Source organism: Hibiscus syriacus, unplaced genomic scaffold, assembly GCF_006381635.1.
Source record: "Hibiscus syriacus cultivar Baekdansim isolate YM2019G1 unplaced genomic scaffold, ASM638163v2 tig00015100_pilon, whole genome shotgun sequence".
NCBI classification, from domain to species: domain Eukaryota; kingdom Viridiplantae; phylum Streptophyta; class Magnoliopsida; order Malvales; family Malvaceae; genus Hibiscus; species Hibiscus syriacus.
The window spans coordinates 14,051-86,139 of NW_024062346.1; the positions used below are offsets into that span (position 1 = coordinate 14,051).

Genomic DNA, 72,089 nt, shown 5'->3' on the forward strand with positions numbered 1-72,089 from the left:
TGAAAATATCGATTAAAAGAGTTTTTAAAAATGTTTGATCCAAAGTTTTGAAAATATTGACACTTTCACGGTTTTACAATTGAGACGAATCATAAACTAGAGTTCATCGGATATCAAAGAATTAATTATGCTGTTAATCCTTTAATGAATTATAGCTATTTGACAAGTGCCAAGATCAAAGCTATTTTTGGGAAGTGGTTAAGTAAGGAAAGGATAAAAAAATCTCAGGTTATTATGTTTGGTCAAAGGTTTGGCATTTGATGCTCAAAGGTTTGGCATTTGATGCTCATAGGTTTGGCATTTGATGCTCAACGGTTTGATGGGTAGCTTGCATGCTCTTCTACTGGAAGTGTTCTCTGACGCCCAACCTTCGTGATCACACTCGGGTTGTGTGATGTCGTATCAAGGAATTTGTGTGATCGCCTCAGTTGTACAATTTTTATATTCGAGCTGCCTTTTCAGGTTTTCAACTCGAACCCTCCTTTGGTTTCAAGACGTTATTCAGGATTTACGTCTTGAACCCCCCTTTGTTATTTTTCTCTACCATGCATTAATTACATTGTTTTTTACAAACAAAGATTAATCCTGATGGGCGGGAAGAAATCTGAAGATAGTCTCTTCTGTTTAGAAATCCATGTATGATTAGAAGGGACTTTTAAGGCACGTAATGTAGGCCAGGGTTCATGGTTATGAAAGAAAAGGATAAATAGGCCCACACAAGTGTTTTAGGGTGTTGAACCAAGGATCAATTCATTCTGATGCCTTCAATCATGTCTTGCTCAAAATGTCTCTCTCTTGATGCTCTATGATCTTCGAGTGAAGTGATTCAGTGATTCAGGAATGTTTGTGCTTGATCAATCTCATAGTTTGAAGCTTGATGTGCCATTTGTCTTTAGGGAATCTTTGCATGTGCTTTTTGTCCCTTTTTCTTTTTTATTTTTGTTCTTTCTTTTTTTCTTTTGTTTCTCTTTTTTCTTTTTTTTTCTTGATTGGATCTTCGCACTTGCCATTTGGTCCACCTTTGGATCGATGTCTTCACTCATGTGAGCAGATTTCTTCCACCTTGCCCCCCAGTGTGGAGGGTGATCCTTGGTTAGGGTTGAATCAGAAGAAAAAAATACTATAGGCTCAAAAGGGGACACAAGGGATATATATTTTCTCCTGTTGTGAAGGGATAAAGAAAGAAAGCCATTCATCATTTCATACATGTAAGTCTTCACAGAAGAGGTATCCCCAAGGGGATAGATTTTCAGGATTAGTTCTATTCACATGAAAACAATGTAGTTAATGCATGATAGAATTATTTCGGATTAATTATTTCAGATGAATTCTTCTTCTTTTTTCCCCAGATGTCTCAATGTTCAAGCTCCCCGCGAGATGTCCCAAGTTGTGTCTTTAGAATAACGCTCATGTTCAGATGAACAACTCAATGCCTTGGGTTTTAATAGTATTAAAATGTCAATTTTGAGTCCAAAAAGACAGTGGTGTGATTTTATTGACTCAAAGAAAGGTATGGGTGTATCGAAAAGATAAAGGCAATGTTCAAGAATTTGGTTTTTTTGGTAATGACCATGAGTTATTTTTGGGTAAAGAATCGATGTAATTTATTTTGGGGTTTAAGACAAGATAAGAAAGGTCTAATCTTGTCATATGCCAAAAATCTGTAATTCTTGAAGAATTAAAAGAATCCTTAATTCATTTAATATTCTAAGAACTAAAGATTAAAATTTGTTCAATTTCTCCACCTTAGAAAGTAGCATAAATTCAATCCTTTAAAAGATTAAGCAAACATGAAAGATCAAAGACGTGTTCAAACAAAGCAATCCTCTAAGTGCAAATGGTATATGTCATGCCCCCTTCTTCGGCAAGCGCTTTATAATTTTCAGATGAATGTTTGGGGCTTCTTATGTGGCAACTGCAAACAGTTTCAACATCGTAGTCCTTAGGATATGTGGACTCTTTTTTTAGATCATCCTGGCAGACTTTGTCCTACAATCAGCTGATCAGGTTCCCACTGTATTGATTTCAGCTTTTTCTTTAATTATTAAAATCTTGCTTCAATGTGGTGTCATGTGGTTAAGACCACTTCATCGAATCCTTCATGACTCAATTTCATGTTAGTGAAAATGCTTAAAAATGTAGATGAAGATGCAAAAATGCAAAAATGCAAAATGCAAGAATGCATGAAATGTTTGAGGCATTGATCCAGAAAAGTGTCTATTATTATAAATAATTTTTACTTAGACAAAAATGTTTTATCTTGTAAGAGACGTAAAAATAATAAAAGGTACATTCGGACTAAATCCTCTAGACCCCGAATAGCTTCTAATAGGTTGACAAGTCTTCTGTCTTCATCTATCACTGGTTGTATGCCTTGTCGGACCATTCCAGCTTCCCTTGCCAGGCCGTGTAGATGACGGGTTGCCTTCTGTACTTGATCCAGGAAGTCTCGGATGACTGCGTCTCTGGCCTTCGCCCTTTGTTGTGCTTGCTCCCAACGGAAACGCCACTGTAAACATCCGTCGAAGGGCACTATCTGAAGCTTGCTTACTTGATTCTTGAACCCATCTACAATAGCTTCTAACTCAGCTATTGTTTTGTCATCTCTCTCATGTTGTTTCTCCAGATCAGTCATCCGGATTCTCAAGTATTGGTTTTGATGCTGACTGCCTGCTAAGCGCATCTGGGCAGTCTTCATCTGTTCCTTCCAAGCTCTCTCATTCCAGTATTTAGAAGCCACTCTCAATTTGGAGTTATCATTGACTTTATCTTGATACCCCTTTCTCAAGTCTTCGAGCTCTAAACAGACTCTTTTTTGTTCCCTTTCTAGTTTGTCTGCTCAATCTTTCTGAGAGTCGGCATCTAGATTCCACTGATAGCGCTCAGCCTCAAGTTCCTTTATCCTCTTCCCCAGCTCATTGTTCATAGCTTCAAACTCTGTTTTGGCTATCTCAAGTCCAGAAGGGACATGCATGAGATGCTCCTCCATGGTCCGTGTGTCCTCACAGTTTGGCACCGGGGTATTGTCGTTTTTTTGCAATCTTCACCACTTAAATAGTCTGGGGTAAGCATGTCTTTAGCAGCCACAATATCCATCCGTAACACTTTCTTCCATGAATCGACAATCTCTTTGATCCTCTTCTTATAACTGTCATCGTGATACTCAAACTCTGATTTAGCTAGTCCGCATGTTGCTGGGACAAACTGACGTGCCCCATAATGTCTAAGTGCTAACAATGGAGCATACCCAACTGCATCCCAAAGTTCAGATAAGGTCATAGTGTCAGAGTCCCCACATTGAAAAAAAACGTCACTGAGGAACAACCAGAGGCTCTCCAAGTAATATCTCGGTCTTGATAGATGAGTGAAGACTTTCATCCACTTCTCTTTTGAAGTTCCTTCATGCCATTTCATGGTGATGAACTCTCTCAAAAGTGAATACGTAATGCTAAATCGGCGGTAGACAACCCCATTATTCTTCCAAAAGTGGTTGTGAATCCAGACTTGAAGGAGCTGAACACATCCAATGAATCTACCTCCGCCAGCTCTTCGGCAATGGTTGAGAGACCGAAAGGTCTCGGCTAAGATGGTTGGTGCTGGGTTGACCCGTTTCGGAAGTTGCTCAAACAGTTCCACCACGGCTGCAACAATGCATCCCAAAATCTTTGGAAAGATGATCAAGCCATACATACCTAGTGTAAAAAAGGTCTATAGTATTCCATTCATCAGGGTGGTCATTCATTAGTTTCCTTATGTGGATCTACTCAATTCCCTGCCCGTTACCTTTGTTTCGGAGTTGGTCAGTCACTCACTTTTCATCAACTCCTGCAATCTTAGTCAGTCTGTTCTTGAAAGACTGACTCTTGATGTGTTTGATGTAGGATCGCTCCAGTTTAATGCTTTCACAGTGCAATAGTGTAGTATACTCCTCGATGGTAGGTACCATGTCCTCCTGGTTAAAAGTGAAGCAACTGTATCCCGGGTTCCAGAATCAAACCAAGGCTCTGATTAAGGGTTCATCAGTCTTAATATGATGCAAAAGTGCAATGTCACCATATCGCTGACTGAACTTCTGTTTCCAATCATTCTTCCAACTGCCCCAGATGTCCCGAAGCTCTTGCATGTCGTTCTGCTTTAGGCTAATAGAGGCGTAGCTAACCAGTTCTGACACATAGCTTCCTTGAAGACTGTCTCCCTTTTCCTTCTGAGTCTTCTCGGACCATAGTCGTACCTCGAGGTTTTTAATCTCTTGTATTACAACACCTTTATCCATTAATTCAGATTATTTTGTGTAACAAACACCTTTTTAGGGATTAATGGCCTCTTGTTATGATGCAAATGATGAAAACAAAATAAAAGAGGACAAAATAAAAAAATTAATGAGGTAAATCAAAATAATAAAATGAAAAATTCTACCCCACATGATATCTACCCGAACATGTTTAGTATTCCTACTCGGACATGATCTCTATCCCGCATGCTAATTTCAAACAAATCCTAACCGCATATTTGTCTAGTTCACATGCTTTGAACAGAAAGTAAAGCATGAAATAATTCTGGCATCATAGGATTTGAAATGAGGTTTTGGGGTAGGCTCTAATTCTTCAAAATCTCCCTGTTTAGGTGCTAAAAAACGATACCCGAGTTCTCCTTGCTGGTGCCCCCTTGGGCTTGCCAGACCCTTAGTCCTAAACCCATCACAGGCTTGTTTGGACTAAGTTAAACTCGAGAGGACACATTCCCTTATGTCTATGCGGAGAATAAATTCACACGAAGACATAAGGTATATGAATCCCGAAGGCTACTTGCTAGGCATATGCGGTGAATAAATTCACACGAATGCGTCGCTTTCACCCCCACTTAAAACGGGTTCGGAGCTCGGGTTTAGAGCCTTAGATGAAAAAAGACTTTAAGGGCTGAAATCATTGAGAAAACGGTTAGTACAACTATTTACTCGAAAAAATATAATCAAAAGTACGCAATAAGGATCGAAATGTTACCTTAAAATTTAAACTTACCCTTTTTGTTAAAAAGACAATTGAAAATTACCTTAGCCTGACTCACTTGAGAATCCCCAGCGGAGTCGCCAAGCTGTCGCAACCGTCTTTCGGTTGAGCCCCGGGATTGGGCTTCGACTTGAAAAATATGGATTGGGAGTCGCCACCGATCATTTATTTAAAAATATGGGTTGATCGGATACTCTATTTCTTACCTGATCTGCGTCTTACCAGAAATATGTCGGGCTCGGGAGTCGGTTACGGTCAAGGAAGGATTAGCACCCTTGAACCGCCCTTTCGGTACTACGTAATTTCCAGTTGTCTTAATTAAGAAAATTGTAATTTTAATTTAAAAGGTAAAATTTGATCATGAATTACTTACCTCTGATTAATTGACGAAAATACCCTTAAAAAGTCATAAGATGTGTTAGAGAAAAAAATGAAAAAATGAAAAAATGAAAAAATGAAGAATAAAAATAAGTAAAAAAAATAAAAATAAAAATAAAAATAAATAAATAAATAAATGAAATATAATATATATATATATATATATATAAATGAGTAAAATAGAAAAATAATAATCATAACAATAATAATAGTAATATGACAATATAATATAATATAAATAAAAAAACCAAAAACAAAAATAAATAAATATATAAACCAAATATAAAAGTATACATATAATGATAATTGGCTTATAAATAAACTATTAAAAACATACATATATAAGTATAATGATAAAGTAAAAAAAAAAACTAAATAAAGATAATTACAATATATATATAATAATAATACTCTTATAAGTAAAATATTTTAAAATATATATATATACATATATATATATATATAATAATAATAAATATAGTATTAAAAAAATAACCAAATGAATATAAATAAATAAAAAATATATGTATATATAATAATAATATATAGTGTAAAAAAATCAATTGAAAATCATTTAAAAAAACATACGTATATATATTTATATAATGATAATAATGTAAATAATAAATAAATAAAAATATATATACAATAAATAAAAGGACTAATATAAAGAAAAATAAAGATTGGGGCCAAATTTGAAAGACAATTAACGTTGATATTACGCATTAGGGGAATAAAAAATGAACACGCCTCAGGGTAGATCTAGGTTCGAAACTTCGAAACCCCACCCATTTTTGGTCATCGGCGCAACCCACGTTTTGGGTTATTCAAACCAAATCTCAAAAAAATAACGTGCACATGCGAGAAATGAACGAATCAAAAAAAATGCTACCTTTTATTTCCTTTTCAAATCGTTTACAATAGCTTTGCCTTTGTATTTTCCATGTTTTCCTATGTATTTTTCTGTAAATCGTCTCCTGTTACAATAGTGAGTTACAATGGCTATTTATAGTGCTTGTGGATCCTATCTTTAGGAGTTTAAATCATAGTAGAACTCTATACTATTTTTAGGAGTTTGAATCCTAGCAAAATTCTATCCTATTTTTAGGAGTTTGAATCCTAGTAGGACGAAAAGGTGTGTTGACAACCAACCTTTGAATATGTTTCTCTTGAAAAATATTTACCTCCCTGGAGACAGTTTCTCTTGAAACACAAAAAACCTTTGAAATCATTCCTCTGGAAACACAAAAAACCTTTGAAATCGTTTCTCTTGAAAAAACCTTTGAAAATGTTTCTCTTGAAACACAAAGACCTTAGAGTTCGACTACGCTCAGCTCCAAGGCACATTATTTGCAGCATAGCTCAAGGCTAGAAGGGTTATCTGCCACCAAAAGACCTTCGAGTTTGACTACGTTCAGCTCCAAGGCATATCATTTGCAGCATAATTCAAGGCTAGAAGGGTTATCTGCCAACCAAAGACCTTCGAGTTCGATTACATTCAGCTCAAATGCACATCATTTACAGCATAACTCAAGGGAAGAAGGGTTATCTGTCATTAAAATTTTCGAGTTCGATTCCATTCAGCTTGATGACACATCAATCACACTACTTTCCGGTGGTAGTCGAGGTTTTCAAGTCGAGAAGATGACATGGGTTGCCTTAGTGACAAGAAATCGTTCTTCGGCAGCACAATATAAGTCGAGAAAAGTTATCTGTCAACGAAGACCTTTCGAGTTCGATTTCATTCAGCTCGAGGGCCTATCAATCACAGGGTGGAGTCAAGAAACTATTTTCCAGTCAAATTTTCACACCGATGTCTTTAAATTGAGAATAAGACTAAGGTCGACCAAGATTGGTAATAAAGAGACACTTTTCGATTCACCCACGATTTCAACTTCACGAAGAAAGATATCGTGCTCAATGGACCGACTTAGTGTCACAACAACCGTATCAACCCTAGACGACCAGACCTTTTTATCGCCTATGAGCAGCGTCGTTCTCTAAATCAAATCAGAAAAAGGAAAACCAGACAAAAACTGGTTATCTTTTTTCGTCTTTGCCCTATCCTTGTTAATGCAAGAATGTGCAAAGAGGGGCAGCTATAGACACCCGTTTTTGTCTGGAATTTATTTATTTATTATTATTATTATTAGTATTATTATTTATTAGTATTATTATTAATAATATTTTTTTATTTTGTAGAGCCATGTCCAACCCTATTTCCAACAAACTCTCCACCATTCAACTACCCCACACCGTCCATATCCTTAACTACCAACAACACCACTTCCTCTTGGCATTAAATAAATTCAAAGATCTCATTCTTCCCCTTTAAATTCTCCTTGGATTCGTGATTCAAAGGGGGGAAACCTAAGTGAGATCCGCGTTGCAAGTGGGGTCTATATGCCAGCACGTTGGAATAATATTTTCTCATTATCATTCTTTTGACTTCGAAATAGGATTTTGGGGTCTCTCTCTCTCTTTTTTACTTCAAAAAAACCTTGGTTCCCATGGAGTTTTGCCTGGAGAATGACACCAATATTCTAATGCCAAAAGCAAAACGAACTTCATGAACAAGGAGGAGATATAACCTTGGGCGGATGAGCTATGAAACCATGATATCTGAGGCACCTCACACCCTATGTCATTGAAGTCGTTCGTGCTGCAACGACAGATTCATAACAATCGTGGAATCGTTAACACTCCCCGGCTTGATATGGCACGTCCAGGTACATGCAATAAAGAATCATACGGTGTTAGTGTTGGCAACAAATCACCCACAACATGAACATCGACTACTGTTACGGAGTTTTAACTAGAAGTTCGCATATGGTCGAGGTCAATGGAAGCGGCGGAAGCGAGAGCGAATATCGAAGCACCGGTTGGAAGATAAGGACGTGGTTCTAGAGGAAGACGAAGAGGAAGAGAACGAAAATGATGGCCTTGAGAACTTCGGTGACGATTTCGGCGTAGTGACTACAGATCGATCTTTGGCGGGTTCCGGCGAGAGTGAGGTCCTGGCCGACGGAGGAGTTCGTATCTCGGAGTTCCTCTCCGTGGTGAAGAGAACAGTGAACCGTCCTCACAGTTCCGTGATGGCGGTCGTGGCGTCTGAATGGTCGTGTTGATTGTCTCGGCGCTGGCTAGCCTATGCTGCGTAGTCCCGAATCCAACGAGGAAGAAAATGAAAAAGCAGAAGAAGAAGGAGATAAACCAGGAGACAACACGATGAAACACACCCAAAGAGGTAAGGGTGTAAAAAGTTGACTCGACCTGTAAAACTGACTGAAACCGACTCAAGTTAAAACTGTTTTTGACATACGCTGTTGCGATTCGAAACCGATTCAAGTTGAAACTGGTGTTGACCTGAACCCGAGTTAAACCTGAAAATTGTGGATATGAACCCGACCTGCATCCGACCTAAGAACGACCTGAACCGAATTAAACCGAAAATATGATACCCGAACCCGAACTGCATCCGACTGATATGAACTCGAACCTGAGATTAACCTAGTAAATAACTGATATTACCGACTTGTTTTCAACCTGACATGTTATGAACCTAACCTGTAATTGACTCAACCTATAAATGATCTGACATATTGTTAAAGTTATATGTTATTATCATGACTTATAATTAAAGTTACAATTAATATAATTATGTTATTTTAAATTTATAATTAACTTATGATAATTAAATTAATACGATTACTTTTTGAAATTTAATTTTTATATTAATTAAAATTTGTATATTATAAATTTGGTTTTTATGTTAATTCCAATTCATAATATTATTTATATTTCTTATATTATCAATTTTATTTATAATCACTAAATTAAATTTAAAAATTATCTTATTGAACTTAATTTTATTAAATTATATTAATTGAGTTAAAATATTCATAAATCAAATTTACTTTTAATGTGAAAATTGATTAATAATTTAAGTAAACTTAACTTGAAATTTTAAAATCAAAATATATTAATTGAAATGATAGACTTATTAAAGATTAAAAACTTAAATAATATTATAAACACTAAAAAAAATATAAATGAAGATAATTTTATTACACTTGAAAACACTAAAATTACAATAAAATCAACTAAACAATATAAATTTATATTGAAATAAATGCTCTTAGATCTTATAGCTAATGTTTATAAGGCTAAAAAGCCTAACTATACTATCAAAAATATCATCATCGAGCTTTTATACCTAAATGCTGCCAACATGTTTAATTCTGGACAACTTTCTATCTTTAAAAGCCAAAATGCCACCAATATAATTCCACATGAATAACTATTTAGATAACAATTTATAAGTTTCAAAAATTGATTTAAGTCAGACTAACAACAATAATTTACAAGGCATTAGTGAGTAATAGAAAGCAACAACCGACAAGCATCAATGTACTAATTCAACAAGCATTGTTGCATCGATTTAACAAGCAACCTGCATTAAGAAAGCATACAATCAATGGTAAAGCCAAAAGGAATTCGATGGCCAACAGTGTCAAACATTTCCAACTTTACCAAACCCATATATATATCAAGTAGAAGCAAGCAATATCAAACAAAAGCAAACAACATAAAACAGAATAAAGCATAATCAAGCACTAAGTATTGCATCTTGTAAGGCACCCTACAAAAAAATAATTATTAATGAACTATTTGAAAATTTTATTAAATAAACATAATAAATATAAAATATTAAGTTACCTTTGAAGGGAACAAATAAGACAATCTCCAATTTGAATGATTTCAGGGACCTTTAAACACCCTAAAAATTACAAAGAAAAATTAAAATAATTAATAAACAATTTGAAATATTAACGACATTAACATAAAAAAACAATTTGATAAGGGGGGAAAGAATAGAAAATATACCATGTGATCCTATTGACGGCCCTACTCGATGTCGAAATCTCCATGGACTCCAAATTAGGACAAGAGAACGCAATATACATTAACGTCACATTTTAACAATAATACATGTGAAAAAAGAATTTCATTCGGCTCACTCATTGAAGGAGTTCTCTCAACGGCATGAACCTTATATAGCACAGACAGACTTTAGAAAAAACAAATTAAATTTGGATCTATAATGCAATATATATTTTACAGGGAAAAGAAAGAGAAATTAAATTGACAAACTTGCTCAACTGAGCATTCACAAGACAGCATGAGTTAAAACACTTTTTAGCATGAACATTTCACACTACTATGCACTGCTAACAATAAATGGAAGAACAATGAGCCAACTTCTAAACCTCCAGGGAAGCAAAATGAAAAAAAATCTTTGTATTTAATCGGTAGCTACTTTTCTGGTGGATAAACAAATAAGACCTGGAGATAGAGAACAAAATCAATATCCAAAGACATGATCCATTGCAATCCCCCCTCCTCAACATGAGAAGCCTTTATGAAAATACTTGTTTATGAAGAACACCCACCTGGGGTTCGAGGCAAGGTTCGATACGAGAATTATTCTGACAACTTAGAGCACTTCGTAACTTCCCATAACCTTCAAACTGTCTGGTGACATATTGCCTTTGAAGAGCCCGAACATCACAACTACGAGGAAGTCCAACAATAACCATGCTCTCGAACAACCTTGAGGGTTCCTTAAAAGATCTATGATCCTGCACATGTAAAATTACAATGTCATTAAAACGTTTTTTGAGATTCTTGGTTTCTAGTTAAAACATAACGAACATATACAAGTAAAATAAAAGAGGTTTATCAGGCCTCATATTAGGCCTTGCAATAAATATATATTGAGTGATAATTAGACAAGCAGATGGTTGTAGCTTCTGAAATCTTCCAACGGTATTTTCATCTTTCAATGAATATACAGCAGATGGTTGAGTAGAATGAACAACAGTTGCAGCTGCTGCTACTGCAGCAACTGCTCTAGCAACATCCTCCTTTGTCGGCATGAAAAAGGATACACTCCATCCAGGGCTACCGGAATCTTCACTCTTAGACATCCTTAAAGTCACTCAACTGTCAACATACACGACCAAACAACAAATAAACATAAACAATTGCAAAAGTATCAAATATTTCATTGAATGTGACTAAAATTACTAGCTTTGAAATTTCCTCCCTTCAAGTGGAACCCGTCTTTCAACAAATCATAATCAATCATGTGAAAAGATTACCGATCCAATCAAAGAAACGAGTTCAAGAAATTAACGAAATCAGCCTATGGACTCAGGCAAGTTACACTAATTAAATGTCTATCTTAGATGAGAAAATCATCCAGTTAGTTACAAATTATTAAGAAAAATAGTTCAGTTAAAACTTATAACAAGCTTGAGAATAACAGGCTCAGAGGTTGGAACAGATCAATATTATTGCAATAAAATAGGATGCCATGTTTCAGTTTTTAAAACATACCGAGTGTATAACCTATTTAAAATATGAACTGTCCATTTTTTCACCTTCCACCACCCCCATGATTTCCTGAGCTCAGGATCTACAGGTTGGCCTTCCACAGGTACAGACCTCTCCAGAACATTTAAGAAAGGCATCATCCAAGCATTGAACACATTCGGATCAAGTAACTGCTTTGGAATCTCCAACTGAAAATTAGAGAAAACAGCCCAAAGATGCCAACTGAATCAACAAACCTAATAAAGCCAACTCACAAGGAACAAATTGCAGCAGAAAAAATAATACAAATATTCTCAAAATATTTAGAGAAGAAGAGGAGTTCTCACAAGGATGGCTTGTCAACCAGCACAAGCTTATTAAATATATAGAGAAGAATAGGAAATGTCTCTTCAACAATGTGGTGAACAGGTGTTCTCTCATCTTTCCACTTGAAGAAAAAAAATAGGATGCCCTGAAACACAGTACTGCACACACAGTTCTTCATAAACTCGAGCAAGTCAAGCACAAAAAAATCTAATAAACAATCTAAAGAGTAATTATGAATCCAACGAGAAAAAAAGACCTTTTTGTTATATTTGTCAAGAAATTAAGTTGACAAGTTGGAAATTTCATCTTGGTTGGTGGCCAACTTATTGGAAATTTCATCTTGGTTGGTGGCCAAACTTTGAACATGTGAATTTCATATTTGGTGGCTAACTTGTACACATTGGAAAATTATTTGGTAGGTGGCCAAACTCTGAACATATTGTTCTTGAAACTCAACTATAAATAGGCCTAAGCATTTCCATTAGAAATCATCCCAAAAACAAGTTCTCTCTTCCTCTTGTATTCTTCATTCTCCCACTTTGGGAATTCTAAAGAATTCCATTTGTTGTAATATTGGCGATATAGTGAAGTTATCATCCGGTGTGGTGCCCGAGGAGTAGACGATATTCTTGTCGAACCTCGTAAATTTGGTGTGTTCTCTCCTTTATTGTTTTTTATTTGGTTCTTTTCCATTGTGTTTCAATATCCAATAGTTTGACAGGTTTATCCGCTGTGTAACATTTGGTGGTTTTAATCTTGACATTTTAGGTCAATTTTAAAACTACGTTCGTGTGGGAAATAACCCGTTTTCCCCAACAATTGGCATCAGAGCTTCGGTTGAGGTTATCCTGGTGGTTCCGTTGCTGAAAAGATACAGTTCGTGATATTGAATATTGTTCGTTAGAATTAAAATACCAAAATACGGATCAGTTGAGACATCAAGCTCTTCATCTGGACCGGTGAGGAGGGTGATGTCAAATGCAAATTTCTCGGTGGAGTTGTTCGATGGATCCGGTCATTTTGGCATGTGGCAAGGCGAGGTGTTAGACGTTTTATTCCAACAAGGTATAGACATCGCCATTGAGGAAGAAAAGCCTGAATATATGGAGGAGAAAGAATGGGGAACAATCAATCGTTTGGCGTGCAGCACGATTCGATCTTGTCTTTCCAGGGAGCAGAAGTATGGCTACAAGAACGAGACTTCTACAAGTAAGATGTGGAAAGCTTTGGAGGAAAAATTTCTGAAGAAAAGCTCTCAGAATTGTCTCCACATGAAGAAAAGATTGTTCAGATTTGATTATCAACCAGGCACCAGTATGAATGAACACATCACTGCGTTCAATGAGCTAGTGGAAGACTTATTGGGCATGGATGAAACCTTCAAAGATGAAGATTTGGTTTTGATGTTGTTGTCATCTCTTCCAGATGAATTTGAGCACCTTGAGACAACGTTACTTCATGGTAAGGATAATGTTACCCTTAAAGATGTAATTGCTGCTTTGTATAGTTATGAACTCAGAAAGAAAACCAAGAAGGAGAGCAAGTACGAAGCAGCAGAGACCATGGTGGCAAGAGGTCGCTCGAAAAGTCAAAAGCCAAAGTGGAGAGGGAGATCAAAGTCGAAGTCCAGACTGGGAAAAGATGAATGTGCCTTTTGTCATGAGAAAAGCCATTGGAAGAAAGATTGTCCGAAGCTGAAGAAGAAAGGAAAAGCTGCTCCAGATGCATGTGTTGCAGAGCATGATGCACATGACTCTGACATATCATTGGTTGCTTCATCAACAACATTCCATTCCGATGAGTGGATATTAGATTCGGGTTGCACCTATCATATGTCCCCTAATCGGGAGTGGTTCTTCAATTTAGTGGAACTAAATGCAGGAGCTGTTTATATGGGCAATGACAATGCCTGTAAAACTATTGGAATAGGTTCAATTCGATTGAAGAATCAAAGATGGATCAACCAGAGTTCTAACGGATGTCCAATACGTGCCCAGTTTGAAGAAAAATCTCATCTCATTGGGAGCCTTAGAATCCAAAGGCTCAGTAGTCACTATGAGAGATGGAGTTTTAAAAGTCACATATGGCGCACTTGTGATGATGAAGGGCATCAGGAAAAATAATTTGTATTACTACCAAGGTAGTACAATTATTGGAGCAGTTGCAGCAGCTTCCGGAGGTGATGATTTGGACGCAACTCAGTTGTGGCATATGCGGTTGGGACATGCTGGAGAGAAATCCTTGCAAATTCTAGCAAAGAAAGGATTGTTGAAAGATGCAAAGGCTTGTAAATTGAACTTTTGCGAGCATTGTGTTATGGGAAAGCAGAAGAGAGTGAAGTTTGGCACCACTATACATAATACAAAAGGTATTGTAGATTATATTCACTCAAATGTATGGGGTCCTTCAAAGACATCGTCTTTGGGAGGAAACCATTATTTTGTAACTTTTGTAGATGACTTTTCCAGAAGAGTTTGGGTGTATCCGATGAAATCTAAAGATGAAGTGCTTCAAATTTTCCTGAAATGGAAAAATATGATCGAGAACCAGACTGATAGAAAGATCAAACGTCTTAGGACGGAAAATGGAGGGGAATATAAAAGTGACACATTCTTTGATGTTTGCCATGAGTATGGTATTGTTCGACACTTCACTGTTAGACATACACCACAACAGAATGGAGTGCCAGAGCGTATGAATTGAACACTATTGGAGAAAGTTCGATGTATGTTGTCTAATGCTGGGTTAGGCAAGGCATTTTGGGCTGAGGCTGTGACATATGCTGGCCATCTCATTAATCGTCTGCCGTCATCAGCGATAGGAGGAAAAACACCATTGGAGGTATGGTCTGGAAAACCTGCTACTGATTATGATTCCTTACATGTATTTGGATCCACTACTTATTATCATGTGAAGGAATCCAAGCTTGATCCGAGAGCAAAGAAGGCTCTCTTTATGGGAATCACCCATGGAGTGAAGGGATTCTGCCTTTGGTGTTTAGACACCAAGAAGATAATTTGTAGCAGAGATGTTACATTTGATGAATCTGCCCTAGTAAAGAAGGTAACAAGTGAAGCTGTCCAGACAAGTAGTACTCCGCAGCAGGTGGAGCATACTCCAAAACAGGTGGAGTTTCAGCAGATGATGATCCCAGAAGTTGATGCAGCTGATTCTTCAACTCCAATAGAAGAATCATAAGATGAAGAGGTTCAAACCCAAGAACCATTAGAGAAACCAGAAACACTTGTAGTTACAAGGCCAAGGAGAGAAATTCGTAGACGTGCTCGATTTGTTGATATGGTGGCCTATGCTCTTCCAGTTGTTGATGATGATATCCCTATCACTTACCAAGAAGCAATACAAAGCTTGGAAAGTGATAAGTGGAAAAGTGCAATGGATGAAGAAATGCAATCTCTCCAAAAGAACGACACTTGGAAACTGGCACAATTACCGAAAGGTAAAAGAGCCATTGGATGCAAGTGGGTATTTGTAAAGAAAGATGGATCTCATAACAAGAAAGATGTTCGCTACAAGGTACGGTTGGTAGCTAAAGGCTACGCTCAAAAGGAGGGAATCGATTACAATGAAGTATTTTCCCCTGTTGTGAAGCATTCCTCCATTAGAATATTGTTGGCCTTGGTAGCACAGTTGAATTTGGAGCTAGCTCTTGATGTAAAGACGGCTTTCTTGGACGGTGATTTAGAAGAGGAGATCTATATGACACAGCCAGAAGGATACAAAGATGGTGGTTGTGAGAAATGGGTTTGTAAGCTGAACAAATCGCTATATGGATTGAAGCAATCTCCGAGGCAGTGGTACAAGCGATTTGATAGCTTTATGAGGAGGGAAAAGTATACTAGAAGCAAATATGATCATTGTGTGTATTTGCAAAAGCTCAAAGATGGATCTTTCATTTATCTTCTCTTGTACGTTGACGATATATTGATCGCTTCGAAGAGCCAAAAGGAGATAAACAAATTAAAGGCTCAGTTGAATCAAGAGTTTGAGATGAAAGATCTAGGTGAGGCTAAGAAGATTCTTGGTATGGAGATAAGCAGAGATAGACAGAGAGGGAAGCTTTGTTTAACACAGAAGTAGTATCTGATAAAGGTATTACAATGTTTTGGCATGAATGAAAATACCAAACATGTAAGTATCCCATTGGCTTCTCATTTGAAACTTAGTTCTCAATTATCTCCTAAAACTAACGAAGAACGAGTGTATATGGCAAAAGTTCCATGCTAATGCAGTTGGGAGCTTGATGTATGTAATGGTGTGTACGCGTCCTGACATTTCACAAGCATTTGGAGTTGTGAGCAGGTACATGCATGATCCTGGAGAAGGACATTGGCAAGCTGTGAAATGGATTCTACAGTATCTCCAACAAACCGCGGATGTTGGTTTAGTTTTTGAACATGATGAAGCACTTGGTCAGTGTATGGTTGGATATGTTGATTCCGATTATGCTGGTGATTTGGATAAGCGTCGATCAACTACTGGGTATTTGTTTACTCTTGCTAAAGCCCTAGTAAGTTGGAAGTTTACATTGCAATCTACGGTGGCCTTGTCTACCACAGAGGCATAATACATGGCAGTTTCAGAGGCTGTAAAGGAAGCAATTTGGCTTAACGGGTTGATGGAAGACTTGGGAGTTGTTCAAAGTCACATTAGTCTCTATTGTGACAGTCAGAGCGCTATTCACTTAGCGAAAAATCAAGTCTACCATTCAAGGACTAAGCATATCGATGTGAGGTATCACTTTGTGCAGGAGATCTTTGAAGAAGGAAAGATTCTACTTCAGAAAATTGCGACATCAGAAAATCCTGCAGATATGATGACCAAGGTGGTAACAGTAATCAAGTTCAATCATTGTTTGAACTTGATTAACATCCTGAAAGTATGAACACCTTCGGGTGTGTGGCGCTTGTGAGCGCAATTAGAGGCACTACAAATTTGGGGAGTTGAAGAAGTTGAGTAGGCTTGGTAATTTCAAGCCAAGGTGGAGATTTGTTAGATTTGTCTAGAAATTAAGTTGACGAGTTGGAAATTTCATCTTGGTTGGTGGCCAACTTATTGGAAATTTCATCTTGGTTGGTGTCCAAACTTTGAACATGTGAATTTCATATTTGGTGGCTAACTTGTACACATTAGAAAATTCTTTGGTAGGTGGCCAAACTTTGAACATATTGTTCTTGAAACTCAACTATAAATAGGCCTAAGTATTTCCATTAGAAATCATCCCAAAAACAAGTTCTCTCTTCCTCTTGTATTCTTCATTCTCCCACTTTGGGAATTCTAAAGAATTCCATTTGTTGTAATATTGGCGATATAGTGAAGTTATCATTCGGTGTGGTGCCCGGGGAGTAGACGATATTCTTGTCGAACCTTGTAAATTTGGTGTGTTCTCTCCTTTATTGTTTTTTATTCGGTTCTTTTCCATTGTGTTTCAATATTCAATAGTTTGACAGGTTTATCCGCTGTGCAACCTTTGGTGGTTTTAATCTTGACATTTTAGGTCAATTTTAAAACTACGTTCGTGTGGGAAATAACCCGTTTTCCCCAACACTTTTCAGATACAGATGGGGACTGAAACTAACCTCGAAAGAAATTAAACATTGAAGAAAAACAAAGCCCTAAAAATAACTTAGTAAAAAAACGACTTGGAGCCACAACCAAACGAGTATCGTCTTAAAACTTCACGGATTGATGAATTAAGGGGAAAACTAAACCCAATTTTAACAAAGAGATAAGGAGAACATAAAGGGTTCAGAAAACGGAAACAATAATGAAAGAGGGAAAACAAGAGAAAATGGAGAGATTTTGGATGCTGAGCAGGGAAGAAGAGAGACCGAAAATAAATGATGAGAAAACCCGCGTTGGAGAAAAGGGAGGGGGATTTTTTCTGATACTCAAGTGAAAGAAAGAGCGTCGGCTGGTTGAAGAAAAGGAACATTATTTGGCGGGGAATGGTGTTGATTTTGGCGCCACAGTTGGGAGGGAGAAAACCCACGTATTTTTTAACTTCATTTGATATTGTAGTGTTGTCTCTTAGTTTTATATTTATTCCATTTAGTCCAAATTTAATGATGTAATATATTAATTTAAGCTTCATATTTCAACTTTTTTTAATTTAATCCAAATCTAATGTTACTTTTTATTAATTTAAGCTTCATATTTAAAATTTGTTCAATTTGATCCTTATATATTATCCAATTCTTTCAATTAATATATATGTTTATATTAATAAATTAATATATAGTTTATATATACTATATAGTTTATATATACTAATGAACTATATAATATATAGTTTGTATATACCATATACTATATAGGTTATATATACTAATGAACTATATAATATATAGTTTATATATACTAATGAACTATATATAATGTATAGTTTATATATACGATATAGTCTATATATGTTATATAGTTTATATATACTAATAAACTATATAATGTATAGTTTAGGGTTTAGGATTTTATATATAGTTCATATGTAAATTATACTATATAGTATATATAGTTTATCTATATAATATATAGTATATGAATATAAACTATAGTATATATATATAGGTCATATGTAAACTATATAGTATATAAATATCAACTATAGTATATATATATGTCATATGTAAAGTATATAGTTTATATATATAGTTCATATGTAAACTATAGTTCATATGTAAATATTAACTATAGTTTATATGTAAACTATAGTTAGTATATAAACTATATAGTTTATATGTAAACTATAGTTCATATATAAATATGAACCTTAGTATATACATATTTATATATATAGTTTATATGTAAACTATAGTTCATATATATAGTATATAAATATAAACTATAGTTTATATAAATATTATAAAATATAGTATATAAATATAAATTATAGTATGTAGTTTATATAAATATAAATATAAACCTTAAATCCTAAACCCTAAACACTAAACCATATAATATATATATATATAAACTATATAGTTTATATTAATAAACTATATAATTTATACAATATATATTATTTATAATTATACATAATATATAAATATAAATTGTATAGTTTATATATAATTCATATATAATTTATATAAACTATGTAGTTTCTATATAGTTCAATAGTTCATATATAAACTTTATAGTATTATAGTTTATGCATGGTATATATAGTTTATACTTTATACATAATATATATATATATATATATATATATATATATATATATATATATATATATATATATATATATATTAGTTGTTTTATTTTTTTCTCAACTTATTACTTATTTCTATTTATTAATTGGTCCATAACTTTTTAAATGAATATAATTTAGTATATTTTTGTATTAATTTCAACCTCAAAATTTAAAATTATTTCGATTTGATCCCTTTTGTGTTATTTAATATATTTAAATTTTTATTTGTAATTTGTATTTTTTCAATTTAGTCCTCCAAATTTTATTTGCACCTGAAATTGACCCATACTTATTACTTATTTATATTTTTAAATTGGCCCGTAACTTTTTAAATGGGTATAATTTAGTACTTTTTTGTATTAATTTCAACCTCAAAGTTTAAAATTATTTTGATTTGATCCCTTTTGTGTTGTTTAATATATTTAAAATTTTATTTGTAATTTCATATTTGTTCAATTTAGTCCTCCAAATTTTATTTGCATCTGAAATTGACCCATACTTATTACTTATTTCTATTTTTAAATTGACACATAACTTTTAAATAGGTATAATTTAGTACTTTTTGTATTAATTTCAACATCACAATTTAAAATTATTTCGATTTGATCCCTAATCAATGTGTGTTGTTTAATTTATTTAAATTTTTATTTGTAATTTCATATTTGTTCAATTTAGTCCTCCAAATTTTATTTGCATATGAAATTGATCAATACTTATTACTTAATTCTATTTTTTTATTTGGCCCATAACTTTTTAAATGGATATAATTTAGTATTTTTTTGTATTAATTTCAACCTCACAACTTAAAATTATTTCAAGTTGATCCCTCATCAATGTGTGTTGTTTAATTTATTTAAATTTTTATTTGTAATTTCATATTTGTTCAATTTAATTCTTAAATTTGTATTTTTCATAAAATTGAACCATGATTATTTATATTCTTTGTAATTTACTCTAAATCATATACAATTACAAGTTGCAATTCAACGTTCGCGAAAGACGAAAATAATTAATCAAAAAATAAAAAATAACCCGATTTGGACTCAATCCGTATATGATAGAGATCCGACCTGAATTTTATCTGCCAATGATGTGACCCGATCTGAACGAGATCCGCCTGAAGTCCATCCGAACCTGAATTAACCTGCTTTTTAACTGCTTCAGACCTGAACTGGCAACGATCCGAACTGAAAATGACCTGACCTGAACCCGATCTGGATCTGGTGTCAAATCAACCTGAAAATAACCCGAACTGATTTGACCTGACCTGAACCCGATCTGGATCTGGTGTCAAATTTACCTGACTTGATCTGTATCTGATTTTACCCGACCTGCCAAGATCCGACTGAAACCTAAATGATTACCCGATTTTACAACCCTGCAAAGAGGAGCCCACGTTTGACATATATGGCAAATGAATATAAAAGCAATTTATTTTGGCTTTTTGCGTGAGATTAAAAACCCATGCTTTTGAACATTGGGGGAATTTTTTTTTTATCAAAGGTAAGTATTTGAATTGAATTTGTAAATTTTAATTTTAATTTTTTTTTCGCAACAAAAACAACCGATAAATTAATTGGTACCGAAAGGGCGATTCAAGGGTGTTAATCATTCCTTGACCGTAACCGACTCTCGAACCTGACACATTTCTTGTAAACCATATATCAGGTAAGATGGTGTCCGATTTACCTAAATTCGTTTTAAAATGGTCGGTGACGACTCCTAACCCAATTAATTTACATTAAAACTCAATTCGGGGCCAACCGAAAGACGGCCGCGACAAAGAGAAAACAAATCCTAAACCATTTAAACTTCGTTTAATAAAAGTTTGATTGATATTCAATTCGAATAATATTTTGGAGGTCTATCGAAAGCTTATTAAAAACGGAATAAGGAAGAAAAAAGTTAAGGCAACACGAATCACACCTTTTTGACAAACCAAAAAAAATAGTCTCTAGACGACTAGAACCCCGAACATCCCAGGATCTACAGGTCAACGTCAACTCACACGCGTCGTAATCGATGCGAACTGGACCTCCCACTTCCGACTCCCCGTCCAGCAAGCGCCGATCATTAACCACGACTGCCGTGCCTTAATCCAATTGTAAACCACCACGGACCCCATCATCTGCTCACCTGTGGCCGTCATGGCATCTATTTTCATTTACTGTCACTGGCCCCATTCCTTCACATATTTGAGAGTTCCAAGTTAATAAATGTGGTCTAATTTATACAACTTTATCCCTTCCAAATCATTCTTCGTAGTAAAAAGATATTACAGGCGGCCAACTAATCAATATCTGACATATTATAGCAGATGTGCATCTGAACTTGGTGTATAAACCTCAGTTCAACCTTCAACAATACTACTACTCTGTCGGTAGATACTTTCACTGATCAAAAGCCCCGGTTACATGTTATTGTGCAAAACATTTGAGAAGAAAGTGTTAGTTTGGGTGCAATTCTCAATCAATCAGTAGCTTTTCCAAAATATGATGATGATAATAATAATGTATGAAATATCCACATGATATCCACTCTAATTCACATGATGATCAATAATCACCTCATAGAATCGCATATTACTGATAATATTATCTTATTAATCCCATAAAATAACCACACAAATCAAATGGAATAAATTGCAAAATATTTTGATTTTGAATGATAGCAATATTTATATAGAAAAAAGTAGGGTATTTCATTGTGAATATACAAGGGGTGCAATCATGGTTGATGTCCCCTTTGAAAGAAGCTTGTGTTTCACACCATATAAGTCGAGTTACGAGTATGAAAAACAAGAAATTGGAAGGGTAAGGTGTTGTTTTTGGATTGAGAAAGGGAAAAAGAAAGAAAAAAGTTTGGAGGGTGGTCGATGTCTTAAAAGAGTTTTGAGATCCTAATAGGACCCTCCCAGGATCTCCTCTTTTGCTGGTTACGCCAATTCTTACTCTAAGACTGTTTGTGAGAGAAGGGGTTATTTGTTTGCGGTTCACCGCCCCAACTTTGATGGTGGGGTTGGGGGTGGTGATGAATTCAATGATGAGGTCCGCCGCACGATTGGAGACAGCAGCCGACCCACCACCGTCCTACGTGGACGTCTCTTCCACTTATTCCATACCAAATTCACTTATCCCTATTGTATTCTATTCCTGCTTTTGTATCACACTTCTTAACCTATTGCCGAAGTGCAGATTTCGAAATTTTAAAATCCATAATTCAAATTAATCAATAGTTAGTTTAATAAGATGTAGGATTAGATTATTTAAAAAATATTAATGATGTGATATTACACTCATAATAATTTATTAAGGGAAACTACGTAAGAAATCATTGAATTGTGTTCGTTGATTTGTTTATATCATTGAATTTTAATTTTATCAATTATAACATTAGACTTTAATTTTATATTCAATTATGTCATTCCGTCGTTAAGTCAGTAACGAGACGATGATATAACTAACGATTGTTGATGTGACTCACCACACCAAAACATTGTCGTTTAGGTACAGTTGTTATGTTGCCTAATGTGACGTCGTTTTAGACACTAAACTTTAGAGGTGTATCAGTTTTTTCACTGAACTTTTAAATAATTTTCTTTTTTAGCACTGTACTTTTCAACCGCAAACCGATTGCCAAGCACCGCCTATCATCAGTCATATTTTGCGACAAAATTGTACCAAAATGTTCGTATTTCACTTATCTTTCTTTTCATATGACTGATTTTCCACGAAACCTACTCAAAATTGACGAAAATCCATTTAAAAGTTCAACATATTAATACTCTAATCTCTTTCAATGACCATATGATGAGGCTACTTTTGAGGTATGTTGTTCATCTTCTCGAAATAATGCTTTTCATCATTCAAATTTTCGAACAAACACTTCAAATCCTGTAAATCTAAGAAAATTTCAAACATCTAAAAAATAGTATTTTTTGTTTATTTTTATCAATTTTGAGTGGATTTCGTGAAAAACTAATCATATGAAAGAATGAGGAGTGAAATGTGAATATTTTGGTACCAATTTTGTCGCGAAAGACGATAGGTGATGGGCGACGATTGACAGTGGCATTCCATGTTAGCCGTGTCATCGCCCCATTATTGATTTAACGACAGAGTAACATAATTGAATGTAAAATTAAAGTTTAGTGTTATAATTGACAAAATTGAAAGTTCTATGGCACAAACGAGTCAACGAACAAAGTCTAGTGATACCTGAAGTAGTTTTCCCTAATATTATATTTAAAATAAAAAATCTAAATTATATCAAATTTTAAAATAATATTATAAATTATAAATTATATATTTATATTTATATTTTAGTTAGTTAATTAATTTGAATCTTACTAAAATATACACATATTGTACATTATTTTTGAAATGCTAAACTTTGTTTATGTCTTCCTTTATCTTTAATTTACAGACGACAGTTTTAGTGTTTGTTGTTGCTGAAAATATTTTTATTCTTTTTCATTTACTTTTTTACATCACAATTTTATTCTTCTTTTAGTTTTTAATAACTCTGCATTTTGATATTTTTTTGGTCGTTTGATTGTTAGTTCTATTTATATTTTTTCATTAGGTTAAATTTAACATTGTCATTATTGATCAAGATGGTGCTAATTTGTTATTATGTTGATCTTCCCTGACCTCGGATTGGATTTGGATACACGATTTACATTCGTAGATAGTTATCTCACATCGCTCGACATTAATTTGTGATTTTCCAGTAATCTTTTAGTAGCTTGATTCCCTTTTGTGATTTGTTTGTCGTTATGTTTAAATCTATTTGTATCTATCCTTTTTTGGGTAGTTAAAATTTTTAATATTTTTCTTGTATGGTCTTTGTGTGATTTTAAGTGACTAATTCGTTGTGCCAATGGTTATAGAAAAATAATTTAGTTATGTATTTAGTTTACAGTTATAATTGTAAACATAATTATGTATATTTCTTCTTTTTAATAAAACTAGATACTTCTTAAAAAATCATTTTTAACTTAATAGTTTTTAGAGTAATGAAAAGAACTTATAAATAAATAGTAGTATAAGATTAAAAATATGCTTAGAGAGCTTAAATATTAAATTTCAACGTCTGGTAATGTTGTCTAACTGCAGTACTTTTGGTTAAAAAAAATGTTAGTTTTGACCGCATAATCAATATCAAAGAGGTAAAATTTAATAAAAAAAATGTGGTTAGAATGATGGTTTTAAATAAATCGTAAAAGTTAGGATTTTTAATTTTTCATTTTAAACTTTGCTCCTTGTTCATGTATGGGCTCTATTCAGTTGTCCCCGAAAAAAACTTTGAAATTCAATTTCTTTTATAAATAATGTATTAACCTTTTGTTTCAATAATTTAATACTCATATATTTAAAAAATAATTTATTACTCAATAATTTATTTTAATTACTTAAAAATAATCTAAGTTTATGATTTATTTATTAAAATATTAATAGCGAGTTATTATAAAATATATATTTTAGTTTAGTTTAAATTGATATATTTCATATATTAAAATATTAATAAGTTTAACATATTTTGAATTTACAATATAATGTCTAAACAATATTTTGTCTTTTAAAAAAGTACTTTTTGATATCAATATCAAACATTGAATTTTAGACCTAATTTTTCAAAATCAATTTTAAAATTACTTCCTTACCGCACTTTTCAAAAATAATATCAAATTTATCCATGGAAAATATAATAAATCCATTATTAAATCAATCCTGAATTGTACAACTTTATACTTTTAAGTTTGAGTTTCACTTAATCGTGATTCTCTCGTTTAGATTTTATTATAAATTAAATCTTATTATTAAAAAAAATATTTAAATTTATTTTTATTTGAATTTATATGAAATTCGATTATCAATTCATTTATATTTTTATAATACTTAATTATAAATTATATGGTAGATATTTATATGGCTAGCTAGTAAGGGTTTAAACATTTGTTTTCTAGGATTAAAAACAAAAAAAACAAAACTGAGCAAGTTAGCTATGCATTGACGTAAGCCAAGTGGGGGCGGCCATCAACCATGCGCAATCGAGCGGTCCTCCCCTCTCCTTTTTATATTCTCTTCCTGTTTTGTCTCTCTATTCTTCAATTCTGGACCTTTTCATTTCCTCTCTTTGTCTTCTTCTTCTTCATTTCTTCTCCATCTCAACTCATCAAAAACCAATAATTAATTAACTCCACCGCCACCCAACTTAATATCCAGGTAAGCTTCTTCATTTGCATGGGAAAAATTGACTTCTTCATTTGTGTCATGTCAGCTGTTTGTCTTGCCTCCATTACAAAGTTTTTTTTGGGATGTTTTTGCGTATGTTTCTTTGTCTTTAGCACATTCTGACATTAACCATTAACTTTCAACGGAAATTGAGCTCTCTCGTGTTGATCAACAACCTAGTTGAGACAGAACCCTTGCTCTTCCATCAAAGGAAAAAGAAGGCTCAGCTCTGCTATGAAAATTCTCGACAAACAGACAAACTTGATAGAATCCTTTCATTTGCAACGCGACACAAACTTCTGCTACTGCAACTGCAACCGCAAGTGGAGTTCAGTTTTTTTTTCATCTCTTTCACTTTTGTCAGGCTTTGATCCTTTCAAAACTCTCTCTTTTCGCCTCTCAAGAAAAAAAAAGTTTCTTTTTTTGGTTTATCAAACAAACGCGTGCTTAATTGTGATGAAGTCATCCACAATTGTCCAGTATTCAACTTTCTAATCAGCCATATAGCAACTCAAAATCCCCAACTTAAATGAGTAGCTTTTTTTTTCAAATCCTTTTTAGAGAAGAATTATATTTATACGAAAAATAACAAAATTGTACACAAGATAAAATAATACGAATATTCTTGATTATTTAACTAATTAATGGATCTATTTGATCAAAACTTTTTCCCGATAAGTTTGTATATATTCTATAAACCTTCCCTTTTCTTTTAAAAAACAATAAGTTGTTATATAATATTTTAAATAATTCTTTTAGATGAATTCGGGATTTAATTTCATTTTAAAATACAAAATTCAATTAGAGTAAAAGGATTAAAATCATATAAATTATTTTGTAATAGTTTGGTAATGGAAACCCCGTTCTTGATACATCATTCACACCATTCACCAACACAAGACAAACATCATTAGCGCACACATCTAGTTGTCCGTTCCAAGTATTCTCTAAAAAACAAAACAAACTTTTCATGATTCTTTTTCTTTTAGCCTTTTCCCCCCTTTCCACATCTATGAAACAATGGGTTTCGTTTTATAACACGCGTTAAATTTTGTTTCCAGGAGAGGGAGGGAGAGTGATAAACATGGGGTTGAGCCCGTTGAGTGTTAATCACTACCGATCACCAAATGAGCTATAGCCTAGTAGCGAATGATCATTACGATAAAGCTCCATTATTTTTCTTTTATTTTTAAGTTTTCTTTTGTCGGTTATGATTTAGAGATGATGAAGTTATAAAAGAGTGGTCTCTACTGCTAATATCGGGGAGGTGAAGTGATCGATGGAGTCGTGTGTCCCACCTGGATTCCGGTTCCACCCGACAGACGAAGAGCTTGTTGGGTACTACCTGAGGAAGAAAGTTGCATCGAACAAGATCGATCTCGACGTTATCAGAGACATTGATCTCTACAGGATCGAACCATGGGACCTTCAAGGTATAGTCATCATATTTTAGGGTTTTGAAACCTCAGTTCTTCACTCTGGGGGGTTAAGATCCAAGCTAGGGTTTCTCATTAATTTGCATGAGAACTTAATATTAAACTGTGTAGTATATATATGTCTTATTATATATAATATCTGAGTGTTATCAATGGTGATGAGCAGAGAGGTGCCGGATCGGGTACGAGGAGCAAAACGAGTGGTATTTCTTCAGCCACAAGGATAAGAAGTATCCAACGGGAACGAGAACCAATAGAGCGACCATGGCGGGTTTTTGGAAAGCAACGGGGAGAGACAAGGCGGTTTATGATAAATCAAAGCTGATTGGCATGAGAAAGACTCTGGTTTTCTACAAAGGAAGAGCTCCAACTGGTCAAAAAACTGATTGGATCATGCATGAATATAGGCTTGAATCCGACGAGAACGGACCCCCACAGGCAAGCATATACGTATATATATAGATATTGTTTTCATGGTCGTCCAACGTTCTGAGTAGCTTTGAATAGCTTTCTTGACCGAATTCAGTCCAAAGAAAGGGTCAGGCTTCCCTTTCTACACTGAAATTAAATGTCAAACTTAATATGATCATTCCTAGAACAATGACTTCTTCCACCATCCCTAAGTCAAAAGTTAACATGCATGCTTACTTCTTTCTATCCCTTTTCTGGCATGGCCTTTTTCATGTTTCCTCTATGTTCATCAGTTTTTTCAAAGGCGAAATTCGATTTTTTTTTTGGTTCAGGAGGAAGGATGGGTGGTTTGTCGAGCGTTCAAGAAGAGAACCAGTACTACTGGTCAAAACAAGACTATCGAACAGTGGGACTCGAGCTACTTCTACGATGAAACGAGTGGCATCAGCAACATTGTCGATCCGATCGATTACATTTCGAGGCAGCAACCCCAGAATTTTGTACCTCCGAATATGTTGTGTAAGCAAGAGATAGATGCGGATCACTTGAACTTCGTCCACTGTGATCAGTTCGTTCAGCTTCCTCAGCTGGAGAGCCCTTCTCTGCCACTAATAAAGAAGCCGAACTCGATATCTCTAATGTCAGAGAATAATAAAAATAATTATCATGACAAAGAAGAAGAATACCAACAGCAGTTCTTTTGTGACAACTCGAAGAAAGTGACTGATTGGAGAGTCCTCGACAAGTTCGTAGCGTCTCAACTGAGCCAAGAGATCAGATACGGTGGTGATGAAGGTATTTCGAGCTTTGAAGCCAATAATGACAGTAACTCAGACATGGCGTTGCTGTTATTACAGAGTAGTAGTAATGGTGGAGAAGAAGGGGAACGAGTTCTCGAATTCAAGCCCAGACAGTGATATTGGATTTTCTGTGTATTTGATCAATGAAGGGGGTTATGTCGCTTAGGCGTTTAGTTTTAATTTATTTGTAAAAATACGGTTGTGTAATGACTGAAGAAACTCTCTTACATAAATCATCTCTAAACTTGATTTTCCTGGAAACCAAACATGATGCGGAAGATAATAGTAAGAACAAAATGAATCTCCATACAAGAAAATTAGTAAAAACAGTATATATTAGAATAAGAACACACATAGATATAGAAGAGACATTGATTGATTTAAATGTGTGAACTTAGTGGGTCCATGGCTTGTCTCGCATGCGCTGGACATGCATGCCTCCACAGTTCCCTATTTGCTTGCAAAATATTAGAACACAACGAAACCAACATATATCATAATCATTCCATACCTAGTTTTCAATAAATATATATCGTTTTGTAATATATATAATTTGATTCTCCATTTCATTAATAAATTTAAATTGATATATCTGTTAATTATTCTCCATTTCATCCTCTATAATTTTTTTTGTCAAATTAGGTACCTAACATTTACTTCTGTTTTTTTTTCTTCATTTGATTCGTCGGATGAAGCTGACATCCATGGTTTTAAACTGATGAAGTGCGCCTCTGAGTATGTGTTTCTTTGTTTAGATCTTTGGAGCTAGGAATTGTTCTCAGATTTGATAACCCTCTATAAATAGTTTTTGTCAAGTTAGTTATCTAACAAATTACTTATGTTTACCCCCCCCCCTTCATTTGATTCGTCTGATGAAACTTTTATCTCCCAAATCATAAACAAGAATAAAAGGAAGTCATTTTTTTATTCAATCACTTGATTGGTGATTTGTTTTTCCAAAAAAAACAATAACAAACAAACGCAGATGACAAAAAGAAAAAGAATCCCAAAGATGAGGAATCAAAGACTCCACCACCATTTATTCATCATCTTGGTCGTCGTCCATAGGAAATCGCCAGTGCTTTCCTTTCGGCGTCGGTAATCCCTTCAACCGTATAATCTCAGATGAATCCTCCTCACACTCTTCTTCAATCTCATCATCACTGTTGTATACAAATCTAGTGTGCTTCCCTTTGAACATCTCTTTCATGCTCATCTTGCTTAAACCCTCACAAAGCTCATCAACCAACAAACCTACATCATCACCCACTTCTTCCTCTTCTTCTTCTTCTTCTTCATAGTAATCATCTCCCATCTCTTCAATTGTTTCCTCATCTTCATCATGGGTGCTTGTATTCACCTGCATTGACCAAACAGAGGAGTTATCATCATCAATGGATGCCTTCTCTTTGCTTGCACTGCTTTCCCCTGTTATCATTCCTTCATCTGTCACCACCGAATCACATTCTGTTGAATCTGAGGTCTCTGATTTCTCAGAAAAGTCCAGCAGCAAAGACCTTGTTATCATACTTTTTTGGGATTCTACATTCAATCCCTCAAATATGCCACTCCCCACCATCTATCATATTCCACAAAAGAATCACACAATTGGGAATTTTAATCTCACAAGATTCGAACTTCAAAAGGAAACAAAAAAAAAGTGTGAAAATCTAACCTCAGAAATCCTCAACTTTTCGTCAAAAACAGGAAGAGCCATCGCTCTAGTGTTGTTAATACCACCATCCTCAACCTGTGGTGTATTTGCAGGAGTAGGAGCCAAAATCCCCATTGGGGAATTCACACAGCTTTGAAGATGAAGAAAAGGGCGACGGTTGTCCAACGGAACTTTCAAAAGCTCGGCTTCTTCTTCAACCTTTTGCAGGAGACTCTTGACTTGTCCCCTTAGCAATGCCTCACCTGAACCGGGAGTCATCATCCTCATGTTCTTGCCTCCCCACTGCTTAGATATGTCAGACGTCGGCGTCCCGACTGCAAGCCCGACAATGGGTGAATCGTTTGTTATGTCAATTAGCGCAGACCTGTCTTGTTGTTGCTTTCCGTTTCTTGTTCTTGTTTTCGACACACTCTTCTTCTCAGACTCTTCATTCTTTCCTTCTGAAAAAAAGGGGGAGAAAACAATCATAATGAACAATTAAACCTATTTTTATAAATCTAATACTAAAAAGAAAGTGAAAATGACTCACTGGAAACAAGAATACTGTTGTTCAGAGCAGCCGAAGTCTGTGACCTGGTCACTCTTCTTGCAGAAGAAGGGGTCTCCATTGGAAATCAGTCGGAAAGTCAAGAAAGTCACTGGAAACGCAGATTTGTTGCCAAAAATAAAAGCTTCTTCTTTCCCGAAAGAATAATGAGGGACGGAAGCTGTTCAAAACTTCAAACTCTTAATCAGTGGGTGAAGCGAAAGAAAAAAAATGCAATGCTTGAAAAGGGAAAAGATTAGAGGGGCCTTATAGCGAAATTCAAACGGTGATTTCTCAAATATGACCGTTGGAGCCGACATGATAAAATTAAGAAAAGGAAGTAGCCGTTGCAGGGTAGGGTTGTTTTGATTTGATCAGGGGTTGGATCTTCTTCTTTGGAACTGGGCTCATCTACTGAATGAAAATTGGGCTCATAATTAAAACATACATAAACAATTCAATTGTATTAAGATTTGAATTTGACCCCATAAAAATGGCAACATTATTATTATTTTATTAGGTATAAATCAATTTCTACTCTCTAAAGTTGGTGTTTTTTCAATCTGATCCCTGATTTTTTCCATATTAGTCTTAAAGTTGGTGTTTTTCAGTTTCATCGATAATTGTTTTAGGGTAAACTATGCAAATGGTCACTAATGTTTGAGTAATTTTTTTGTTTTCACTATCGATGTTTCAAAAATCATAAATCGGTCATTAATATTATCGTTTGTTACAAATTGATCACTCACCGTTAACCGCTTAAAACTTACTTGGACTGGGTTGACCGCCACATGGGTTCTTAAATTCTCATAATTTCGACGATGCAGAAGGTGAGTAAGAGGAAGAAGATGAAGGAACAACCCATGCTATTACTCTCAACCGAAATTTCCATTCCAAGATCACCGCGGACAACCATAAAGGCATTGGTCCTATGTTCCTTGGGTTGTCTTCTTCATCATAGTCATCATGGAAAGCATGGAAAGAAAATTTACAGATGGGTTCTAAAAGAAAAAAAGTTCATATCAACCATTGATGCCAGTATATTTCTTTGACCAGTAATTTTGTTAAAAAAAAAACTAGATACGCAGGGTCCATCAACTTAGATGACCATCTATTAAAAGGGTAAATTTTCGTTGTCCAGTATTTTGTCCATGAACTTATATATGAACTTAGACAACCATCTTTTATAACTCCATGGTTGAGTCCAGTATTTTGTTGACAAGAAAATTTATCCATTTAAAAAGAAAAGTTGACCAGTAATATTGTGGAGCTTTTATGGTTTTGTTCCAAAAAAGGTTCAGCTTCCCTCTAGATGCTAACTTTATTATCAGAGACTGCCCAAATACTGGACCCAACCATTGATGCAACATGATGATGGAAGCATACTTCGATAACGAGACATCAACTCCCTTGTACTCTTGCACTTCGACCAGTTTGCATAACCCAAATATTGGACCCAACCATGGAGTTAACAAAGCATAGTTTTCTTCACGAGCTTCTCTTTCATGGCAGTAGGATTCACAGTCCCCATCACCGTCTATTTATTTTAGTTCAGCTAAGTCTTCACCCCTGTAAAAACAGAGTAAATAACAAAAGTTGAAAAGGTTCAAAAAACAGAATGAAGATGAAAAAATAAGGAAAACTCAAAACGAAAAATGGGAATCTTAAACGTACATGTTGATTGTACCTTCAAAATCACGAATGTGTGTGAGGATTTTGGCTGTTCAACCTTCACAAAAGCAATCAAACTTGAGAACAATGATCGATGATCTCTTTTCCTTCTTTTCTCCATCCCCATCTTTCTTGCTTCCATTCTTTTTCTGCAGCAGGAACAAAGAAGAACCGGCATTTACTAAATCATATTGATTAATAATGAAAAAGAAAAATGAAAGAAGATGAAACTGTAGGAAGGAAAGAGAGGGGAATGGGGTTCGAGGAGAGTCGAAGATGAAGCAACAACCCATGGTAAAGCAAGGAAGAAGATGAAGCAACAACCCGTGCTATTGCTTTCAACATTTGACACTCTATGTGGCGGTCAACCCGATCCAAGTAAGCTTTAAATGGTCCAGCTGTGTATACCGTCACTCTTGTTAATGACGATTAACTGCGAGTGACTAATTTGTAATAAAAGATAATGTTAGTGACTGATTTGTAACCTTTGAAACATAAGTGGTGAAAACAAAAACTTACTCAAACATTAGTGACCATTTGCGTAGTTTACCTTTTCTAATTAGGTATAAGTCAACTTCTACTCTCTTAATTTATGTTTTTCTAAATTTACCAGGATACGTTATCAATCTATAGCGTGTTATGATTTTTCCAACTCTTGTCATCGTGCTTAGTTTCTGTTAAACTTGCTAATGTTATAATCCTCGTACTAAACCATCCAAGCAATAAAATCCTAAACTAAAACTAAATGCAGGGAAGAGGTTCCGAGATATTGCTGGCAGTGTCAAAAGACCGACATAATATTTTATGCTGAGAGGCGAACTTATAAAGTTTTAAGGGATGACTAACTTATAAAATTTTAGGGACGAAAATAAATTATCAATAGAAAATACAAAGAAAATATTCAAAATATATTATAATTTAGAGTTTTTAAGGTACATCTTTATTGCAATAATTGCAGTGTTGAAAGGTAACAAGTCTTTCAGTGGCACTCGTTCGCCTTGCAGAGTTTGGATCTTTCATACACAACGACCGGTTGGCCTTTTCATAGCTAAATTCTTCTTCAACAGTTTGTTTTCTAAGAAAACTTGGTCCAAGGAGAAGAAACAAAGACTTTCAAATATGGATCTTGCAACAAGATCATCAAAATCTCCACCATTGACAACAATTCCTCTCCTTGTTCCATATAGAAATGTTCTCCATGCGCCACAAGAGTCTGGAAGCAAGCAGAAAATACATATCAGGATGTTACAATTGGGGGGTGTTACAGTAAAGCCGTGCTAGCATTCACTTGGACTTTGAAACTTCATTCACTGTTGGAGGAGCTATCATGAATATCTTGAGACAAAGAATAACGGCTCAATGGGCTACCGTTCACCTTACTCCTCTCCTTGTGTGTTTCCTTGCCTTTCTTTTTTCCAGCAGAAGAATCCTGCATATGCCTTTAATTTTCAGCATCCCACAAATTAAAACATGGGTTGTATAATGATGAAAACAACCTCGTTCGTTGATGATCCGGGCATTTTCAGTGAAATAAGCATGAAAGGACACCACGACAGCACTAACTTGTGTTCATAGTTTAGAGACAAATCACCGGGATTCCATTGATGATCAAATTAGGGTTTCAATAATTGGTTCTTAAGATTGAAGCCGATGATATAAAATTAAGTTTTTTTTCCTTCTTTTCTTATCCCAGGAATTTTGAGCCTCTGAGGGAAAAATTCGTAAATATGGCACAAAGTGGAAACCACGACAGCACTAACTCGTGTTCTCCACGAACCTTGACCACGTGTCGAACTCGAATTTATTCCTCGTCTGTGGGATATTTAATTTTAGGTTAAATGTTTAAATCGGAACCTAATATTTTAGGAGATGTTTAAACAAGGGTCTAATCTCTTAAAACAATTGATTAAGGTTTAATCTAACAAAAATTCTAAATGATAACCTGACATTTTTAAATATGTTAAGTAAAGATTTGATCATTTGAAAATATTTTGAAAAAGAATTCTTGTTTTAATATATTGAAAAATGTTCGATCTTTAACAGAATAGATTTGAAGATACGAAATCTTTATTTGATTTTTTTAAAAAGATCAAATTTGTATTTAAATTAATTTATAAATGTTAAATTTATATCCCAATTGTTTTAAAAATAGACTCTTATATGTAATACAGTAATAGTACTGTAAACAAAAAAATATAACATTAGTTTAGATTAGTCATATGTTAAATCATGCATTTGCTTTATAATTAAAATGTATTTTTATATTTAAAATAATTAAAATAACTTTAAAATATTATATAAGAATAATTTATTTATAAAAATAAATTAAAAAATTTCAAATAATATTAAAAATTATTAAACGGGTTATTTTATTAAAATCAAATTTAAAAACTCAAAATAAAAATTTAATATAAAAACTAATAATCAACTAAACAAAATTACTATAAAAGAATAGATTAAAAAAATTCAAAATCCCAATTAAACCTAATCAACCTCCAATTGAAAAGTATTTTTCTTTCTTTTATCGAAATAACATTCTTTTAATGAAAGAGTGTGTCTTTATATTATGTTATTCATCTAGTTAGAATGTCAAAAATAATAATTAGACAAATAAAAATACTTTTAATAGAATAAGTTTTTGTTAAATGATGTTGTACTTTATCAGAATGGTTAAGACTTATGTTAGTAATTATTGAATTGTGTGGAATTTAAATTTAAATTATATATATATATTGTTTGTTTGTTTGTTTGTAGCTAATGAGGTTGTGGACTGCGTGAAACGGAAAGGGTTAAAGTGTGTAATTTTTAAAGCGGACTTCCAGAAAGCATATGATTGTGTAGACTGGAACTTTTAGGATCTCATGTTGGAGAAGATGGGCTTTGGGGTGCGATGGAGAGGATGGATTAGGTCTTGTATTTCCTCCGCTTTGATTTCGGTACTTGTGAATGGTTCTCCGACCGACAGATTCAGAATTAAAAGGTGAATCAAGGCTGCCTACTGTCCCCTCTCCTATTCAATATTGTTGCTGAGGGACGGAGTTCAATTATGTCTAAAGCGGTTTCTATTGGTCTCTTTGATGGAGTTTCGATTGGTAACGAAAGCTTAGTGATTTCCCGTCTCCAATTCGCGGACGACCTAATTCTTTTTTGTGGTGATGGCCTCTCCCAAATACAAAATATTAAGCGCCTCTGCTGTTTTGAGCTTGCTTCAGGGTTAAAATTGAATTTAAAGAAGTCAATTCTGTTTGGAGTTAATGTGGAAGACTCGGTGCTGCTACGTTGGTCGAGTTTACTTAATTGTTCCATGGGTAATCTTCATGCGTCGTACTTAGGGTTCCCCTTGGGTCACTCTCGAAACTCGCCTGCCATTTGGAGACCTATTGTGGAAAAAGTGAAGAAAATGGCCCCTTGAAAATCAAAATTGCTCTCTCTTTGGGGTAGAGTTGCACTGACCAAGTCCATGCTTTCAAGCATGCCACTATACTTCTTATCGATGTTCAAAATGCCAGCTAGCATCGCTTCAGAACTAAACAAAGTTGTAGCAAAATTCATTTGGAATTCCACTGATGGTAGGAAAATCCATTGGGTGTGTTGGGAACAACTTTGCCTTCCAAGGCAGTTTGGTGGCCTTGGTTTAGTGGACTTCAAAGTTAAAATCAAAGCTCTACTCTACAAATGGTTTTGGAGGCTGTTCGGAACGAGGTAGGCTCTGGCAAATAGTTATTAAGAAAAATATGAGAAAGAAGTAAATTGCTTTCTGCCTTCAAACACAAAAGCGCGAAATATATTATGGATTTGGCGTGATATCGTAAACATCTTAGCCCATCTTTTACGGATTCTGATCCTTTTGTCTCAAATATTTGCTTCAGGGTGGGAGATGATTCCTCTTTAGAGTTCTGGTCGGATAATTGGGTGAATGGGTTGAGTTTGAAAAATATGTTTCCAAGGATTTTCGCTTTAGCAGTTAAGAAAGCTGGAAAGGTTGCGGACTTTGGCCAATGGGTTGATGGGATTTGGCAGTGGAAAATACAATTGAGAAGAGCCATCTTTGATTGGGAGGTTGGCATTTGGGAAAATTTCTCACAAACTCTCAAGGGATGCAGCCTTGGTATTATTCCCTCGGACTGCCTGAGATGGACTTTGTCCTCTTCTGGTCACTTTGAAGCAAAAAATATAATAAAGCTTAGTTGCTGTAATCAAACTAACTGCGCCCCGTGGAATGTTTTCTGGTCAGGTTTGATTCCACATGATATTGAGCTCTTTGCGTCGAAAGTTCTTATAAATAGGGTCCCAACAAAGTTCGAATAAACCAAAAGGGGTGTTCCTCTTATGGAGAAGTGGTGTTCTATGTGATAAAGAGTTTGAGACTATCGTTCATCTATTTTTTTCATGCGATTTTTCCTGGCAGATTTGGTGTAGTTGGAGTGGTTTTTTGGGTATTAAGTGTGTGTTTCACAGAATGGTTGGAGTTTTTTGAGTTTTGGTTGGGTTGCTACCCAGCTAGGAAGATTGAAACTTTTCGGAAAATGGCATTTTTTGCTGTTCTTTGGGTTCTTTGGTCTTGCAGGAATGGAAAGGTTTTTAACAATGAGAAGTGGGATGGATCCATGGCGATTGATCGTGTGTGGTTATTTTTAGGGTGGTGGAGCAAGGCAAATTGGCCGGATCTATCCTTTTCAGTTAATGAATTTATCCGGGATCCTAAGATTTGGTCTCTTGCTGTGCTATTTGTGTCGTCAATCCCCCGTAGCATCTGGATTCCTCCGGTTAAAGGGGGGGGGGGGAATTGAAATTTAATTCAGATGGTTCAGTAATTGGAAACTTTGGTCCAGTTGGGATTGGTGGGGTTCTTAGATATCACAATGTAAAGTTACTTTTGCAATTTTCTAAGTCCATAGGATTCTGGTATCCTTTGTCTGCAGAATTAATAGCAATAAAAGAAGCTTGCCTTTTATTCTTGGATTCTGCCTGGGTTGGAAGGAACAAACTAATCCTTGAATCATATAGCAGTGTTGCGGTTAATTGAATATGTAATTCACGTTTGGCGCCGCGGCCTTTAAAGCTCTTGTCGACTCTTGCATTGAAGTAATTTCTAAATGTGAGGGTGTAATCAAGCTGGTTGGTGGAGAAGGTAATAACCTTGCTGACGCCTTGACAAAGAAAGGGGTTAATAGATGCGGCGATCTTCTAGCGTGTTGTTGAGCGTAGAGGGAATCGAACTTTTGTTTCATAATGTAAATTCGGAGGGGTTCAGTTGATCGTTGCTGGCAGTTTTCGCTGCAACCGTTGCTTTGGTGACGATGATTTTCGTGGAAGGTTCAGATTTCTCCGAGAGAAGTCAATGTCGAGGCGGGTGTATTGACAAAAGCAGTTTGCGATTTTTTTTTTCATGTATTGTTTTTTACATTTTATGTATTTTCTTTTTTATTTATATATATATATATTAGATTATATATATATATATATTAATTTTTATTATCTATTTTATTAATTTATACATATTTATTATTTTTTATATTTTTATTTATTTTATTTATATACATATTATCATTTCGTTTATCTTATATTATTTTATTTATTTAATTTTATATTTTTCCCTCTTGCATTTATTTATTTATTTACTATGTATATATTATTTTTATCATTATTTTCTAGTATTTTATTTATTTTATTTTCTTTTATATATTTTATTTATTTATTATGTCTTTTATTTTTTTATTTATTTTTCTTTTCGTTTCCTTATTTTTATTTAATTTACTTGTTATCATTAATTTATTATTATTCTTTTCTTTGTCTTTCTTTTATTCATTTTATTTTATCTTCTCCATTTCATCAGTTTTCTATTTTGTTAGTTTTTATTACCTTTTTTCTAACACGTTTATTGACTTTTCTAAGAGTGCGCTTTCAAAACAATCAATTGTAAGTCATTTGATTTGGGTTTGTTAAATTTTAATTTAAATTTCGAATTTTTGCAACTAAGACAACCGGTAAATTAATTGGTACCGAAAGGGCGGTTCAAGGGTGTTAATCATTCCTTGATCGTAACCGACTCCCGAACCCGACACGTTTCTGGTACAACGCAGATCGGGTAAGATGGTGTCCGACCCACCTAAATTCGTTTTAAAGTGGTCGGTCGCGACTCCCAACTCAATTATTTCAAGTCGAAGCCCAATTCGAGGCTCAACCGAAAGACGATTACGACAATATGTATAGTTTGGGATAAAATCAGAATGTTCAAAAAGTTTTGGAAACCAATTTAGAATGAAGGTCATAGTTTGAGGATTGAATTAAAATGTTCAAAAGTTTGAGGACTAATTTAAAATGATATTCATAATTTAGGGATTAAATTAAAATATTTAAAAGTCTAGTGATCAATTTAAAATGAGGGTAATACATTGAGAACATGGATGTAATTAACTATATATATTAAAATAATTTTTTTGAATTAATCATTGGTTTTCGATCTATTAATGTAATAATCCATATTGGGTATTGTAAAAGCAAAGGCGATAATCCCAATCTAGTTTGGAATATATTAGGTACTGCAGAGTCAAAGGCGACTTTCCCAACCTAGGTTGTTTCATTTGCAAACGTCAAAGTTTGAACTCTTGACTTTGCTTAAAGAATCTAGTATCTCATCTTGCTAGACCAATTAGTTATTGGTTAAAATAATTTTATTAGATACAACTATTTCTTTAATATATACATATATATATACCAAAAAATTAACATATTATCTATAATATTATAAATAAAGTAGCCATTAAAATAAAATAAAATAATTTATTTTTAATACGATTTGAATATTAAATCTTTTATTTACTAAAATAAAATTTAGTTATAAATATTTATCTCCAGACTTAAATTTGAGAAAATAGATTAAAAGATAATATTCTACTAATGAAATTATATATTAATAATAAAAAAATGTTTAATTAAAATTATTTATAACTAAATAATAGAAAATATTTAGAGTAAGGTTCAAAACCTAAACCTAATAAATATCAACATAAACCATAATCAACCAAACAAGATTATATTATATAACAAAAACAAGTTTTTGTTAAAGTTGTTTTCTATTTTTCAGTTAAAATATTTCATCGTGATGTTGGGTGTTTCTTTTATCTGGCTCACATACATTACTATATATAGTCCCCTCTCCCTTCAATCGTTTCTCGAAATAAAGAAACACCATAACCACCGAGGCAATACGATGCTCTCTTCTCTTCCTATCTCAATCTCTCTTCCTGTTTCTCCAATTTCTCCGCCATCAACTTCCCGCGCTAGATTCCGGCCTCCTCAAGCCACCGCTACCTGCGCCAATTCTTACGCTTCGCAACAAGAGAAAGCGTCGACGAGCGGCTATCTGAGCCGTCCAGGGATGGCAGCGTGCACGTCGTTGTACGAGGTTCTAGGGATTCCCGTCAGTGCTTCGAATCAGGAAATCAAAGCGGCGTACCGTGGATTGGCTAGGGTTTGTCATCCGGACGTGGCGGCAATTGATCGGAAAGGTTCATCGGCAGATGAGTTCATGAAGATCCACGCGGCCTACAGTACCTTATCGGATCCCCAAAAACGGGCTGTTTATGATAGTAAGGTTTTTCGGAGAGGCCGACGGCCGTTAACTTCGGATTCTAGGTTTTCAGGATTTAGGGGGAGGAGCTGGGAGACCGATCAGTGCTGGTGAACGAGTCAACTCTCTCTCTCGCTACCGAGTTGGATGTCGGACTCAGTGAACGGTTTTTAACTCCCAAAAATATGTACAGTTAATCAGTTAAGTACACATCTCAATGGGAAAAGAAAAGAACTAACGAGTAAAAAAATTACGACCGGAGAGTCCATCGGGAGAAATCAGGGTCATTGATTGTGCCATGTAAGAGCTCTGCTCTTTTTTAATTTGGGCTCTATGCTTTCGTTGATGAACAAAGGAAGACAGAAATCCTTGTACTTTTACTTAATTAATATTATCAGACTTTAGTTCTTTTTTCAAATCCTCTCACGACCATTACAACTCTCCGAAATTCACTATGTTTGGTTCTTTTACAACCTTTCCCTTTGAATCAATTAGAATGAATATCATTCAGTCTATTCATCAATATTACTGTGTTGTGTATGAACCCACTCTTAACCTTCAATAAAATTTTCATTAAGTTCAGTGGTCACTAGTTAATATTTATTTATGTTTAACTGTTACACTAGTATGGTAACGATTAATATTGATTAAAGGATAAAATTAATATAAATAAATAAATTTAATTTTAAGATAATTTAATTTATAATTATTTTGATGGATGAACCGCCTAACATATCCAAAAGTTAAATAGAAAAGAGTGATCTCACCCTCATAATGCATTAATGTATTAATTTTGGGGGGAAATGCATTAAAAGATTGTTTGTGAATGATATTGAATACATGCAAAAGACGAAATGAAATGCCTTGAATTAATTTGGGGATGGAAAACGACCGCACAAACCTTTGGGACCATTCATAAGCTTGGAATCATAATGCCACTGTTTTGTTCCACTAGTACTGAATTTGCGTATTTGGAACAGACTTGTATACTTCAACTTCGTTGAATGTATCATATGTTCTAGAACCTTTCTTATTCAATCTAATTCCATCTGTTCATTTTGACAAGAAATTGGGAAGATTCCCACGCCGGACCATATGTTTTCTTTATCCAATCGAGGGTTATCGACAAAATTTTTGGGACTCAATTTTCAAAGAGAGTAATTTCCAAGGTATTTTTAAAATTTATTTTATATAATTGTTTATTATATTATATTATATTATTTAATATATTATTGTCGAGCACTCAGTAAATTGTTTTAATGTTACAAAAATCCTATTATTTTAAAATAATTCGTGGAATGATCCGTCACGTTCGACTAGCACGGATGAACACCGTTAATAATGAGCACCGTTAAATTAATTTATAAAATAATAAATTATAAAGTACTAAACGTATAATTATAAATTAGTTAAAAATCTAAATGTAATTTAATTAAAATACAATATTTATAAATATATAGTTTTTAGGGTAAATTATACCAGTGACCACCTAACTATGTACTTCTTTTACTTTAACCATTGATTTTTCAATTTTATCAATCGGGTCACCTAACTATTTAAAATCTTATCAATCAATCCACATGTCGTTAAATATTAACGGAGGATATGACATGTCAGTTAATAAAATTTATATAATTATACATTTAGTCCTCATTACTTGCACATTCTATTAATTTAGTCTTAACTTTTATTTAATTCAATAAATTTAATCCTCAATCTGATGGTGACTCAATGTTTTTTAAGTTTTTTTATTTAATAAATTTTCCATCCAATTAAATGGTGTCATGTGTTACCAATTGAATGAATGAAAAGTAAATTAAATCAATAACCATTAAGCTAGACCACTAAAATTATCTAGTATACAAAACGCAATCTATATAATTTATAAGATAGTTAATGGTAACAAATGACCATATAAGGACTCAAACATGAAATAATTGAATAGTATGAAAATATAAAATATATATATAAACAAATATTATAATTGATTAATAAATGAATTTAATATGTTATAATTGAAATATATCATATTACATATTTTAAATTAATAAATTATCTTCATTATTATAATTTTATTTAATTGAGATGTATTTTATCTTATATTTTAAAATATTATAACGTCGACCGAATTCTAATCTTATTTAACAACTCTATATTAAAATAGACTAAATCAATAAAAACAAGTTTCCCCTAAAATTTTCTTCAAATATATAATGAATAAATATTAAAATATAAAATTATTACTCTAACTGGGATATAAACAAGCAATGTATAAATTAAAATGCTTACTACGATAAGCCTTCAACTATCAGTAAAATTCTAAGTCAACGAAGATATTCGTTATATTTTAATTATAATATATTAATTTTTTTTATTTTTTCATTAAAATGATTTAAAATATAAATAAAATGCATTCACATATTAATCGTTATAATATTTGTGTGTGTATATATCATATTATCGTGTTATTCGATTATTCAATGTTGGAGTTCTTATTAGGTCATTTTTTCTTTTTTATTGTCATTAACTATATATATATTATGCCGTGATAAGCTTGTCATTTGAATGGTGCATCCTAGTTGGGGTTTTTGTTTATTATCTTTACATCTTGGGTTCAAATCCCACCAACAGTGGTTATTGATATTCATTTAATTGGTGACATGTGGCACCATTTGATTGGATGAAAATTTTATTAAATTAAATAAAAATATTAAGAAAAAACATCTAATCACATAGTGACACGTGTCACTATCTGATTGAGAATTAAATTTATTGAATTAAATAAAAATTAGGACCAAATTAATAGAATGTGGAAGTGATGAGGACTAAATGTGTAATTATACAAATTTTATTAACTGCCACATCTACTCTGTTAATATTTAGTGATTGATAAAATTGAAAAATCAGTGATTAAAGTAAAAGGGGTAAATAGTTAGGTAGTTAATGGTATAGTTTACCCTAAAAACTAATGTTTTATAAATATTATATTTTAATTAAATTACATTTAGATTTTCAACTATTTTATAATTATATGTTTAGTACTTTATAATTTAGTATTTTATAAATTAATTTAACGGTGCTCATCCACGCTCGATGAACGTTATAGAAATTTTCTAATTCGTGTTCAAATAATTGTATTATGTGATGTATGTATATTATTAATGACTAAAAAAATTCTAAATAAATATTTACCTTACAATTACATTACATTATTGAAAAATTATATATTACTGTCAACATTTAAATTGGAATAATCTTTTTTTTTCTTCCCATCCACAACTTATTTGCTTTGAAAACCAATCACGATTACTCCTAAATCTATATATCTTAACTAGGTGAATTTAATGCACGCCCATTTAACCCAAACATTAGGGAGCGAAAAACAACGAAAACCATCTACAAGGTACAATCCGACATAAAAAATATGAATTTTTAATATATAAAAATAACTTACATGTCACAATTATCGGTAAAAAATATTATTCTTCATAAAAGTTTTAGGTTTGAACAATTGTGTTTGTAGAATTTGTAAGTATTGTTAATAAATTATTTTTTTTTAAATATATTACTTTATAATCACCTAAACTAATAAAAAATCATTTACATATTATATTCGTCGGTATGACACATTTAAAATGAAGTGATTTAAAAATTATTCAGATTTAAATGTTAGCGGTGATTTAGTAATTTTTTTAATAAATGAATCAAGTATGCAACTTGGTTTAGTGATCAAGTGTTGAGGTATCTTTTCTATCAATTTGGGTTCAAGTTACTTAGACAAATTTATTAACATGACAAATAAAAACTAAAATTTATATCATTATATGACCATTGATCATTTGGTAATTTGGTGATATACTAATATCTAATGTCCAAAATTAAAATTGAGTTAAAAAATTATTTATTTAATATTATAATAATATTTTGAAATTTAATTAAAATATTTTAAAACTAAAAAAGCATTTTAAAACCTAGACCATATTTGTCAGTACTTATAAATTATTATTCCTTAATCTAAGAAAGCGTGACAATAATATATTTGTATATATACTAAGAATTTAATGGTTGGCTTAAATAATGTTGAAAGAGTAAAAGCTTACTTCAAACCTAGCCCAATCACAATAATTTATTCCTAGAAGACCAAACAGAGGAATATAAAAGTAGAATATGTTGTACGAATCAACATATCTCAGTGGTAAAAAGAATCATTACTGTTATTAGAGTTTATTAGTTCGAGTACCAACGATTATAAAGGTGATTGAACATTTATTGTCAAAAAGTTTATAATACTTAGAATAAATATTATATTGTAATCAACTTTAGTTTGATAAAAAAATTAGAATAAGTCATTTAAAAAAATAATTAGCCTATATTTTATGTCAAGTAAAAAATATTACAATAAGTATTTTCTATATAATATTTAAATAATTCAAATCTATTATTATTTTTAATTTTTAAAAAAATAGTGATTAGCTTAAATATTGTTGAAAGAGTAAAAGCCTACTTCAAACATATCCAATCAAGCTAATTTGCTTCTTTTTGAATAAAACGTTATTAAAGATATATATATATATATATATATATATATATATATATATATATATATATATATATATATATATATATATAAGGTATAGACTCATAAAAGATCCGACATATAAATACTAATAATATTTATTTGCGATAAATTTTAAAATTATTTATTAATGATATCTTTGAATATAAATCCCTAATAAATAGTAATATTTATAAATTATGTAGAGTAAATATATAAAAATAGTTTTTTTGAAAAAATAATCAATTGGTATTTATGTGAAGTAAAAGAATAGTATTCAACAAAGGGTTGGTTAATTAATATACAAATATTCCTGTAAATAATGTTGAATTCAAAGTCTACAAAATGGCATTTCTTTTGTAATAAATAAATAAATAAATGTTTATTGTACTTTAAATTCAAACTGGGCGGCACGTTTCCCCCCTTTAAAAACAGGGACCCCACTCCAATGAACATCTAGTTTGTTGTTTACAGAATTGGTGTCATAGGTCATAGGAGTCTAATTAACGGTTCATATAGCTTCCTTGATTGGCTTTACCTATATTTATTAAGATGGTTAAAGAAATCAGTCAGGATAATTGTCATTTTAAAAATTTTATCTCCTCATATAATTTAAGTATATATTTTTATTAATAATCTTTTTTTATATCTCCTTAAATTTTATAAGGTTAATTTCCCTTTCAATTTTTTTATAAATTTACTTCCCTTATATAAATCTTACACCCGTCTTATATATATATATTGTAGACACTAGTTTTTGACCAGGCTTAAAAAATATATACATGTTATTATAAATATTATTTATTATTATTATTATTTATTATTATTAATTCTATTAATTTTATTTTTACAGGCCCCACTACCCACCATTATCTAAACTACAAACCTACCCACCTACTCCACTACCACATGCATCAGGGAGCAAATGACGTGGGAAACGGAGGCAACAGACCTTAATTTGGAGTGATTGAAATCAACTTAAAAGGGGAGCTTCGTGGCATTTTCGTGGGGGGAACAAAAAAATACTAGCTATCCCACGCTGAAATGTTGATGTTCTAAGTTCCTGCCATTAATGTTTTGGTATAAATGCACAAACCACTCTTTGAATTCTCGATTGCACTCTGAAACTCAACAAGCTTTGCCCTTGCATTGCTTCCTTGCCTGCCTTCAACCTTTAGCAGACATAGCTATGGCTACTGAAATGGTGATGGTTGATGAGATACTTTTCCCCTCCCAAATCATAACCACCAAGCCACTCTCACTTTTTGGTCATGGGATTACCGATATTGAGATTCACTTTCTGCAAATCAAGTGCACAGCGATCGGAGTTTACCTTGAACCTGAAGTTGTTAAACACTTGCAACAATGGAAGGGTAAGTCTGGAAACGTGCTAGCAGAAGATGACTTCTTTGAGGCTCTTATTAATGCTCCGGTGGAGAAATTTCTGAGAGTTGTGATGATCAAGGAAATCAAAGGATCCCAATATGGAGTGCAGCTAGAGAGTGCCGTGAGGGACCGATTGGCGGCTGACGACAAATATGAAGAGGACGAAGAAGATGCCTTAGAGAAAGTTGTCGAATTCTTCCAGACTAAGTACTTCAAGAAGGATTCAATCATCACATACCATTTTCTAGTAAATTCAGCCACTGCAAAAATGAAGTGTAACCCACAAGTCTACTCCTCTCGTCGCAAGATCCACAAGGCCCATTTCATGGCTCCCTCGTCTGTCCACCGCGTTTTGATGGGCTCACCACTTTCATCCGTTCCGAGATCCGACTCCAAAACAGGGTCACTGCTACTCTCGTTCCTCACAGGTTTTTCATTACTAGCTCTGTTTAAAATCTAACAATAGTGGGCTTAGAGAATACTGAAGCAACAAGCCTCACCGAATCTTTGACATAAAAAGTAGATGACAAAAATTATTTGTCATCATTTACAAATAGCTATGGAATTTATTGGTGCCACTGCAAAAAATTTCAAAGAGTGGGGTTCACGCCATTAATTTATATTTTATTATTATTCTTTTCAAAGTGTGGTTTACTTTCAAAGAGTGGTTTGCCATTAACTTGTCAGGTTCACCAATTATTTTTGTTTTTTTTATTTTATTATTCTTTTTTTTCTTTCATTTATTTAACATTAATTTTTTTATTGTATGACATTTTTGATTTTTAGGGATACTTTCAATCTATCAAAGGTAACCAATTTGAATTGAATTTTTAAATTTTAATTTAAATTGTGAATTTTTGCAACTAAGAAAACCGACAAATTAATTGGTACCGAAAAGGCGGTTCAAGGGTGTTAATCCTTCCTTGACCGTAACCGACTCCCGAACTCGACACGTTTTTGGTACAACGCAGATCAGGTAAGATGGTGTCTGACCCACCTAAATTCATTTTAAAGTGGTCGGTGGCGACTCCAATCCATATTTTTCAAGTCGAAACCCAATTCCGGGGCCCAACCGAAAGACGGTTGCGACAGCTTGGCGACTCCGCTGGGGACAGGTAAGTGAGTCAGGCTGAAATTAATTTTCGGTTGTCTTTTTATGCGAAAATGGTAAATTTAAATTTAAATTTATTTTTTCGATTCCAGTTATTTACCTTTGATTATTTTTCAAATAAATAGTTGTATTAACATTTTTTAATGATTTCAGATTTTTCAAAGTTTTCATCTGAGGCTCTATAACCGAGCTCTAAACCCTATTTAAGTGGGGGTGAAAGCGACGCCTTCGTGTGAATTTATTCACCGTGCGGGCCTAGCAAGTAGCCTTCGGGATTCATATACCTTATGTCTTCGTGTGGATTTATTCACCGTGCGGGCATAAGGGAATATGTCCTCTCGAGTTTAACTTAGTTCACACAAGCCTGTGATGGGCTTAGGACTAAGGGTCTGGCAAGCCCAAAGGGGCACCAGCGTGGAGAACTCGGGTACTTTTTTTAGAACCTAAACCGAGAGAGTATAGGGAATTAGAGCCTACCCCAAAACCTCATTCCAAACCCTAGGCTATTTTTATTTCCTGCTATATTTTCTGCTCCAAGCATGCGAACTAGACAAATATGCGGTTAGGATTTGTTTGAAATTAGCATGCGGGATAGAAATCATGTCTGGGTAGGAATAATAAGCATGTGGGGTAGATATCATGTGGGGTAGGACTTTTCATTTTCATCATTTTTTTATTATTTTCCTTATCTCACTAACTTGTTTTTCCTCCCTTTTAATTTTTTTCTTTGGCATTTTTTTTATCATTCGCATCATTAAAACGAGGTGTTGATCCACCAAAAATGTGTTTGTTAAACGTAAATAATTTGTATTAACGGACAAAGGGGTTATAATACAAAGAGATAAAAAAAACTCAGAAGTCCAACCGCGGTCAAAGAATACTCAAAGACAAAGTTGCAGGGGCAAGACGAGGAAAAGGTCACTGACCCGGTCGCTCCTTTCGAAAACTACAAGAACAAGATGGTGAAACCCTAGCTGAGCTGGATGCCATTGCTGATGAATTCAAGAAGCAAGCTTTGGATAGTTTCTCTCGCTCCAATGGCATTTTCGTTAGAAACAAGCTCGGCAGATAGTGAAAGCCGGAGATGTAGTTCTTCGAGACCTTTTGGGGGCAAGCAGTTCGTTATTTGCACATTTTAGCCAAAGGAGCTGGAATGGTTTGACAGGGTATTCAACCGGTGACAGACGAAGGCAGAAGACTAGTTAACCTATCAGAAGCTGTTCGGGGTCTATGCATTCAAAATATTTTTGTCTCTTAAGACGTAACACTTTTGCCCCAATAAGGATTATTTATAATAACAGGTACATTTTTTGGATCAATGCCTCGAACATTTCATGCATCATGCATTCAGACATATTGTGCATTTTGTTATTTTTCTTTACATTCGCATTATTTTTCCTTTTTTTTACATTCACATGTCTCATCAAAAATGAGAACATTTTGATCCTATGACATATAAGGAGCTTTACCAACAGTTGTTTGACGCACACGTGGTGTCACCATATCCAGAGAAATCCATGTAGCCCCGTACCCCAGGTAGTATGATGAGAACGCTCATTGCGAAAATCATAGCGGAGTCCTAGGGCACACTATCGAGAATTACTCCACAATCAAGAGAATCATACATAAAATACGTAACAAGAATCGGATCGACTTCAACAACTTGGGGCATCCAAGTGAGGAAGACCATTTCATTATTTGAGACATTTTGTTTGAATTTGTTTTTCATTTTTTTTTCTTTTCTCAAGTTTTTGTAAGGACTTTTAAATAAATTTATGTTACTTTAAAGATGTTAAACAATGAATCACATTTGCAAACTTGCAATTCTTTGAATATCATCTGAATTAAGAAACTCTGAAATGGTTCAAAGTTACATATCTTTGACGAAGTATCATGATCTAAAACAAGGAATTTGACTTTACCCAGAATATACACTCAAACACCGTACCATGCTCTTGTAATTAACCAATATAACATTTTCCTTTCATAAGGTGCGGACAACATGGGGCATCATTTTGCATATGACATTATTATACTTTTTATTTAAGACGTTCAGTGATGATAATGATCTTCACAGATGGAATAGTCGAGTAAGTGAATCTAGTTTAGGTCAGTTGCTTGAAAATTGAACTCTAAAGATGAAATTTTTTACTTTCAACAAACACCTAGACTATAACAGGTTCTTCTTGACAATCTTAAGAAATTTAATCCGTAAAACTGAGCTATTCCACTAAGGCAATTGGTTAGAGAGGAAACTCGAAAGCCCTGGCTTTATGAATAGATGTCATTCAAACCATGACATTGCTCGGACACTTGGCAATTCGGTGTTTGCTCCACTGCTTTTGTCAGGCCGAAGACTTTGTGATGAGATGAACCCTTCAGTTAACTTGATAAAAATGATTATAATGATAAGTTGTCCCTCTAAAGCAATTGGTTAAATACCCTGGCTTTATGGATTCAGCTAGCCAGATAACGGTAAATTAAATCGAATTTATCTAAGCATAAAGTTTCGGTAAAATGGACTAAGGGAATTAAGGAACACCTGTTATAGTCAATTTCACACGAGCACTCAAGAATTTCATTTTTAGACCGATATTTTTGCACTGCCTTCGTTAGAGGAGCCTACAAAGCTTGAACAAATGGAAGATTTCAGAGGACCGAAATAAAAGGTCTAGTAATTGATCATGCTAGTTGCGTCATTTTGTCCGCACCCAATTGAAATACCAAAGCATGTTGCGATATTTAAAAAATGACATTTTGGGTTACCAAAACCTTAGAAAGGAGGCCAACCTAAGGCCAACTCATCCATTTGAACATTTTTCAAAGAGCTGTGACTCTAAAAGCATTAAAAAAGATCTTGATTCCTTTGATATTCTTTGAACTCACGTTTACAATTTGATTCAATTGCCAACAATATTTTACAACATTTTTTCTCCTAAAACAAGAAAAAAGAGAAAAACATTTTTCAAACAGAGTAGTCTCAGATTTGAAAGGTCTGTAAAGCCAAAGCTCGAGAAGATAGTGGGGCACGATCGATTCTAAGGACCTGATTGACAGACAAAGCACGAGACTCCATCCAGAAGATAACACATAATTCATTCATATTGCATGCATCTTAGGTGCATCACATTCATCATTTTAGCATACACGTTTTTGCAGCTTTTAGAGTCAAGTTTTGACTTCAGGATGAAGGATACTCGATTCTAAAGCGCCTTCAAAGAAGGATGGTGGTTGATTAACTCGGCAGTAAGAAGCTACACTTCGACCAACTCGACAGATTGAAAGTTTCTCTCGAAACAACACATTTTGCTCGAGAGCCAATTTCAACTTCACAACGAAGGATATTGGACTTCAGACAACGCAAGTTCAACTTCACGACGAAGGGACCGCTGGTTGTTAATAAACAATTTCCCAATTTCAGAGCCAATTTCAACTTCACAGCGAAGGATATTGGACTCAAGACAACGCAAGTTCAACTTCACGACGAAGGGACCGCTGGTTGTCAAAAAATAACTTCCCAATTTCAGAGCTAATTTCAACTTCACAGCGAAGGATATTGGACTCCAGACAACGCAAGTTCAACTTCACGACGAAGGGACCGCTGGTTGTCAACAAATAATTTCCCAATTTCAGAGCCAATTTCAACTTCACAGCAAAGGATATTGGACTCCAGACAACGCAAGTTCAACTTCACGACGAAGGGACCGCTAGTTGTCAACAAACAACTTCTCAATTTCAGAGCCAATTTCAACTTCACAGCGAAGGATATTAGACTCCAGACAACGCAAGTTCAACTTCACGACGAAGGGACCGCTGGTTGTCAACAAACAATTTCCCAATTTCAGAGCCAATTTCAACTTCACAGCGAAGGATATTGGACTCCAGACAACGCAAGTTCAACTTCACGATGAAGGGACCACTGGTTGTCAACAAACAACTTCTCAATTTCAGAGCCAATTTCAACTTCACAGCGAAGGATATTGGACTCCAGACAACGCAAGTTCAACTTCACGACGAAGGAACAGCTGGTTGTCAACAAACAACTTCTCAATTTCAGAGCCAATTTCAACTTCACAGCGAAGGATATTGGACTCCAGACAACGCAAGTTCAACTTCACGACGAAGGGACCGCTGGTTGTCAACAAACAACTTCTCAATTTCAGAGCCAATTTCAACTTCACAGCGAAGGATATTGGACTCCAGACAACGCAAGCTCAACTTCACGACGAAGGGACCGCTGGTTGTCAATAAATAATTTCCCAATTTCAGAGCCAATTTCAACTTCACAACGAAAGATATCGTGCCCAATGGATTGACTTGGTGTCACAACAAACACTATCAAGTCTCAAATCAAAGAAAACCAGACAAAAACTTGTTGTCTTTTTCATCTTTGCCCTATTCTTGTTAACACAAAAATGTGCAAAGAGGGGCAGCTGTAGACACTAGTTTTTGACCGGGCTTAAAAAAATATATACATGTTATTATAAATATTATTTATTATTATTATTATTATTAATTCTATTAATTTTATTTTTGCAAGCCCCACTACCCACCATTATCTCAACTACAAACCTACCCACTTACTCCACTACCACATGCATCAGGGAGCAAATGACGTGGGAAACGAAGGCAACAGACCTTAATTTGGAGTGATTGAAATCAACTTAAAAGGGGAGCTTCGTGGCATTTTCGTGGGGGGAACAAAAAAATACTAGCTATCCCACGCTGAAATGTTGCTGTTCTAAGTTCCTGCCATTAATGTTTTGGTATAAATGCACAAACCACTCTTTGAATTCTCGATTGCACTCTGAAACTCAACAAGCTTTGCCCTTGCATTGCTTCCTTGCCTGCCTTCAACCTTTAGCAGACATAGCTATGGCTACTGAAATGGTGATGGTTGATGAGATACTTTTCCCCTCCCAAATCACAACCACCAAGCCACTCTCACTTTTTGGTCATGGGATTACCGATATTGAGATTCACTTTCTGCAAATCAAGTGCACATCGATCAGAGTTTACGTTGAACCTGAAGTTGTTAAACACTTGCAACAATGGAAGGGTAAGTCTGGAAACGTGCTAGCAGAAGATGACTTCTTTGAGGCTCTTATTAATGCTCCGGTGGAGAAATTTCTGAGAGTTGTGATGATCAAGGAAATCAAAGGATCCCAATATGGAGTGCAGCTAGAGAGTGCCGTGAGGGACCGATTGGCGGCTGACGACAAATATGAAGAGGACGAAGAAGATGCCTTAGAGAAAGTTGTCGAATTCTTCCATACTAAGTACTTCAAGAAGGATTCAATCATCACATACCATTTTCTAGTAAATTCAGCCACTGCAAAAATAAAGTGTAACCCACAAGTCTACTCCTCTCGTCGCAAGATCCACAAGTCCCATTTCATGGCTCCCTCATCTGTCCACCGCGTTTTGATAAGCTCACCACTTTCATCCGTTCCGAGATCCGACTCCAAAACAGGGTCACTGCTACTCTCGTTCCTCACAGGTTTTTCATTACTAGCTCTGTTTAAAATCTAACAATAGTGGGCTTAGAGAATACTGAAGCAACAAGCCTCACCGAATCTTTGACATAAAAAGTAGATGACAAAGATTATTTGTCATCATTTACAAATAGCTATGGAATTTATTGGTGCCAGTGCAAAAAATTTCAAAGAGTGGGGTTCACGCCATTAATTTATATTTTATTATTATTCTTTTCAAAGTGTGGTTTACTTTCAAAGAGTAGTTTGCCATTAACTTGTCAGGTTCACCAATTATTATTGTTTTTTTATTTTATTATTCTTTTTTTTCTTTCATTTATTTAACATTAATTTTTTTATTGTATGACATTTTTGATTTTTAAGGATACTTTCAATCTATCAAAGGTAACCAATTTGAATTGAATTTTTAAATTTAAATTTAAATTGCGAATTTTCGCAACTAAGACAACCGGCAAATTAATTGGTACCGAAAGGGCGGTTCAAGGGTGTTAATCCTTCCTTGACCGTAACCGACTCCCAAACCCGACACGTTTCTGGTACAACGCAGATCAGGTAAGATGATGTCTGACCCACCTAAATTCATTTTAAAGTGGTCGGTGGCGACTCCAATCCATATTTTTCAAGTCGAAACCCAATTTCGGGGCCCAACCGAAAGACGGTTGCGACATATATATATATATTGCATGATACAGGTAAATACCAAATTCATTGAACAATCTATATGAAAAAATTAGTTGACTTTATTTCCATATGTAGGTTGGCCCCCATCGCTAAGTTGAGAGTAACTTCCGTGGAAGATACTCGGCAATTATGAATTGCCCACCGTAGTACTCGATCTCACGACTACAAGGTTAAGAGCCTTGCGCTCTACGATCTGAGCTGGAGGGGCAATAAGCAATGGAATAATCTATATGAAAGAGGCTCCAAATCAATGGAATCAAGCAAGTAAGCAATATTTTGATCTGAGAACATACACTTGGGTGGGGTTAGCTTCCCAAATAAATCAATAATACAACACTAACAGCCTCTGACTCCAAAACGGTCGTCCTAAACGACAGCGAAAATAAAAATGGAAACATGAACTTGAGTGATTGTTCATTGTCTCATTGATCCATCGTACAAGACAAAATTAACCTTTCAACCCTTGCCAAAGTAGTCTTTAATCTTAATTTTCTGAGAGAAAAAAAATGAAATTCAACGAAAGGACGATGATGATAGAAAAAGAAATAAATTTACCCATTAATATCGTCGACGGGAGTACCACTGTCATTATTGGGAGAGGACAATGGTGCTACCGTCACTGGTGAGAGAAAGAGAGAAGGGCAAGATGACTTTTGTTCTTTAAACACGTGAAAGTGGGAAGTTAGACGTTGTAAATTGACTTACGATAACTGCATGTTATAAAATAGTGAAATTTCTATATATATATATATATATATATTTATATTTTGATTAAGTTAAAGATGATTACAAAGTAGTATATGTTCTAAATACTTTCAATTATTTGATAATGAACGTTTAATTACTCTTGCAGTCGTTGGTGCTTCAACCTATAATCTTTAGAAATAACAACAATTTCTTTAATCACTTAGGTAAGTTAAATATATATTACGGAAGGGGTTAGTATGGTGTAGGATGAGGTTAGAAATGGCTTGATTTGGACTTTGGGTGATGGGCAAACTGTGGATTTTTGGAATGACTCTTGGTTAGGTGACTTGGGACCTGTGAGGCATTTGAGCATTAGCCAAGAGGCGAGTTCTATCGGCCATGTTAATGTTGCTTCAATGATTAATGCTAATGGAGATTGGGATTGGGATCGAATTAGAGCAACCTTCCCACCTTCAGTTTTTCCTTACTTCTCGGCAGGTCGATCAGTGATGCAGACATTCCGGGTTGGAGGTGGGATAGCCAACGCTGTTTTACTGTCAAAAGCGCATATTCTCGACGCTCTTTAGATACATCGGATACTGTTTTGACAGTATGGGATCTCTTACTGAAAGTCTGAAACATAATGCTTTACCCCTAGTCAAAACCCTTCTTTGGCTTCTCTGCAAGGGTTGAATTCTTACAAATGAGGAGCGGGTAAGGAGAAGAATGGCTGCTGATCCAAGTTGTACTATTTGCGGCGCTGCGGTTGAATCATCCTCTCATATTTTCCGGGATTGTATTGAGGCTCGTTCAGTTTGGAACATAGTAGTTAAACCTGAACTTATTGATGACTTCCTTTCCATTGATTTAGTGAACTGGATTGAAACAAACTTACGCCACCCAACCTACTATCCGATAGATGCTGAAAACTGGGAGATCTTGTTTGGGTTGGTGATTTGGAATTTATGGATGCGCCGTAATAGAATGATTTTTGACAGGGGTTTTATGGTTGCAGACAGTGTTTTACAGCAAAGTAAGAGGCTGCTCAGAGAAACAGTGAGTGCTTTGATGACTCAGGAAACTTGGACTGCACCTCGCCTTGCTCGTGTTAATCGAAATATCCAATGGAAACCTCCATCTATGGGTTAGTTTAAAATCAATACGGATGGTGCTCGCCGTTTGGACTCTGGTTTGGGTGGTAGTGTCATTCGAGACCATTTAGGCGAATGGTTGTTTGGTTTCTCTAAAACTATCGGTTGCTGCTCTGTCCTTGATGCGAAATTAAGGGGTGTCTATGAGGGCTTATGTTTTGCATGGAATTTAAATTTACGACAAATTATTGTTAAGACAGACAGCAAAATGGTTATTGATGTTAACGAAATCAAGAGGAGCTTCGACTATGATTCCTTATGTTACTCTAATCAGGAGAAACTGGAGGGTAGTATTTCGATATACACCTCGTGAATGTAATGGGGTAGCTGATTGTTTGGCCAAGCTTGTGTGGAATCTTCCTCAAGGTGTTCAAACGTTTCATCAACTTACTGCAGAAATTTTCAATGCTCTCCATAAAGATAATCTGATGTAATTGGTGTTAAGATCGTTAGGGTCTTTACATGTTGTTTCCCTCCTTTTCATTTAAAAAAATTGAAGTTTAACAATACATAATCAAACCTAAAAAAAAATTAACAATACATAAATAAACCTAAAAATAAAAAATTAATAAATTAGTAATTTTGCATATCAATAAATTAATAATTAGATTTACTTTTTTAATGAAGTATTTTTTAAGTTAACTATTAAAAACTACAAAAGATTAATGAACTGCTCACGAATTTATCAAGTTGAGGTAGATCTTACTCGACTCAACTTGTTAAGGTCTCGAATCGAGCTAAAATTTGAATCGAATCAATCCAAATCAATCATTAACCGAATTTTGATCTAATCGAATTCAAGCAATTCACGAGTTGTTCAACTGACATGTGTCGTTTTACTGTCAAAATAATTATGACTTCTTAAAAATAAATAACTAAATAAATAAAGAGAGAGAGTAGAGTAGAGTAGGGAAGCAGGGTGAGTCTACAGGGACTCTGATGTTTCTAATGAAGTAAACCTTTTGATTTAGAAAATGATGAGATAAGGTAGAGTTTTGGATGAGATTAAATAGGGGGTTCAAAAGTTGTTTTAAAAATAAAAGATAAGAATTAAATAAAAGAAAATAATTAATTAAATAATTTAAAGTGATTGAGATAAAAAGAAACTTATAGTGAAATTAGTCTCTAGCTTCAGCTTTTGCCTCAAATTTCTATTGATCACCGGAATAAATTTTTGCTTCGGTTATTCGCCAATTACAGTTTACAGGGCCCAACCTCTGTAAATTGTTTTTCTCTCTTGTTAATCGATAACCCAAAATCTATTTTTGGATATCAGTCCTTTACGAAGACTAACTACGATTATCGTCGTTAGCGCCAAATTGTTTTATAGATATGGAAAACCCCGACTCAGACTATGTTGCCTCAATGAGAATCGAGCTCAATCTCAATTTCCCTTAGCGGACAACCGCTAAGTGTGTTCACAGGAAGTCGAACTTGCTACCAGTCAATTCTTCCTCCCAACTATAAATCATAACAACTTCCGAACCAACGTCGATTTTTTGATTAAAAAGTGTTTTGATTTTAAAAAGATAGGTCGATTACCAATCTTATTCATCCAGAAAATTGAGAAAATTATTCGAAGTTATTTTAGTGCTTTTCAATCCTTACAATAGAGATTGAGTCATCGCTTCTGCCCTTGGCTTTGGATAAATTAGCTAATTATGACAATCATACTTAGCATCTTTGAAAATAAAATAAAAATAAAATAAAGAAGAACTTTGAAAAAGAAAAGAAAATTTTTTATAAAACCAAAGGAAAGAAGAATAATGATTTCTGAATGTGTTTCTAGGTTTACTATGAGAGGGTATTTATAGTCTTCAAAATCCTAAAAAAATAAGGAAAATATAATTCTTAAAATAAAGAGATAATTCCTAATGAAAATATAACACCCCAAACTTCGGGTCAGTGACTGAAGAGTAAGAATTGAATATTTGGTGGTTTAATTTTGATAAATTAAAAAGTTCAATGACTGATTTGGGAAATTGTTGTCCAATATTTATTATCAAATATGAAAAGATTAAAGGGCATTATGGTCACTACAGCAAAACTGATATGTAGCGACGTTTTTAGCGGCGTTTGGAAAGAAAACGCCACAAAAGTTAAACATATAGCAGCGTTTACAATCGTAGCGCCACAAATTAATACTTTAGTGGCGTTTTTACAAAAAATGCCGCTATAGTGTAGTTTCTTGCGGCGTTTGTTAAAAAACGCCGCAATATATCGGTAAATTAGCGGCGTTTATACCACAAACGCCGTAATAGTGTTAATCAATAGTGGCGTTTTTAGATAAACGCCACAATAGTTTAGTGTGTCATAAACGCTAAGTTGTACTGTAGTGGCGTTTGTGACATAAACGCCGCAATAGTGTGTCCCTTAGTGGCATTTTTGTAATAAACGCCGTAATAGAATAGTTCCTTTGTGGCATTTTTAATATAAACGCCGTAATTGTCCTTTAATTTATTAGATATCCCCAATTCTGCAGCCCGAATCCCTTATTTGTTTTATCCCCAAATCTTTTTCCTCAAATTAGCAGTGAATACTTGACAAATCGGTGCACCACTCGCCACCATCACGCCGCGGGTGACCATTGTTGCACCACCAATCATCAACGTCGCGGGGTATCAAGCTGTTGTCGTCAATTTCTAGTCACAAATTTTTGACCATCTCAATCTCAGCTTTGAAACAAGGTATGTACAATCATTACCTAATCTCAAGCTGCTAAGTGGCCCTCTTTTCTTGTTTTAGGAGAGAGCGTTGGTGTATCATGGATAAGTTTTTTTTTCCCGGGTTTTGTTTGAGTCAACATGTTGATAACTTTAGCGTTTCTTTCATTGAAATGTCATTTGAGTTTTAGGAATTAGAGCCTTCTGGGGGCTTGATACGAGATAAGGTGTGTTATTCACTTGTTGAATTATGCAAAATTGGGTCATATCTGAAACTATTGAGCTGGTATTATTTGGATTTTTTTTATTATGACTATGTTGGGAATAATTCAGGGTTTTAGGATTTAGATGAATTTATGCGTTTTCATCAAGTGTCATTTAATCATACATAACATTGTGATTATTGATGCTATACAGTTTCTGCTTAAAATTTGGAGATTGTTGAATTGAATGCAATCTTGAGGTATTTCAGCTCTACCGTGACTTCAGTTCGATTGGATAACTAAACTGAATTTTTGTAGGGTCTTTTGAACCACAAGGTTAAGGGTTCCAAAGGTTTGCTACGGAAGGGCTTTGCGTTGTTACCACAAGTTAGGTTATCATGTCACTCATTTCGTACAGAATACTGTAAATGAAGTACTAAGTTTAAAGTTCTTTCACCATTTGTGACTTTGTTTAGTGCGCTTTTGTACTACCAATAGGCAGCTATCCAACAGTCTTAGTTTTTCATTGTGTCTCTGCTGTTGGTTGGGGTGTTGATTCTTGCTTGTGTTATTTTTCATTATTCTAAGTTTGGGAGTCCTTGGGGTAAAGAGCAGATATCGAGCTACTTGGATATGATGTTTATTAAATGAACGAGAAGCTCGACAGTTTAAAATGTCGTTTGGAGCTTCTTGAAGCTTAAGTTGGAACTGCTTCTTCTAACCCTTCTCTTTTCAGTACGTGATTCCAATTTTGAATTTTATTTGGTTTAATATCTTTTTTGTGACCTAGTTCTTATTATAGTTTGTTTAACCTTTCGTTTGACCTTCTAAAAACCATAGTCTTTCTTTTATTTTTTTTCCGATGTGGTAAACTTGGTGATTAGTGAATTTTGCTTTTGTATCTTGAATTTCCTCCTGCAAAACTCGGTGGTTTTTAATTTTCAGCTTATGTATCGAAATTAATACAAATAAATACATAGTCTTTTGCCATATGTATTAGGGTTTTTACTATGTTCATTATCTTTAATTTCCAGCTTATTAAGGGCCCATTGTATAAACTTAATATGACTAACGAATGCAAAATTGTAGATTGTTCACCCACCCTCCTACATAACACATCCTTCTTTTCGGATTTTGCTGCTAATAAGCTAATGTTTCATGGAAAACTGGAAAGTCTAATTATTTTATTGTTGCATTGTTGTTAACAAAGATTTTTTTTGTTGCATGATAAGCTTTGTTTGCTCAAAATGTAAGTAAAAAGTTTTATAGATCTTAACACGGTTGTGGGAAGGGTTTATATTTCGTTCTAAGTTCTTAATGCCTCTCTCTGTAACAATGAAACATGAGTCTGTTTAGATGTAAATGCTACATTTCGATGAAACATGTGTAAGTATTTAGTTCTATAGTATGCAGTTGTATATAATTCTCGTTATAATTTTTATAAATTAACTGAGATACATTTGCTCCCATACAATTTTATCAATTTAAAAGTTGTATAATTTACGAGTGATTAGTTTTTATACTATGCAAATATTATTATGCACTAAATATGATAATTTAATGCTTCAGTTTAGGTTCTAATTTTATCTATATTATTAGCAATTAACATTTGAAATTAAAACTCCAGAAATACGAAATGGATAAGAGTTGGATGGATTTCTCAAGGGTAAGCGTCGAATATCGAAATAGAGTCGAAAACTTTCTAAATTTAGCTTTTCTGAATGCAAGCCAAGAAAATATGATTCTTTGCCCTTGTAAGAATTGTGTGAACATTAATTGGCACATTCGTGAAGTTGTGTACGAGCATCTAGTAATTTTTGGATTTGTTCGGGGGTATAGAAAATGGATCTTTCATGGAGAGATTGTATCAGATAGATCTGCTTCCACGAGTTACTCGACTTATCGTGCTCCTTCTCCCCATCCAACTTTTAGAGAAGATGACATGGAAGGGATGTTACGAGATGCATTTAATATGCACAATCATCAGTCGTATGATACAGAAAATTATTGTCAGGATGATGTTAATGATTTCACTGAGATTGGAAGAAGTGGATGTGATGAAGAGCCAAATGGAGAAGCGGCAAAGTTTTACAAGTTGCTGAATGAAATGAATGAACAACTTTATGAGGGATCAAAGTTTTCAAAGCTTTCTTTCTGCATTCGTCTTTTCCACTTAAAATGCCTGGGAGGGTGGACTGGTAACTCCTTTACGCAATTGTTGGAGTTACTAGGAGAAGTGTTTCCTTTTGCAAAAATCCCTCAATCATGCAAAGATATGAAGAAAATTATCAAAGATTTGGGTCTTGGATATGACAAAATTCATAGTTGTCCGAATGATTGTATGTTATATTGGGGTGATCGAAAAAATCAGGAGTCTTGTCATGTATGCGGAAAATCTCGATGGATTACTATAGAGGCAGAAAATGTTACTGAGGATGAAGCTCAAGCACGATCAAGAAAGAAACCGATCAAGATTCTGCGATATTTTCCTCTCATACCTAGGCTACAAAGATTGTTTATGTCCTCCAAGATTGCTGAGTCTATGAGGTGGCATCATGATGGCAGAACCGATTATGGATTATTACGGCATCCTGCAAATTCTTTAGCTTGGAAGTCATTTGACAACAAGTATCCAAGTTTTGCGAGAGATCCTCGAAATGTCAGGCTCGGTCTTGCAACTGATGGGTTTAATCCTTTCAAACTCATGAGTACTTCGTATAGTACTTGGCCTGTTGTACTTGTTCCATACAATTTGCCTCCCTGGATTTGCATGAAACAATCATCTTTCATCTTATCCATGATAATCCCCGGCGAGAAAGGCCCCGGAAATGATATTGATATTTACATGCAGCCACTAATTACAGAGTTGAAACAGTTATGGGAAGGGGTCGAAACGTACGATGTGTTGACGAAGGAGAACTTTAATTTACGCGCTACTTTATTATGGACAATTAATGATTTTCCTGCGTATGCAAATTTATCTGGTTGGAGTACCAAAGGTCGTTATGCTTGTCCTTGTTGTGCTGCACAAACATATTCGAAGTGGTTGGTTAATGGAAAAAAGTTCTCTTATATGGGACATCGTCGGTGGTTACCTGATAATCATAGATTTAGATGTCAAAAGAATATGTTTGATGGTGATGAAGAGTTTTGAAATGCTCCTGACCAAACAACCAGCTCTGAAATATTCAAAATGTTGAAAAATATCAATTTTACTTATGGAAAGATGAATCAACCAACTAGTACACGATCAAAGAAAAAGGCAAAACAGGTCAATGAAGAGCTTGAAGTTGACGAACAAACTGATGATGAGTATGATGAAGAGGATGATCCAAATGAGGTAGACTTGTGGAAAAAGAGGAGTATATTCTTCGTGTTGCCTTATTGGAAAAAGCATATTTTGAGACATAATCTTGATGTAATGCATATTGAGAAGAATGTCTGTGAGAATATTATCGGGACCATTCTGAATGATGGCAGAAAATCTAAAGATAATCTTAAGAGTCGACTTGACTTGGTGGACATGGGAATTCGACATGATCTTCATCCGCAATTACGTCCGAATGAAAGAAATTTCTTGCCGCCTTCTATTTTTTCTCTTTCGAATAAAGAAAAAGAAGTGTTTTGCACGGTGTTGAAGGATATAAAGGTCCCAGATGGGTATGCATCAAACATTTCTCGATGTGTTAGTGTTAAAGATCGAAGACTTTATGGTTTAAAGTCTCATGATTATCACATATTAATGCAAGATTTACTACCAGTAGCTGTTCGCGGTTGCATGTCGAGTAAGGTGAAGTCTTGTATCATTGAACTTTCTAATATAATGAAAGCCATATGTGGGAAAGTTCTAATGGTTGAAGAACTTGATAAACTACAAGATCGATTTGCCTTGACTTTATGCAACTTGGAGAAGATATTTCCGCCTTCATTCTTCACAATTATGGTGCATCTGTTAATTCATCTTCCTCACGAAGCAAGAGTTGGTGGTCCCGTTTTCTATCGATGGATGTACCCTATAGAGAGGTGTTAATTGAATTACACGTTTCAAATTACTACTGATTATACATTTGAATAAAATGTATTTACGTAGTATGTTGTTTTCTGTATAGGTTCTTGGGCAAGTGGAAGTCTTATTGTCGTAATAAGCGTTATCCGGAAGGATCAATTGCTGAAGGGTATTTGGCAGAGGAATGTATGACATTTTGCTCTAGATATTTGGAATATGTTGAAACAAGATGGAATAGACCAAATCGAAATGATGAGTTAGGTACTGATGACTTAACTCAACATTATTTGTTTGGAAGTTATGGTCAACCATTAGGGAAAGTTGAAATTGCACATTTAGATGACACGTCTTGGGTACAAGCACACCGATATGTTCTTTTCCATCACGATTCAATAGATCACTTTCGCACGTAAGTCTTTCGGACCCAATCCTAATGAAATCTCTTTATCTTTTATATTTATCAATTTTTAGCGACATAATATTCTTTATAGTGAGTTTAAAGAAGTATTGAGATATCGAGCACGCTCCCGAAGATTAAATCAGCGAGAGCTACATAAGTTATTCACAGAAACTTTTCATGAATGGTTAGGCCAGACGGTAAGCAACTAAATCTTACGGAACACTTATAAATAATATATGTCTTGCTTTTTATATTGACATCAATGCAAATTAATTCACCATTCATGTGTAATAGGTTTGGAGTGGGAGAGAAGTTAGTGAAGAAGTTAAATGGCTTTCTCAAGGTCCGAATAGAATAGTTAAAAGATATAATGCCTTCCTCATTAATGGGTTCAGACTTCACACGAAATCTCGTGAAAGATTAAGGAGGACACAAAATTGTGGAGTCGTAGTTACTTCATCAACTACAAGTTATGCTACTGTAAGGGACAATAATTCGCAGGATGGAGAGGTCGATTATTATGGAAATCTTACGGACATTATTGAGTTAGATTATTATGGAAAACGAAAGGTTGTGTTGTTTCGGTGTGACTGGGTTGATGTAAACAGATGTATAAAAAGAGATAAATTCGGGTTTTCAATGGTGAATTTCTCTCGATTAATTCACACGGGTCAACGTTTGATGGATGAACCATATGTATTTTCCTCTCAAGTGAAACAAGTATTTTATTGTCACGATCCAATGGATGACGGTTGGTATGTTGTGCTTCGAAATACTCCCAGAGACTTGATAGACATCGGGGATGGAAGTAGAGATGACATTGAAACAAGATCAGAGTGTTTACCTCTACTACCATAAAACTTAGATGAAACTATCAGTAATACAACACAATTTCAATGGGTTCGGGAGGACGTTGATGAAGATATTTATGACAACTGACATTACATAAGACTGTTGTACGATTTTATATCTTCATTTATTTATTTATAATGTTATAACCCTTAACATGTTGTCTTTCAATGTATTCATTAATTAAATCGTTTTTTATTACTCATGTTTGTTTATTACAGATATAATGCCGAGGAGAAAAATATCTGATTTGCGGGTTGTTCGAGCTTCTGAAGACCATGAAGAAAGAAATAATGAGGAAACGAATGCACCTGAGTCTTCCAAAGTTCCTGAAACTGTTGAAGAAGTAGAAATTCAAGGTAATCTTCGAAACTTTATTTACTACTTTGTTCATTTTCAAAACTGACATTTAATAATTTCTTATATAGTTGAAAATACTGGAACGCGCAAGACTCGAGGACGTACAACTTTAAAGGAATTATACCAACTTCCTCCTGGGCATCGTGTCAAAGTTTCAAGAAACGATGCCGGTCAACCTATTGGCCCAGAATCACGTCTTCTAGCAGGTTACTTAGGCATAGTTGGACGTAATGCGAATCTGTTAATGATCAATTATGAGTCATGGCGCAAAATGCCTAATAGTAACAAAAATCAAGCGTTGGATTTTGTTAAGGTAATAATGTCATTATAATAGATACTCTATATAAATTCAATACTAATTTATACTTACGGTGCACACTTATTTGCTGTATAGGAGAAATTTGTTTTAGAGGTCTCTGACGATTATGTGAAGCAAGCGTTAGGGAAGAGATGGAGGGATCACAAGAGCTCCTTAAAGAAGAAATACTTCAAGAATGATCTCAGCCTTGAAGAGAAGTTGCAAACAGTCCCACCAGGAATGCTCAGGTACCAATGGGAAGATGCAGTCAGATTTTGGAGTTCTAAAAAAGGACAGGTATGATGTATTTTTCATAAATACTTGTAACAAAATTTAAATCATCATTATAAGTGGTTGTTTGACATTGTAGGACCGAGAGCATGTTGGTGTTGCTAGCAGGCAACAACAAAAGTTTACGCACACGGCTGGATCGAAGAGCTTTGCTTGTATAGCTCATGAGGAGGTATTATAGATTATTGAAATAGTTTTTTTGTATTCCATGTACATACTAACTCATAGTAATTACATTATGGTACATTGTAGGAAAATACATCCGGTTCTAAAGTTGTTCGAATCCAACTCTTCGACATGACACATACGAAGAAGGATGGCACTCCTATGACTGCTGACGCTGCAGAAATTATGGTACGTTTATTGGGTAGATGTTTTAAATTTACCTGACTTTATTTATATTTGTACCATGATATTTTTTATTTTAATTAATTATTCACTTTATTATTAGGAAAAATTGAGGGAGAAAAGGGCAGAGTATCATGCTACTGCTTCGAGTCAAGGTATTGTTAATGATGATGACATTGAAAACCAAGCTATTAATGACGTTTTGGGTCCTGAAAGATATGGTCGGGTGTGCTGTCAAGGATCATTCGTTACTCCCACCAAATATTTTGGATCCAGTTTATCACAGTACATGTCATCACAGTCTCGATCTCCCAATTAGAAGTTGGTCGTTTAAAAGAAAAGTTGGCTGAGATGGATCAACAAATGGCTAACTTGAAAGCGGAAAATGAAGCAAGGGAAATAGAGAGAGCAGCAGCGGAAGCAGCTAGAGCAGCAGCGGAAGCAGAGAGAGAAGCAGCGGCACCACAGAGAGAGGCAGCGGCAGAACAGAGAGAAGTAATATATCAGCAGAGATGTAAAGAATTTGAAAAACGACTCAATGATATGATGCTGATGATACAAAAAACGCAACCTCAGAATCCACCATCGTAGCCTCATTTATGTTATGAGCATTATGTTAATGTTACTGAACCGTGTTTAACTTAACTTATATTACGTTAATGAAAACTTTTATTTATTATATTGGATTTGATGTTATTGCTGTTTTGTTTGTTGGATAATGGAACAGGTTGAAAAAACAGATTTGGGGTATTAAGTATAATTTTTAGAATTGTTAAATTCTGTGTTATTTAGCGGCGTTTGTAATAAAAATGCCGGTAAAAATAAACATCTACTGCGGCGTTTGTGAAGAAAACGCCGCTAAACATCAACGACTATTGCGGTGTTTGTCTGCCAAATGCCGTTAAATATCAACACCTATTGCGGCGTTTTAATGCTAAACGCCGCTAAATATCAATACCTTTTTGCGGCGTTTGTTGAACAATCGCCGCTATATGTTGTAACCTATTACGGCGTTTTTTTGTTGAAAAACGCCGCAAACTTTAGCGGCGCTATTTTTAGCGGCGCTTTTAGCGACGTTTGTTTTTACGCCGCAGGTGTTTTTAGCGGCGCTTAAAAATGCCGCTATAAGTAAAAAAAAAACGCCGCAATAAGCCACTTTTGCTGTAGTGGGTCTTTTAACAGGAAAGAATTTAATATTCATTTTAAAGGGATATAAATAACATGTGGGGAAATAGAGAAAAAGAAAAAAAAGTCTGAAAGTTTGGCTTTCTCTTCCTCTCTTCCACCGTAGGCTTCTATGGCTAAGGTAAGTTAATTGAAGTTAGTTAATTCTTTCATTTTTTGATTTGGTTTTAGTTCTATGAGTGATATAAAAGCTTAATAAAGTTTAAAGATGAGTTGAAACTGTTAACTTCCTAAAAAGGCTACTTTTAAAGCCTTTTTCACTTAAGTTATTGTTTGTTTAAAAGCTCATTTTAGTCATTTTAGGATCATGTAGTTGCATATAGTTGCATTTGTGGTGGTTGTGCTATTTTTATGATGCTGTTTGAGGGAAATGTGCAGTTTGTCTATGGTGTGCAGGGAATAGTAAGAAAAAGGATTCTTTGGGAAGTAATGCCGCGGCATCACACGTTGCTAAAGCAGATTGAAATGCCTTGGCATTTCTGGCGCAGAAAAAGACAAAAAAATATTTCTGCATAAGGACAGCTGGCACTGGACAACTGTCTCTGCACGTGAAGGACTACTGTAACCGCCTGCCAGAGCTGCCAATGGACCACTGCCACTTGGAGGATAAGGTTCATGCACAACATGTGATTCTAGGGGTATGAGGGGTATTTTGCACCCAACAAACTCATCATTACCCCTAGATATTTGTTTTATTATATATGACACCTCATAGGAGAGAGATAGATACGGACAGAGAGCACACGCATAGAAAAAAAAATTACATTTTTATTTTCTTTTCCTTTCTTCTTCCTTGGGATATTCCTCCATTGATAAAGCTCCAAGGAGTGGCAAGCTAAGCGCCGGAAGGAGCTAGCGAGCTAGGTGGTTCGTGGTGGCCGAGAGGAGACCTCCGGTGGCGCATCGAAGGATTCTTCTCACTTCCCTTTTTGCTGCTATTTTTATATTATTTTGTGGGTTGTTGGAACGAATATTTTCATGACTTTGTGTTTGGATATTTCGAACCCCACCATGAACTAACTTATTTGGTGGTGGTTGGTTGAATGGTTGTTTGAACTTTATTTTCAATAGCATATTTAAGTTTATTTTGGTTCTTTATTTGCTTTGCTTATGAATGCTTCACCATCTAGGCTTGTAAGAGGCATGTAAATGTCCATCTCTTAGATGAAGGTTAGGTATTCGGAAGAATCCTAATCTACAAATACTTGTAAGTATTTGGAAGAAACGCAAGATAAGATCCTCATAAGCAATGGGTTATGGTATTTTCAAGGGGCTTTAAACCGGCCTAGGAATATTATAACTTAATCCCTTAGATCTCGGAAGAGACTAGGATAGGATTTCAACGACTAAAAAGGGTGTCTTTATCAATAGGGTAGGCTGTCCAACATCGTTGAGTGAGAGCAGATGCCTTGGCATCCTATTCTGTTAGGTTCTTTTGAACACTTTAGGAAAGCCCTGTCGAGTAAGTAAAGACCAGTTAGCTTAAATATACTTGAGAAATAAGTTTAGCAACCATAGACCAATCCTTACCATTCATTTCATTGGAAGCTTGTCACGTGAGGATTATTTTCTTCTTATTTTATTTATCTTTTTATTTACTATTTTTACCATTTCTCATTGCCTTGACATTTCACCATACTCAATATTAAACATCCATCATTGCCACTGCATTTCCATTTGCTACACCATCACACCATCAATCCGCATCCACCAGCATATACATATCCATTGCCGTGACATTTGTATATATCAAGACTAACTATACTTAGATAATTTAGTGTGTTGCTTTGGTTAGACTTTCGTAATTTCACCCAATCCCTGTGGAGACGATACTCACTCATCATTATATTACTTGAGCGATTGTGTATACTTGCACATTATTTGCGTATATTTTATAGTACTCACAACACGCGAACAAGTTTTTTGCGCCGTTGCCGGGGATTGGCAGCCTGAAGTTATTTAGTTTTGCGAGAGCATTTTATTTTGTTTTGCATTTTTATTTTTGTATAGTTTACTTGATATTTTTGTTTTATTTTTCAGGTTTATTTAGTGTATGCCTAGAAGAAATTCTGAAGAGCCTTTGGAACCAATAGAACCTGAGATTGAAAGACTCTTTAGAAGAAGAAGACGTGCTTAAGGAAATATGTATCAGATTGGAAACCAAGGCATTGGTCAAGATGACGGAAATCAGAATGCCGCGGCATTAAATAATGCTGAACCTGCTATCAAGCCTCGTGTTATTCGAGATCATTTAAATCCGATGCTGGATGATCTGAATCCTGGGATTATGGCACCCAAAATTCAAGCTGCACATTTCGAGCTGAAACCAGTCATGTTCAACATGTTGAATTCCATTGGGCAGTTTGGGGGTATGCCAACTGAAGATGCCAGGCAGCACATTCACAATTTTCTGGAAGTTTGTGATTCTTTCTGCCAAGAAAGTGTGCATGAGGATTTTCTGAAATTAAAGCTTTTTCCGTATTTATTGCGTGACCGAGAAAGAGCTTGGTTGAGTGGTGTACCAGCCGGTTCGATGGAATCATGGGCCGATCTTTGCAAGAGCTTCTTATTGAGGTACAACCCACCGAACATGAATACGCAACTAAGGAATGAAATATCATCTTTTCACCAGGGCGACGACGAATCCATGTATGAGTGTTAGGATCGTTACAAGAGTTTGCTTCGAAAGTGTTCAAATCATGGTTTTCATGATTGGACTCAAGTAGTCATGTTCTATAATGGAGTCAATGCACCCACGAGGATGTTACTGGATGCCTCGGCAAATGGGACATTGCTGGACAAATCACCTACGGAGGCGTTTGCTATCTTGGACAGAATTGCTAACAATGATTATCAATTTCCTTCCTCAAGACTTGGGAGTGGGAGGAGAGCACCTGGAGCATTCGAGTTAGAAGCCAAAGATTCGGTGTTCGCTCAACTCTCCGCTATTACTAATATGTTGAAGAACTTACAATGTTCCACTGATGTGAAGGAAGTGAAAACAACTAATCTGGCATGTCTGTTATGCCAAGGCAATCATCAATAGAGCGAATGCCCAACCAACCATGAGTCCATCAACTTTGTTGGTAATTACAATCGAGGCAGCAACAATCCTTACTCAAACACTTATAATGCTGGATGGCGTCAGCATCCTAATTTCTCATGGGGAAATCAAGGAGCCCACAATGCTAATCAACCTACTAGGCAGCTGAATCACAATGAGCCTCAAAGTTACCAAAATGCTATACCATGGCATAATGCTAACAAAGGAGCTTCATCTTCAGCGAGCATAAGTTCCTTAGAAGCTACAATTCAAGAATTCATATCTACTACGAAGACAATGCTGCAAGACCATTCTACTTCAATTAAGAATCAAGGAGCTTTACTTCATAGTCAAGGCGCCTTACTTCAAAGCCATAGCTCGTCTCTGAAAGCTTTGGAAGGTCAAGTTGGTCAGATTGCTACGGCATTGCAAGAGCGTCAGCAAGGACGTTTTCCAAGTGATACTGAAGTCACTAAAGGGCCTGGAAAAGAACATTGCAATGTGTTAACTCTTAGGAGTGGAACACAAATCAACCGACAAGTCAAGGATAGTGGGCCACAACATGATGATTCTAATCCCACTACTGAAGCTGAATTACAAGATGATAGAGTTTCTGAGAAGGACAAGGAGGAGGATTCTGCCAAGGTACCAGATTCTGATGCCAAGGCAAAAGAAAATTCTATTCCTACAGCTAAGGAAGCTAGACCCCCCCCTTCCCGCAAAGATTGAAGAAGCACAATGATGAAGTTCAGTTCAAGAAGTTCGTAGACATTCTTGATCAGCTCCATATCATTATACCTTTCTTGGAAGCTGTTGAACAGATGCCGATGTATGCCAAATTTCTGAAGGACATCTGTACCAAGAAGAGGAAAGTAGAGACTGTTGCCACGGCAACAGAATTTTGTTCTTCATTGAGTAAGTTGCCGCCAAAGAGAAATGATCCGGGCAGCTTCATTATTCCTTGTTCAATTGGAGCTAATTTCGTTGGAAAGGCTTTATGTGATCTTGGTTCAAGTGTCAACTTAATGCTGAAATCGATATTCTTGAAGCTTGGTATAGGAGATGCAAGACCCACCTCAATTATTTTACAACTTGCCGACAAATCCCATGTTAAACCTGAAGGGAGAGTCGAGGATGTCATAGTAAGGGTGGACAAGTTTGTGTTTCCAGTCGACTTTTTAATTCTGGACTGCGAAGTTGATGCCAAGGCACCAATCATTCTGGGAAGACCTTTCCTAGCCACTGGACGTATCTTGATAGACTGTGAAAAAAGTGAACTCACCATGAGAGTGGCTGATCAGTGTGTGACTGTCAATGTTTTTAGAATGCTCAAATATGTTGATGACACTGAAGAATGCCAAGGCATTTCTGAATTGAACTCAGTGATTGAAGAAGAGACTGAACATCTTTGCCAGAACAACTTCATTCAGCTAGCAGAAAATGAATATTGGGTGGATGATTAAAGCTTAGTGGAGTCCGACGACTTTCCAATTTTGGAGGAGCAATCTAGCTTAGTACAAGTTAGATCAGGTATGAATTTTGAACCTCTGAATTTTGATGAATTCATTTCTCCTAAGCCTTCATTGTTGCATGCACCCAATCTAGAGCTTAAGACTTTGCCAGGGCATCTTAAATATGTTTACTTAGGTAGCGATGAGACTTTACCGGTGATTATTTCCGCTAACCTTACTGCTAACCAAGAGCAAAGTTTGTTAAGTGTTTTGATGCAGCATAAGAAAGCAATTGGTTGGACTATAGCCGATTTGAAAGGCATTAGTCCCACGATTTGCATGCACAAAATTCTGCTAGAAGATTACCACGGCAATTCAATTGAACCACAAAGAAGACTCAACCCTGTTATGAAGCAAGTGGTGATGAAAGAAATTCTAAAATGGCTTGATGCTGGAGTGATCTACCCTATCTCTAATAGCTCATGGGTGAGCCCTGTCCAATGTGTTCCAAAGAAAGGAGGCACGACGGTGGTTATGAATGAGGATAATGAGCTATTACCCACTCGCACTGTGACTGGATGGAGGATATGTATGGACTATAGAAAACTCAACAAAGCTACGAAGAAGGACCACTTTCCTCTACTTTTCATCGACCAAATGTTGGATCGATTGGCCGGCAAAGCATTCTATTGCTTTTTGGATGGGTACTCGGGGTACAATCAAATTGCCATCGCACCAGAGGACTAGGAGAAGACTACATTTACTTGTCCCTATGGCACTTTTGCCTTTAGGAGGATGCCTTTTGGACTCTGTAATGCCCCGGCAACGTTTCAGCGCTGTATGCAAGCTATATTTTCAGATATGGTTGAGGATTTTCTGGAGATCTTCATGGACGATTTTTCTGTTTGTGGGGATGATTTTGAACGATGCCTCGACAATTTAGCAAAAGTTCTCAAGAGATGCGAGGAGGCTGGGTTGGTCTTAAACTGGAAAAAATGTCACTTCATGGTGATTGAAGGTATTGTATTAGGCCACAAAATTTCACACAAGGGTATTGAGGTGGACAAGGCAAAGATTGAAGTGATTGAAAAATTGCCACCACTAACTTCGGTCAAGGAAATAAGAAGTTTTCTTGGACATGCTGGATTCTATAGAAGGTTTATCAAAGATTTCTCCAAGATTTATAAACCCTTGTGCACATTGCTTCGACAAAACCAACCCTTTGTGTTTGACAAATTATGCATCGGCTCGTTTACTGAGCTAAAGCGACAACTGATCTCGGCACCCATTGTAGTCCCTCCCGACTGGACACCACCATTTGAGCTGATGTGTGATGCAAGTGATTATGCCGTATGAGCTATTTTGGGGCAACGCCGAGGTAAAATCTTTCATGTTATTTATTACTCTAGCCGCACTTTAAATGAAGCACAATTGAACTACACCACCACTGAGAAAGAATTACTTGCCGTAGTATTTTCTTTTGATAAATTTAGACATTACCTAATAGGCACTAAAGTTATTGTTCACACTGATCATTCGGCTATAAAATACTTAGTGAACAAAAAGGATGCCAAGCCTAGACTTATTAGGTGGATCTTACTTTTGCAAGAATTTGACTTAGAGGTGGTAGATAGAAAAGGAACTGAAAATCAAGTTGCTGATCACTTATCTAGGCTAGAAACAATTCTGAATGCCATGACCCTGTAGATATCCAAGAGGAATTTCCTGATGAGAAAATTTTATATGCCGCGGCAATCCCGTGGTACGCTGACCTTATTAATTTTCTTGTTAGTGGAATTGTGCCTTTTGATTTGAATAGTCAAGCTAAAAAGAAGTTCAAGCACGATGCAAGGCACTATTTTTGGGATGAGCCATATCTGTTCAAACATTGTGCCGATCAGCTCATTAGACGATGTGTACCTGAAGAGGAGCAAAGTGATATTTTGTACCATTGTCATTCGGCCCCAAGTGGAGGCCATTTTGGTGGAGCAAGGACTGCTGCTAAGGTCTTGCAATCAGGCTTTTACTGGCCAACTTTGTTTAGAGATGCCCAAGCATTTTACAAAGGATGTGATCGATGCCAACGGACTGGAAACATCTCCAGACGACATGAGATGCCGCTACAAAATATTTTGGAGATAGAGCTATTTGATGTGTGGGGCATCGACTTCATGGGACCATTCCCATCTTCTGAAGGAAAATTATATATATTGCTTGCTGTGGATTATGTGTCAAAGTGGGTGGAAGCAATAGCAACTTCTAAGAATGACTCCAAGACCGTACTCAAGTTTTTGCACAA

General features: G+C 34.9%; 6 protein-coding genes across 7 annotated transcripts; 5 read left to right on the top strand and 1 right to left on the bottom strand.

Moving 5' to 3' along the window:
* Positions 1–25,370: 25,370 nt before the first annotated feature.
* Positions 25,371–28,329, top strand: LOC120207619 (NAC domain-containing protein 37-like). The gene is made up of 4 exons (XM_039207054.1): positions 25,371–25,526; positions 26,755–26,968; positions 27,138–27,409; positions 27,715–28,329. The coding sequence occupies exons 2-4, from the start codon at positions 26,815–26,817 to the stop codon at positions 28,297–28,299; spliced, it is 1,011 nt and encodes a 336-aa protein (XP_039062985.1). The 5' UTR covers positions 25,371–25,526; positions 26,755–26,814; the 3' UTR covers positions 28,300–28,329.
* Positions 28,330–29,214: 885 nt separating this feature from the next.
* Positions 29,215–30,542, bottom strand: LOC120207621. Of its 2 annotated transcripts, none has more exons than XM_039207055.1 (3): positions 30,387–30,542; positions 29,858–30,297; positions 29,215–29,761 (listed from the first exon to the last, which is right to left on the bottom strand). In XM_039207055.1, the coding sequence occupies exons 1-3, from the start codon at positions 30,463–30,465 to the stop codon at positions 29,222–29,224; spliced, it is 1,059 nt and encodes a 352-aa protein (XP_039062986.1). In that variant the 5' UTR covers positions 30,466–30,542; the 3' UTR covers positions 29,215–29,221. The 2 variants fall into 2 exon arrangements, with proteins under 2 accessions (XP_039062986.1, XP_039062987.1); XM_039207056.1 differs by having other exon boundaries at positions 29,215–29,758; positions 30,387–30,541.
* An 8,702-nt stretch (positions 30,543–39,244) lies between these two features.
* Positions 39,245–39,975, top strand: LOC120207622 (chaperone protein dnaJ 11, chloroplastic-like). Its single transcript, XM_039207057.1, has one exon. It carries the CDS (start codon positions 39,268–39,270, stop codon positions 39,739–39,741), a length of 474 nt encoding a protein of 157 aa, XP_039062988.1. The 5' UTR covers positions 39,245–39,267; the 3' UTR covers positions 39,742–39,975.
* Positions 39,976–45,371: 5,396 nt separating this feature from the next.
* LOC120207623 (probable chalcone--flavonone isomerase 3) lies at positions 45,372–46,028 on the top strand. Its single transcript, XM_039207059.1, has one exon. It carries the CDS (start codon positions 45,372–45,374, stop codon positions 46,026–46,028), a length of 657 nt encoding a protein of 218 aa, XP_039062990.1.
* A 5,481-nt stretch (positions 46,029–51,509) lies between these two features.
* On the top strand, positions 51,510–54,129 carry LOC120207624 (probable chalcone--flavonone isomerase 3). Its single transcript, XM_039207060.1, has 2 exons — positions 51,510–52,179; positions 53,885–54,129. Exons 1-2 carry the CDS (start codon positions 51,555–51,557, stop codon positions 54,127–54,129), a joined length of 870 nt encoding a protein of 289 aa, XP_039062991.1. The 5' UTR covers positions 51,510–51,554.
* Positions 54,130–54,268: 139 nt separating this feature from the next.
* On the top strand, positions 54,269–54,691 carry LOC120207625. The gene has a single exon (XM_039207061.1). The coding sequence runs from the start codon at positions 54,269–54,271 to the stop codon at positions 54,689–54,691; it is 423 nt and encodes a 140-aa protein (XP_039062992.1).
* Positions 54,692–72,089: the final 17,398 nt, after the last annotated feature.

Coding starts and splice junctions, on each gene's coding strand:
- LOC120207623 (XM_039207059.1), top strand. CDS start 45,372: ATGGCTACTGAAATGGTGATGGTTGATGAGATACTTTTCCCCTCCCAA.
- LOC120207619 (XM_039207054.1), top strand. CDS start 26,815: ATGGAGTCGTGTGTCCCACCTGGATTCCGGTTCCACCCGACAGACGAA. Junction 26,969..27,137: donor CGAACCATGGGACCTTCAAG/GTATAGTCATCA, acceptor GGTGATGAGCAG/AGAGGTGCCGGATCGGGTAC. Junction 27,410..27,714: donor ACGAGAACGGACCCCCACAG/GCAAGCATATAC, acceptor TTTTTGGTTCAG/GAGGAAGGATGGGTGGTTTG.
- LOC120207622 (XM_039207057.1), top strand. CDS start 39,268: ATGCTCTCTTCTCTTCCTATCTCAATCTCTCTTCCTGTTTCTCCAATT.
- LOC120207621 (XM_039207055.1), bottom strand. CDS start 30,465: ATGGAGACCCCTTCTTCTGCAAGAAGAGTGACCAGGTCACAGACTTCG. Junction 30,298..30,386: donor CAACAGTATTCTTGTTTCCA/GTGAGTCATTTT, acceptor CCTTTTTTTCAG/AAGGAAAGAATGAAGAGTCT. Junction 29,762..29,857: donor AAAAGTTGAGGATTTCTGAG/GTTAGATTTTCA, acceptor GGAATATGATAG/ATGGTGGGGAGTGGCATATT.
- LOC120207625 (XM_039207061.1), top strand. CDS start 54,269: ATGGCTGCTGATCCAAGTTGTACTATTTGCGGCGCTGCGGTTGAATCA.
- LOC120207624 (XM_039207060.1), top strand. CDS start 51,555: ATGGCTACTGAAATGGTGATGGTTGATGAGATACTTTTCCCCTCCCAA. Junction 52,180..53,884: donor GCTACTCTCGTTCCTCACAG/GTTTTTCATTAC, acceptor ACTCTTGGTTAG/GTGACTTGGGACCTGTGAGG.